Genomic DNA, 72089 nt, shown 5'->3' with positions numbered 1-72089 from the left:
TAGATGGGCTGAAGGGCCTGTTTCTGAGTTGTAGTATAACTATATAACTATAATAAAACTATATAGTTGTACTCTATAACTATAATAAAATCTGACATTGCAGCCTGCACTGGATGTTGCATGCAGATAAGGTTGAAATGTCAGTGACTGCCTCACCGCAGAACGGAGACCCCACTGATTACCTCACACCCTGTATGCTGCAGCCATTTCACAAATTCTGTGATTAGTCACAAAATCTTGGAAATTTAATGCATGTAAGGGGACCATTCAGCCCATCATGCCTATGCTGGCTGCAAACAGTCCTCAAGGTAATGCCACTTCCTGGCTTTTGTTCTGAAGCTCCGAGTGCTTACTGTGGTGTTTCTGTCTCTATCCTCTCCCAGGCTCTGAATTCCAGACCCCTCCCTGCATGCTGAGTGAAATAATCTTTTTCTCAACTTCCCTCTAATCCTATCAATTGAAATAAATCTGAGCCCTGTGTCTGTTTTTGACAGGGGAGGTCGGGAGACCACATGCCTGTCCTCATTGGTGGGTCAGAGGTGGAGAGAGTCAGCAGCTACAAATTCCTGGCCGTTAACATCTCAGATGATCTGTCCTCGGCACTGCACATAGATGTAATCGTGAAGAAGGTACAGCCGGGTCTGTCACGGGCACAGCCCTCCCTACCATTGACTTTTTCTTGCACTAAGATCTTGTTTTGCACAGTCTTTTTTTCTCTTCGCTGTCTTGTATAATTTATGTTTTGTGTGTGTCTGTACCTACATGCCTGTGATGCTGCTGCAAGCAAGTTTTTCACTGTACCTGTACCTCACCGTACTTGCGCACTTGACAATAAACTCGACTTGACTTGATATTTACTAAGGGAACTGGGACCCTGCCTGGACCCCTAACTTTTTAATGCACCTCAATGAATTACTTGAATTTCTACATGAGGAAATATCAGCCTGGGTTCCTGCTTCAGTTTCCTAAACTCTAATATAAGGCATTGAATCACAGAAGTCTACAGCACAGAAGGCAGTCACGTTGTGTCCATGCCGGCCAAAGACGGACTCAAAGGCAGTCAATAATAACTCTAATAGGGAATTTGTAAGAATCATCTGCAACTAGAAAGTAGTAAGAACACATAGTCATGGGGACTGGATGAGGTGCACAGTATGGTTATGTTTAAGGGGAAGCTGGATAAACACAGGAAGGAGAAAAGAAATGGGAGGGATATGCTATAGAGGTGAGGTGGAGGAGGAGGAGACTTGCGTGGAGCATGGACCTGTTGTCCAGGAGCTCTGTTTTGCTACAGTGCATCCAGTGTATTTCTGTGTGCCTGGTAGTGCATATTCAATAGTCATAAGGTGTTGACAGGATTAAGCTCAGCTATGATGTCCTCACCTTTGTGGGTCATGTTCCTGATGAGACTTACTGACTGAGCATGTACAGCCACTTGACTGAGGGAGCTGCTGGGAACAGTGGAGCTGAGTTGTGTTAAGAAAGACAGTTACATTTGTCCTGGTTCACTGAAATGACTGTGGAATGTGGGCTGTCTTTGTTAAATGTTACCCCGCAGACCTGCTGAGCTGTCCCAATTCTGGGAGATGCTGAAAAATATCCAGAAGTGAAAATCTAACATTTCATTCAGGAAATGAGGATTTTGGCAGGGTGCGTTTGTGTACCGAGTTAGGAAAACAGCAAATACCAGAGAGAAACCCTGGAGGCAACATACACACAGGTTACTGGAACGTTGCAGCATCAAAGCCATGCAATGGCGCCTAAGGCAAGTGTGCTGGAATCATCTCAGTCCTTCAAAAGTGACCCTTCAAAAAAATCCATAACCTTATTTTTCCAACGTTTTGCTAAACAGCCAATCCATTACTGGCAACAGCAGAAGGAACTCCAATTCCTAGCCACTGTGATCTCTGACAGGCTGTTCTGAAGATTGTATGTCATATACATAGCTTTCATGTCCAGTAGAACCCAACTGTTACTTCAGACTTTGTCGGAATGTATAAGTCAATGCAGACTGCACCATCACACTAGATCCATTCAAGAGGTACAGTCAGGAGGCCAGACATCTTCCTCTCTTTTTCTACCCTTGGACCAATTTTCTGTCTCCCCTTCTGAAGGCATTGAGCCGAGCTGGGGTCTTGTTCATGAATGGGGCATTTCATCAATGAGGCTGCAGGAGCAAGAGTAGGGCATTTGTCCCCTCAAGCCTTTTCCATTATTTAGTGAGATCACAGTTGTTCTGAACCCTACCTTCACTTCCCTTCCATTATGATGCCCTTGCATGACAATCAGTCTGCTTGGAAAGCCTCAGGTCACCTCAGTATCCCTGGCCTTTTGCAGGTGAGAGATCTACATTCTGAATTTCTGACATCCAAATTCAATGGAATGGCCAAGGTTGCTGTTGGAGTGTGACAGTGGGTAGTGGTTACGTTACTGGACCAGCTGCTGGCATTCCTGTTTACAGCAACAGTGCTGAGGTCCAGTACTCTCTGTTCCTAGTTCAAGTTCCTAGGAGTGAACATCACCAATAGCCTGTCCTGGTCCAAGAACGTAGATGTCATGGCCAAGAAAGCTCATCAGTGCCTCTAGTTCTTCAGGAGGCTAAGGAAATTCAGCTTGTCTCTGTTGACACTCACCAATTTTTAAAGATGCACCATAGAAAGCATCCTATCCGGATGCATCACGGCTTGGTATGGCAACTGCTCTGCCCGAGACTGTTAGAAGCTGCAGCGAGTTGTGGACACAGCTCAGTATATCACAAAAACCAGCCTCCCCTCCATGGACTCTGTCTACACTTCTCGCTGCTTCAGTAAATCACCCAACATAATCAAAGACCCCACTGATCCTGGACATTCTCTTTTCTCCCCTGTCCCATAAGGCAGAAGATACAAAAGCCTGAAAGCAAGTACCACCAGGCTCAGGACAGCTTCTATCCCGCTGTTATAAGACTATTGAACAGACCTCTTATATGATAAGATGGACTCTTGACCTCACAATCTGTCTCGTCTTGGCCTTGCACCTTATTGACTACCTCCACTGCACTTTCTCTGTAACTGTAACACTTTATTCTGCATTCTGCTATTAGTTCTCCCTTATACTACCTTGATGTACTGATGTGATGAAATGATCTGTATGGATGGCATGCAAAACAAAGTTTTTCACTGTACCTTGGTACATGTGACAATAACAAACCAATTACCATTAAAGGCCCTGAAAGACTAACTCTCTTCAGAGATATTGCCTGACCTATCTAGTGTCTCCAGCACTCTCAATTTTTCACTGTACTTCAGTACAATAGTAAACCAATTTACCAGTTAGAATTCTGGACCATTGAGCAAGACCCAAGTTCGAATCCCACCACATCCTCTGGATTTCTAAAAAAAAGGTTATCCTCAGGAATCAAAACCACAAAACTGCCAGGTTGTCTTAAAAGGTTCACCAATACTCTGCAGAGAAAGAAACCTGCAGTCCTCACCTGTTGTGGGCTAGATGTGACTCTAGGCCCACCAAATGGTTGGCTGTTAACTGCCTCCTCTGATCGTAGCAATCAGATGGACGACAAATGCTGGCATTGCCAGTGACATCCACATCGTGTGAATAAATACATTGAAAAAAACTAAAGAGAGCTGACTGGTGAAGGTACATCCCCAACAATCCTGTTCCAATGGCCAGGCACATACACACGTGTATTCACACGCGTAAATGATCAACAAGGGTTACTTGCTGGTGAACAACAGACTTGACAGAATTCTCAACCAGAGGCCAATTTTAGCACGCTGGCATTGCCCTGGGTGGGATCCGCCAACACAGCACAGAGCAGTGAAGCTGGAACACAGTGGTTGTATTACACAACTGTTAAAAGACAACAGTGAGTGGATTTTTTTGCAAACATTAGTGGGAAAACAGCTCACTCAATCAGCAGCCTGCCCTTAGTGCACGAAGGACCTGAATCCTGAACAAAGACTGACACGGCTCAGAAGAAACATGGTTCCTTCCTGCAACTCAGAAGGGGGAGCAGGTACCTGAGGAATAGGAGAGAGTGCTGGGGTGGGTAGTGGGTGGAGCTTTGAGGTCTGAGACCCAAAGGTCATAATCTAACAATGAGATTCAGTCACTAGAGTGCCATAGAATCAGGAATGATACATCATGGTTTGAATTCAGGCAGGGATTCTGAATGTTCCACATACAGAGCAAGAGAAGGACTGAGCTGTCAGTTGGATCTGATGTTGATTCTAGTAATTGGTAATTGGTTTATTATTGTCACATGTACCGAGATGCAGTGAAAAGCCTTTGTTTGTGTGCCATCCATACATCATTCCATACTTAAGTACATTGAGGTAATATCTGGATGCATCACAGCTTGGTATGGCAACTGCTCTGCCCATGACTGTAGGAAACTGCAGAGAGCTGTGGATACAGCTCAGCACATCACAGAAACCAGCCTCCTCTCCGTGGGTTCTGTCTATACCTCGCTGCCTCGGTAAAGCCGCCAACATAATCAAAGACCCCTCTCACTCTAGACATTCTCTCTTCTCCCCCCTCCCATCAGGCAGAAGATACAAAGGCCTGAAAGCATGTGCCACCAGGCTCAAGGACAGCTTCTATCCTGCTATTATAAGACTATTGAATGGTCCCCTAGTACAATTAGATGGACTCTTGACCTCACAATCTACCTCATTATGACCTTGCACCTTATTGTCTACCTGCATTGCACTTCCTCTGTAACTGTAACACTTTATTCTGCATTCTGTTATTGTTTTACCTTGTGCTACCTCAATGCACTGTGTAATGAATTGATCTGTATGAACAGTATGCAAGACAAGTTTTTCACTGTTGTATTGTGGAGGGTCGTGGCTGTCAAGTGACAGCACTGCCCACTACCTGGTCAGAAGACACACCACTGCAAATCAAGGTTTGGCTCCGCCTCACCCATCAGTGCACACCTGACCATTGGCCCCCTGTAAATTACCTAGCTGGACCCCCCAGTCCTCCAGCACTATAAAAGGTGCCACATGTGCTCGGCTCGCTCTCTTTGCCATCTTCGAGGGACCACCCTGCTTCACTCCAGGCTGAGTAATGTGGAACGGTGCTGGAGAAATTGTTGGTGAGGTGTGCACTGTTAAAGGGTTGGGAGTGTTTTAGTTAGTGTCCCTAGTAGCATAAAGCCGTGCCTGCACTGAGTCAAGGGGTGGCGGGTATTGTATTGTTTCTCCTTGATTTTATGTACCTAGTTCGTTGTGTATGTGTTTGTGTGTGTTTTATCCCCAGTGCGATTTTCCAACATTTGCTATAAACTGTGCGCTTGTGTGTGTTATTCCTGTTACCATTTTCCCTTGCTCGTCTTTTGTAAATAAAATCATTTACTGCCAGACTGTGTTCAGAGTCCTTGCTTTTTAGACCCATCGAATCTGTTTTCTCACTCACAACAAATGTACCTTGGTACATGTGACAATAATAAACTAATTTACCAATTTAGCACAAAAGGAAAACAAAACAGAATGCAGAATATAGTGTTACAGCTACAGTGAAAGTGCAGTGCAGGTAGACAACTAAAGTGCAAGGGCCACAATGAGGTAGATTGAGAGATCAAGAGTTCATCCTTTTCATATAAGAGTTCTGTTCAAGAGTGTTATTACAGCTGATAGAAGCTGTCCTTGAGCCTGGTGGTATGTGTCCTCAAGCTTTTGTATCTTCTGCCTGATGGAAGGGGGGGTGGGGGGAAGCAGAAGAGAGAATGACAGGGGTCCCTAATTATATTGGTTGCTTTCCCAAGGCAGTGGGAAGTGTAGACAGAGTCAATACAGGGGAGGCTGGTTTGCAGTGATGGACTGGGTTGTGTTCACAACTCTCTGCAATGTTTTTGTGGTTTTGGACAGAGCAGTTGCTATACCAAGCTGTGATGGATCCGGATAAGATGTTTTCTATGGTGCATCTGCAAAAATTGGGAAGGGTCACTATGCTGTTGAAATTTAATTGATTATCTTAATAATGAAGAAAAACATTTTGCAAAGGCCTGACGACGTGAAAGGGCAATGCATGGTGCCCCTTCTTGTCAGCAGGTCCTTACAACAAATGCTTTACAGTCAACAGGTTTTGATTGAGATGCAGTCCTTTTTTTTGTCAGATAGGTAAACAAACTTCTCCACTTTGGAGAGAGAGCGAGGTTCCACAAACACAATGAAAGACATGATTGGTAATTCGGTGATGGTCGTTGATGCTTGTTGTTGGCCCAGATGCTTTGTTCTTCATCCTCAAAATCCCACTGAATAAAGAAGAGTTTAACACCTCATACTAAAGATGCCTCTGCAGAAAGTCTGCTTTACTGAATTGTAGTGGTAACCTATGGGTCTTCCTTCCACGGACTTCTGTTCGGGGCAGCTGCTTCCACATGTTAACACTTCCATATCACTTGACATAGATGCAAAAGGTGAAAGTGTTTTTTTATTTAAAATTCAAAGTAATTTTTTGTTTCCTTCCATAGAAATGTTGGGATAATCCATTGAAAGCTGAACTGCCCAATCCAAAGCAGCCCTGGTTTGGTTGTCTCTGCAGTGTTTTGATGTGTCAGAGGAATCCGTTTTCCATCTGGTTTACATGGGCAAGATGGAACCTCAAACATCCAACTAGTGGCCCATCCTGGAGGCCATGTTCTTCCATCACCAACCCGAGTCCAATTAACCAAAGTGGGTGTGCTATCAAAGTCCTGTTAGTTTCTGTATTTTTACTGTATTTCCTCTCCTCTCCACAGTATCTGTTCACAAGGTGTGTTAAAACACATAACGAGAAATTATTTGCTTAATAAAATCACCCCTTCTTTCATGGATTAACTTCTCATCAAATCCCCAAACCTTCCTTCTCACCAAATCCTCTGACCTCACCCATTTTATCACTGTGTCTTTCATTCCCAGACATTTTCACAGATCAGAGGATTAATGCTACAACAGACAAGTAGGCTCATCAGTCCCTCGAGTCCATACCAATTCTAGGTAAGAGCAATCCAGCGAGTTCCACTCCGTTGCCCTCTCACCACAGCTGTGCAAATTCTTTCCTTTCAGATACTTGCCAGCTCTCTTTTGAATGCTGCAACTGAATTTGCCTCCACCACTACCCCTGGCAGTGCACTCTCAAGCCAAACCACTCAGTGTGTAATATAATTTTTTCTCAGGTCGGCTTTTGTTCTTTTGCCAATCACCTTCACTTTCAATCTTCTGTTTTTGACCACTCCGCCAATGGGAACAGTTTCTCTCTCTCTCTCTCTCTCTCTCTCGCTCTCTCTCTCGCTCTCTCTCTCGCTCTCTCTCTCTCTCTCTCTATGCCCCTGATGATTTAAACTAATTCTAACAGACATTATTGCAACTTCCAAGAAGAATAACTGCAGCTTCTCAAGACTACCCACAGAACTAAAGTCCCTCATCGTTGAAGTCACTTAAATAATCATTCACCTGATCATCTGAGCCAATCTTCTGCCATTCCTTTTAGTCTCACCAGCTTCCTCTTCAGCTCTTTACCCATCCCTCTGATATAGAAACCTCTTCAACAGCTGCAATTTTTCATGCTATTACATTACACACAGGAGAAAGATTGCAATGATTTATTTTTACAACTAGGGGCTTCCTTTTTAACACGTTTTTATTGGGGTATAGTAGAATTGCTCTTCGCACTTGGCTTCTGGGTGTGTCAGCATCAGTCCAGGTTCCATGGATGCAGAGTGTCAGCAGGTAGTTCAGCTCTACTGAGAGAGGATTATGGATGAGTCTGATGCAGTGCTTAGCCAACTTTCACACAGACAGTACTTTCTAGTGGAAATCCCTGTGAGTCAAATGTAAATGATATTTCTGATACCAGGGACTTCACAAAAAAAAACAGGGACTTCACAAAAGGCTATCTGAAAATGGCAACTTTCACTGGGCATATTCCTCCTATATATGACTTGACATATGGAATGAGCTCCAGAGGAAATGGTTGAAGCAGGTACATGAACAACATTTAAAAGGTAGTTGGACAGGTACACGGATAGGAAAGGTCTAGAGGGATATGGGCCAAACATGGGCAAATGGGACTAGCTTAGATGCAAATCTTGGTCGGCATGGACCAGTTGGGCTGAAGGGCCTGTTTCCGTGCTGTACGACTGACTCTGTGACTTTCCTCTGCCAACTGTCCCAGCCTAAACCCCATGCCATTGGTTACTTGACATGCCCATCTTTATGGTGCCTGTCTTCCAGTGCCCAGTTGCCATACAATTGGATGATATTTGACAGTCAGTCAAAAAAATCCTCAATATTACCCAATCCAATATTTTTACAACCAATAACCAAAAATATTGAAAGAAATTGGAAAAAAAAATTAAACTCCTTTTCTTTGTCTTCTGGGATTGTCTGAAAGTTAATCATTAATTTCTGCAAAGTCCAGGACAACCCGACAGAACTGTCCCTACCATCGAGAGAGACCCCTCTCCCACCCCAAGCTGAGATCAGCCGGCTTAGCAAGGAATGAGGGTGATTGAAAGGTCAGCACAACCTCTTTACAACCAGAGGAGTATTTTTAAAATTCATTCATTTAGGTGTATAAAATCATGAGGGGTATGGATAGAGTGAGTGCACTCAGTCTTTTTCCCAGGGAAGGGGAACTGAAAACTAGAGGGCAAAGGTTTAAGGTGAGAGGGGAAAGATTTAAAAGGGACCTGAGGGGCAACTTCTTCACACAGAGGGTGATGCCTATATGGAACAAGCTGCCAGAGGAAGTGGTTGTGGCAGGTACAGTAACAACATTTAAAAATATGGATGGGAGGGGACGAGAAGGATATGGGGCAAATGTGGGCAAATAGGACTCGCTTGGTGGACACTGTGGTCGACATGGATGAATTGGGCCGAAGGGCCTGCTTCCATGCTGTATTATTCCATGACTCTATGTCATGTTCGGAGCCCATGTGTGCACAGCAAGCTCCCACAATCAGCAATGGGATAGTCAGCAGATAGTTTTGTGGGATGGATAATTGCCAGAACACCAGGGAAAACTACCCAAGCTCTTCCTCAAAATAGTGCCAGGGATGCTTTCCAACCAACTGTGAGGGCAGTCAGTGCCTTGGTTCAACATCACACCCACGAGAGCCAAGCGACAACAGACAGGATTAGATGAGTACCTGTCTGCCAAAAGTGGTGGGGGCAGGGAGAGGGAATCCCTCAGTTTTAAAAGGGGAATGGAGAGCTCAGCCTGCAGACATTGTGATTGCCAAAGTATTCAGTGCCACCTGCTGTTTAAAATTATCTAGGACATCAATCCCCTCTCACCAGCAAAAAACTCAGTGTGCTCACTCCTGTGACACTTCACAGTGTTCTCCAGGACTATGGCCGACAAAAAGGCAGAGCTCGGACTTCCTATAGCTACAGAAACCTTAGTAACAGCAACAACTTCCCATGTCGTCAACTAACACACAGGGGAAAGACTGCAAAGATTTATTTTTACAACTTAGTGCTTCCACTCAAGAAAACAAGGCTTCCCTAGATTACAATAGGCACCGCTCATCAAACGTGTTTCATTGATTGTAAAACCCCTGCAACTTCCCGAAGCCACGAAACACAATCTCTTTCCTTCTTCAGAAAGTCATGTCAGTGAGATTAAGGCATTAAGCTAACTCTTAAACTATTGAAACTTTCAAACAACTTGGTGTCCTTCAGTTTATGGCATTATCCAACCCATTCTATTGTTTTTCTTCTTTAGGGGGAAATGGGAACCGTGGCATGGTAGCTAAATTATTCAACTAGTATTCAAGAGCTTGGATTGTTAATTCAGTGAAATGAGTTTGAATTCCATGACAACAACGGTAATTAAATAAATCTTAGTAACCACTAGTCCAGTAACTTAGCCACACTGCTACCACACCCCCTGTAAGTATAAGGACAAATTGCATTATCTTATATTCCTTTGAAATTTGAGGGGTAAAATAATTGTTTTGCTTAAAATGGCAAAGGGACTGGACATGATAGGTACAGGTAAATCACTTCCTCAGTTGGGGAATCATTGAGGAAGCAGGACAAAAACTGGAGGCAGGCTATCCCAGGTTGGGACTGGGAAATAGATATTCACGCAAAGGGCAGTGGACACTGGAATTCTGGTCCCTTAAAAGGCTCTGGATGCCAAGTGTCAATTGACATTTGCAAAACAATAAATTTTTGTTCCATTGGTTTATTGGGAGATACGGAGCAAAGTCAGGTAACTGGACTGGAATTAATCAGTCATGATCTGATTGAACGGTGGAACATATTCAGACTGCTGAATGGACTCCTTTACTTCATAAAAGTTTTTCTGCGATTAGCTGAAGTTATTTACAGGCTGCTGCTTGGTCAGATGATGCTGGTAACATTGCCTGATGATTGTACAGTGGAAATATAGTTATTTTTCATCTCCTACATCTGCCAGACCACACAGACCTTAGAAAGTAAAACAAAGGGACCTCTAATGCGCACATATCAAAGGCTTATTAATTTTTCGGGCCCAGTTTGCTTTGGTCCAAAAGCACTAACTGACGAGGACTTCCTGTTAATGACTAACAAAAGTCTCCCTGTGAGTGATTGCAGCTTTCATTAAAGTGCCAGATAGGCAATGCAAAATAAAATATTGGGCAATCTCATAACAGGTCAATGTGGGAGGTAGAGTGAAATATGCCAATGCATCAGTAATGTATAAAGTACAACATACTCTTAATAATGGGACTGATAGAATTTTGTCTCCAGTAATGTCTTAATAATTAACAGGTTTAGCCAATCCACTTACTGGTTCGGGGTTGAACCTCAGTTAGAAGAAAGAATCAGACACTACAGAAGGAAGTCAATTTGTCCACCTCTGCAGGTCTTTGAAAGACTCTTCAATTCATTCCACCCCTCTGCTCTTTCCTTTTAATCTGAAGATTTCTTTTTGATTATTTATTCAAGGGGAGGACAGGGATGTTTTTGACTTCTGGTTTATGCTAAGTCAGCCAATTAGGGCTGGAAGCACCTGTACAACCTCTAGAGCTAATGGGCCAGATCGTGCTGATAGCTAGCTGATGGCGCTGTAGAAATGTGCCATGTTTTGGATTTCCATGCCTGCCCTTGTAGATGTGCCCAGCAGATCAGGTTGTACTAAAGGAGAGACTATAACGGAGCCAGTATCACAGATGGATGAAATGGCCGGTTCTGATGCAGAAAAAGCAAGTTGCCTGCATTTGTAGCATTTGATATTGAGTCCGGAAGGCTGCAGCGTGCCTGGTTGGAAGATTAGGTGCTGTTCCTCAAGCTTACACTGGGACCTGTTATACCACAGGCTGATGGATGAAATTGTGAGTGGGACGAAGAATTACACTGGCAGGCAACCAGGAGCTCTGAGTCGCTCCTGTCGACTGAACACAGAGTTGACCATGTTCACTTGCTTGTTTTACAAATGCAGCCATTGGTTATAAATCTACTGTTACCATTTCCAACTCCACTGGAAGATCTTTTGTTCTGTCCCGTCCCATTATCAACAACTTTTGTCTTGACTATCATCTTAGAGTCATAGAATTATACAGCTCAGAAACAGGCCCTTCAGCCCATATCGTCCATTCCCACCAATATAAGCTAGTTCCACTTGACCGTGTTTGGCCCATACCCCTCTAAACCTTTCCTATCCATGTACCTGTCAAATGTCTTTTAAATGATGTTAATGTACCTGCCTCAACCACTTCCCTCTGGCAGCTCGTTCAACCTGAAGTCCCACACCACCAGGTTCAGCGACAGCTACTTCCCGCCAACCGTCAGGTCCTTAAACCGACCTGCATAACCCTAACCCTACCTCAGCAACGGAACACTACGGACCACCTCTTGCACTGCCATGGACTTGTCTCTGATTGTGTCTTTTTTCATGCACTAAGGTCTTGTTTCTGCATACTCTTGTTTTTTCACTATCTTGTATAATTTAAGTATAATTTATATTCTGCGTGTGTCTGCACCTATGTGCCTGTGATCCGCTGCAAGCAAGATTTTCATTATACCTGTACCTCAATGTATTTGTGCACATGGCAATAAACTCGACGACTTGATACGCATCACCCTCTTTGTGAAGAAGTTGCCCCTCACGTCCCTTTTAAATCTTTCCGCTCTCACAAACCTAAACCTTTTAACACTTAATCTTTCGTACATCTGCCTTATCACGGACATTTCGTGTCATTCGTTCCTCCTCCTTATTGATCTGTAGTGTACTTGCTTAAAACCATTTACATCACTGACACCAAATGAAAGGCCACTGAACTGAAATATTAACATTTCTACCTCTACCAATGCTGTCTAACATGTTGGATATTTTCAGTATTTTCTGTTCTTATTTCCTGTTTACAGCTTAGCTCCTTGTGTGAAAATGTGAAGACTGGTCACTTGGTATCAGGGTAAGCAGTGTGGGACCATATCCTGGTAAGGAATCAACAACTTAAAATAAATAAAACCCCCAAAATAAAATACATTTAATTACTTCCCTTTTTATTCTGTAAGAAATAATCTCTACTCTCATCTGACTCAAACAAAAAATACAATGAACCAGGTTGAAAATCATCATTGCACTCAATCCCGTTGGTTTTGTGTTTGAGGGTTGGGTTACAAGCAACTCCATTCATTTCCGTTAGAGGATGTTGCCAGGACTAGAGGGCCTGAGTTATAGGGAGAGGTTGGCCAGGCTAGGTCTTTATTCCTTGGAATGTAGGAGAATGAGCGGCCACCTTATAGAAGTGTTTAAAATTATGAGAGGCATAGATAAGGTGGACGGTAACAGTCTTTTCCCCAGGGTAGGGGAGTCCAAAACTAGGGGGCATAGGTTTAGGGTGAGAGGGGAAAGATTTAAAAGGGAACCGAGGGGCAACCTTTTCACGCGGAGGGTGGTAAGTATGTGGAACGAGCTGCCAGAGGAAGTGGGTGAGGCAGGTACAACAGTATCATTTAAGAAGCACTTGGATAGGTACATGGAGGAGCGGGGCTTGAAGGGATATGGGCCGAACACAGGAAATTGGGACTAGTTGGGTGGGCACTGTGGTCGGCATGGACTGGTTGGGCTGAAGGACCTGTATTCATGCTGTATTGCTCTATGGCTCTATGACTGGAGGACAGTGGAAGCTAACAAGTGACATAACTGGACCCTCCTGTTGTTACGTAGCTCGAAGTGTGGCTGCCAATGGTAGAGGGATGATTGGGATGAAGTGACAGATTTGGAGGAATACGGGGATCTTGGAGAATTATGGAGATTACATTCATGGGGAGGAATAAGGGACACGAGGGTTTGGACTCAAACATGGGGATTTTGAAATAGAGTTGTCATCAGACTTGGATCTGATCGGGTGGATACAAGAACGGGTCAGGCAGGCAGAAGGAAGCCCTACCCTCCTGGACTTGGGACAATATGTCTATACCTCTGTAGCCCTTAGCTCGGGAGGAGGAGGGGGGAATGGGAATGGGAATGGGCAGGAAGACATCTGGCTCAAATGAATTATTTGAGTAACTTCCAGAGCGATGGTTGGTCAATATTTTTAACATTTCCCCAGATTCATTAGTGGTCTCATTAAAAAAAAGTTGTGTTGGGGTTGTGCTCATTATCAGGAAAGAGTCCGGTGCTTTGGAAAGTGTGAGGCTGTAGCATTAACACCGCCCAGAGAAGTTCACCTCATATCTGAAGTCCCACTTCAGAAAGAGGAGAAAGAAAGCCGGTCATTCGCTGCTGGTTTCTCAGCCAGGAAGTTCAAGCGTTTGACGATGGCTGATGTTGCTCACTGATATCCATTAAGCACTAAGAGACAGCTAGCACAGGCAGGATGGATTGAATGGCCTCCTTATGTGCAATAGCATTCTAGAGTTGTCAGGGCCAAGCAACAGTCCAGTTTCAACATAGATCTACAGTAGTTCGGTTTATGAAAAAAACACCTCTGGAAGTTGCCTTGAGAAACCAGCAAGTCAGGAACCAAGGACGAGATTGTGGATCCGTGGATCAAACACCTGCCTTCACAATGCTGTTCAATATCTCACATCACTGCTCGGAAGACCAGAACCACAGACAGACACTGCAGCATACAAAGAGGCAGAAGCAGGAGTAGGCCATTTGGCCCCTCTAGGCTGCTGTGTCATTGAACTTGATCCTTGACCACATTCACTTACTCAAATACTCCCTATAAATCTTGATTCCCTCAGATTCTAAAACTACCAGCCTCACCCGATCACTGAGAATCTTTAGGCCTCAGGGAGAGGAAATACCTAGTTCTTAATCCTTGAGTGAAAAAACTTCCTGGTTTTCGGTGTTTTAAGAGGGATAGGGAAGGGGGGAGAAGAGGAGGAGGGGTGGCGATACTGGTCAGGGACACTGTTACGGCTGTGGAAAGGATGGCTGTTGCAGAAGGATCATCTCTAGAGTCCGTATGGGTGGAAGTAAGGAACAAGAAAGGAGCAGTTACTCTACCAGGAGTATTCTATAGGCCCCCCGGTAGCAGTAGAGATATAGAGGAGCAGATTGGCAGGCAGTGTTTGGAGTGAAGCAAAAATAACAGGGTTGTTATAATGGGAGACTTCAACTTCCCAAATACAGACTGGAACCTGCTTAGTGCCAAAGGTTTAGATGGGATGGAATTTGTTAAATGTGTCCAGGAGGGATTTCTGATGCAGTATGTTGACAGGCCAGCTAGAGGGAATGCCATGCTAGATCTAGTTTTAGGAAATGAACCAGGACAGGTGAAGGATCTATTGGTGGGTGAGCATCTGGGGACAGTGACCATTGCTCCATAACCTTTAAAATTGTCATGGACAGGGACAGGTGCAGAGAGGACAAGAAGATGTTTAATTGGGGAAGGGTGAACTGATTGAGCGTGATATAGCCTGATATAGCCTGATTGAGGCTATAAGGAGAGAACTTGGGAGTGTAAAGTGGGACATCCTTTTTGAAGGGAAATGTACCATGGAGATGTGGTCGATGTTCAGGGATCTTATGCAGGATGTTAGGTATAAATATGTCCCGGTGAGGCAGAGAAGGAATGGCAAGGTGAAGGAGCTGTGGGTGACGAGAGAGGTTGAACGACTAGTTAGGGAGAAGAAGGTAGCATACTTAAGGTATAAGCAGCAAAGTTCAGACAGGGTCCGTGAGGAATATAGACTAGCGAGGAAGGAACCTAAGAAAGGGCTGAGGAGAGCTAGAAGGGGACATGAAAAGGCGTTGGCTAGTAAGGTTAAGGAAAATCCCAAGGCCTTTTTCACCTACGTGAAGGGTAGGAGGATGGCTAGGGTAAAGGTAGGTCCAATTAAAGACAAAGGTGGGAGAATTTGCCTGGAAGCGGCAGAAGTGGGAGAAGTTCTCAATGAATACTTCTCTTCGGTATTCACCGAGGAGAGGGGTCTTGATGACGCGGAAGGGAGTGCAGGTAAGGGTAATGTTCTCGAGGCTGTAGATATCAAGAGAGAGGATGTGTTGAAGTTGTTAAATAATATTAAGACAGATAAATCTCCTGGGCCTGACGGGATTTTCCCCAGGCTGCTTCGAGAGGCGAGGGAGGAGATTGCTGAACCGCTGGTAAGGATCTTTGAGTCCTCGTTGTCCACGGGGATGGTGCCGGAGGATCGGAGGGTGGCGAATGTTGTCCCCTTGTTCAAAAAAGGTAGTAGGGATAGTGCAGGGAATTACAGACTGGTGAGCCTTACATCTGTGGTGGGTAAGCTGTTAGTAAGGATTCTAAGGGATATGATCTATGAACACCTGGAGAATAATGGACTGATGAGGGACAGCCAGCATGGATTTGTGAAGGGAAGATCTTGCCTCACAAGCCTGATAGAGTTCTTTGAGGAGGTGACGAGGAAGATTGATGAGGGTAGTGCGGTGGATGTGGTCTATATGGATTTTAGTAAGGCGTTGATAAGGTACCTCATGGTAGGTTTCTTCAGAAGGTCAGAGGCCAAGGGATCCAGGGAAGCTTGGCTGTGTGGATTAGGAATTGGCTTGCCTGTAGAAAGCAGAGGGTTGTGGTGGAAGGAGTGCCCTCGGATTGGAAGGCAGTGACTAGTGGTGTCCCGCAGGGATTGGTTCTGGGACCTCTACATTTTGTAATATTTATAGATGACAGATGAGGGGGTGGAAGCCTGGGTTAGTAAGTTTGCAGACGACACTAAGATCGGTGGTGTTGTGGATAGTGTGGAGGGCTGTTGGAACTTATAGAGGGATATTGATAGGATGCAGAGCTGGGCTGACAAGTTGCAGATGGAGTTCAATCTGGAGAAGTGTGAGGTGGTACACTTTGGAAGGACAAACTCCAGGGCAGAATACAGAGTAAATGGCAAGGTACTTGGCAGTGTAGAGGAGCAGAGGGATCTGGGGGTTCATATTCACAGTTCACTGAAAGTTGCCTCACAGGTGGATAGAGCAGTTAAGAAGGCCTATGGGATGTTAGCTTTCATAAGTCGCGGGATTGAGTTTAAGAGCCGCAAAGTGATGATGCAGCTTTACAAAACTCTAGTTAGACCACACTTAGAGTACTGTGTTTAGTTTTGGTTGCTGCATTATAGGAAGGATGTGGAGGCATTGGAGATGGTGCAGAGGAGATTTACCAGGATGCTGCCTGGATTAGAGTGTATGGAATATGAGGAGAGGCTTAAGGTGCTAGGGCTTTATTCACTGGAAAGGAGGAGGATGAGAGGAGACATGATAGAGGTATATAAAATATTGAGAGGAATAGATAGAGTAGACAGCCAGTGCCTCCTTCCCAGGGCACCAATGCTTAAGATGAGAGGGCATGGCTTTAAGGTTATGGGTGGGAGGTTCAGAGGAGATGTCAGGGGGAGGTTTTTCACCCAGAGAGTGGTTGGTGCATGGAATGCACTGCCTGGGGTGGTGGTGGAGGAGGCAGATACATTGGACAGGTTCAAGAGTTTGTTGGATAGGCACATGGAGGAATGTGAGATAGAGGGATATGCGGGAGGAAAGGGTTAGATGGTGTGAGGGTGGTTTGATGGACGGCACAACATGGTGGGCTGAAGGGCCTGTTTTGTGCTGTATGGTTCTATGGTTATTTCAGTCCAAAATGGCCGGCCCCTTTTCCTGAGGCTGTATCTGTTAGTTCTACACAATCCAGCCAGGAGGAAGTCCTCCCAAGGTCTCCATGCAATCAATGCCGCCCGTCCTCCAGAATCTAGCATTGCAATGAGTTTGTTTCTATATATTTCCGTCTCGATCAATGACATCTAGTTACCCTCTCAATGTTGATTGTGGGATCGTGCTGTGTCCAAATTGACAGCCACATTTAAAACAATGACTACACCTCATTGACTGTGAAGTGCATTGGCCCAAGATTCTCAAAGGATTCACATTAATGGAAGACTCCCAAATGAGGCGACATAGTTTCTGGAATAAGGGCCAGTCGTTTAAAACATAGGTACATAGAGGTACATAGAAAATGTCTCCTGCAGAGGGTAGTGAATCTCTGCAACTCTCTATCCCAGATAGTAGTGGAGGCGAGTTCATTATTTAAAGTGGAGGTAGATACATTTTTGAAAGACTGGGACATTGACGGAAATGGGGAGCTGGCCCAGATGAGGAGGTGAGATCTGAGGCAGATCAGCCATGATCATATTGAATGGCAGGACAGGCTTGAGGGGCCGAGTGGCCTACCCCTGCTCCTATTTTAATGTTCTTTGTGTTCTCTGGTATCTGTTTCTCACTCCTTTGCAGTCATACAGAGGAATAAGAAAGCAAGTTCCCAAGCAGTCAACAGTCAGGCCTGTTTTAGGAGTAGAATATTACACTATTACATAGTGTGACACCATCTTGGTGATGCAGGAGGCTTTCACCAGACTTATCCTTTGGAAATCCACTTGTGATATATAGCAATCACATTAAAAAGAAGTTTCGCACTGTCACATTTATGACATCTTTGCCCGATCCATTCAATGAGCATCCGAGGCAGATTACTTCACTCAAAGGCAAGTTCCGCAATCTTTTGCAGAGATCGGCTGAGATTTAACAAAATGAAATGGTGCTGCCTCACAAAAGTTATGCTCCCCTGAGAACCTTCTCTGTGAATGACAGCGTGGAGGAAATTACTGCCATATGCTGTAAACAGGAAGAAAGATACCAGTCCAACAGCCCACTCACAAGAGCAATTAAAGTCACCACTATGGGAGGAATTAGACGTCCTCAAGAGGCGGTAGGGTCTGTGATCTTTGGCCGGATATATGCCTCTTTTTTCTTGCTTTAGAAATGCAAGTAACTAAACAGTATATGTCTAGAATAAAAGGGAATCCTAGGATCAGAAATAAAATAAGTCTGTTTAGCCAGCCCTTCAGCATCAGCTTAGTGGGAAGCACTCTTGTCTTGGAGTCAAGGCATTGGTTCAAGACCAACCCCAATACAAACATTGAGACTGTGGCTTCCAGTGCAGTACCGAGGGAGTTCTGCTCTGCTGGAGGTGCTTCTTTTGGGTGGGGTGCTTGAACCAAGGCCACGTCTGCAGTTAAACCCGTGGGTGAAAGATGCCATGGAATGATTAGGGGCTCCTCTGATGCTCGGGCTTAATACTGGCCATTGGTTTTCTGCCTAAACAATGTGCTCAAAAGGTAGAAATTCAGTGAATGTTTTGCAACTGGCAATGGCCCCACATAAAACCAACCTTGGGACAGATTAATCCTTTGGCTGCAATCAGATAAAAAGGGGATGACTACCAAAGTATTAACCAAAACTCTTGAATACTAACTTAAATAATTGCAGAAAAACTTGAAGAAGTAAAGGAATCCATTCAGCAGTTTGAAAATGTTCCACTGTTCGATCAGATCATGACTGATTACTTCCACCCCAGTTACCTGACTTTAAATAAACACGTGTGCGATGTATAAATATGCATACAGACAAGTACATAGGACTCACCACCTCCTGCAGGCTCCCCTCTACCTTCCTCACCACCTGACTTGAAAATACATTGAAATGTCTTCATTGTCACTGTGTCTAAATCCTGGAACTCCCTCCCCGACAGCACGATTGGATATCTTCACCGGAGGAGCTGCAGCAATTCAAGAAGGTGGCTCACCAACACCTTCTCAAGGGCAGCTGAGAGTGGACAACAAATGATGGTCTTGCCAGTGACACCCAGATCTCAAAAACTGTGCAGGTAAGTAAGTAAATCTTTCCTCCTTCAAATCATTGTATTCAATTGGTGGTTATGTTGTACTTTAATTAAAAAATTGAAAATATAAATACAATCTTCTCATGCTGTCTGCTCCATTTCAAATGTGTTGTCTGCTGGTCAATTTATTAATGAATTCTGATTGCTAATGGTGGAAGTATGTTGTTTATGATCTTTTAAAATGAGGTAAAATTGTCATTTGTCAATGTTTACTGATAATAATTGCCAAGTTTTATTCCAAGTTTCAAAGGGACATGGGCTCAAAGGTCCTTGACATTGTCATCAGCTCATGCAATGGTTTGCTGAAATATACATGGAAAAGATGGTTTCACCTGTGGATGGAATCAGAAATAGGGACCAGAAATGTAGAGACATCAGAAATAAATCCAATCAGAGATCTGGGAGAAAGATTAGCCTGTAGCGGCTAGCTACACACTATGAAATGAAGACACAGAGTTGCTGGTTTGCAATCAGGTCGAATGAACGACAGGGGTGCAGTACGCCTTTAATATCCGAAAACTTCCCGCGCTACAGTGCCCGCGCTGATGTCACGCGAGGGTCGCCTGACCTTCCCGCACGCGGGCTTTCCTAGCCCGACGATGGGGAAGAAGGAGGGCCCCACTCCATCTTGGTTCGGGGCCTCCGACGACGTTCGTGATGTCGGGAGCTGGTTCGATGCTGGTGTGGTGCGTCGCTACAAGCCCAAGAGTGGATAAAAACTGTCACTTTAGTCTTCCGCAGTATAGAACCTGCCTCTTCATCCCAATGCTTCCAATACTGATGCTTATGATTCACATGAGTTGTCAGGTAGCACACTTGCCTTTGAGTCCTGAGATCCCATTCCTGAGATGTGAGCCCAGATATGTATCCTGGCATTCTTGTTCTGTGCTCAGAGTGAGATGCAGATTCAGAGTTGCCATTTTTCATATGAAAGGTTAAACTGAGTTAATCCCACTGCCCTGGTCAACCAGACAATACTTACACCTCAATCAACCTCATTTGAACTTCTTGTCTTTGGAGGAGCTGGTTGAAAGCAATGTTTCCAATACCATGTAGTTTTATATTGTAGCGATGGGCTACGCACTGAGCTAGAAATAACGACACGCAGTCAGTAGGTTGCACTTGAGACTGGTTTACTGCGAACCTCGCCGCGCTGGCTTTTAAACAGTTAAGTTCCCGCCGTCTCCAGGCGGCGATGACGTCAGAGGTGTACCACCAGAACCTCTTCCCGCATGCGGGCTTTCTCTCCTCGCTGGTGGAGAAGAAGGCCCAGCGCCATTTTGTGGCTGGCCTCTCTGCCGACGCGCGCGCCGTTTTCGGAGCCGGTTCGCCTGCGTGGAAGGGGGGTCGCCACAATATCTTATAAAATTAACTTGTTTTCTCACATTTCCATTTCTGGAGAAGGGCCTTCTCAGAAAACTAACTCTGTTTCTCTTCAGACGCTGCCTGACCAGCTGTGTGTTTCTAGCTTTTTCTGCTTTTATCTCAAAGCTCCAGCCTCTGTAGTGTTTTGATTATCATTTCTTATATCACAACCACTGGCAGACCTCAAAAACACATTTGGGATTTCCAGAGGTTGAGTAAACTGTGATAGAGATTTGGGTCCTTCACTTCCTTTGCAGGAGGTGGTTGAGGCAAATAGTGTGGATCCCTCTAAAGGCAAAGCAGGGAGCGGGGTAAGGAATAGATCATTGGGTTGAATCAGAGAGCTAAAGAAAAGGTCCAGCGGACACTTAGGTGAAGCAAAAACACTACGTGCACAGTGTGTTGCATCAGGAGGGCCAACAGTACCGTCAAGGATACCTGCCACACTGGCCATTCTCTTTTCTATCTTCTACCTTTGAGGAGAAGATACAGGAGCTTGAAAGCCCCAATGTCCAGACACAAGATCAGCTTCTTCCCCGCTGCTGTCAGACTCCTGAACCAATTGTGGCGACTCGTTGCAAGCTGCTCTCTACAGATCTACTCACGACCCTTACTATAATCGTTCTACACTTTTAAATTTAAACTCTATGTCACCAACTATTACTAATAATGTTCTTTTAAATCTTCTTACAGGGCTGGTGATCTTCCGACCTCCAGGAACTGTGACACTTTACTCTGTACTGTTATTATTTTTACCTGTACTACATCAATGCACTCTGTACTAACCCAATGTAACTGCACTGTGTAATGAATTGACCTGTACGATCGGTATGCAAGACAAGTTTTTCACTGCACCTCGGTACAAATGACAATAATAAACCAATACCAATACATCTCTTACATCCCCTTCCCAGCGGTGCTGCCATGTTCTTGGACTCTTAACTCTACCTCTTCCGTTATTGTCACTTTAGCATTTCTTTTTGCATGACTTCAGTTTGCAGCATTAGACTGTGCACCATTCCATTGTTTCTGCGCTGTATTTATTGCTGTATTTATTATTGACATGTTACTGTTTATTCTGTGAGCTTCAAGCGAGCAAAGAATTTCATTGCACCCAGGTGTATATGACAATAAACCGAGCTGTAATCTGAATCTGTTGGATCTATTCTACTTCTTAACATGATGCCAGAATAAGGAGTCAGATTTACTGTTTCTCTGTTTCACCTTTGTGAACAAATTTAAGTTTCATTCATCTCTGGCTGTTTCTCAATAAACTGATCCTGTCTGGCTCAACAAGGTGCAGCGAATCAATAAGTGACAGCAAGACCACCATTCTTGAACAATCTGGGCTCACCCACTAACAAGAGTGCCAACAATAAGGAAGCAAAGAGACCAAAAGCGGCGAAGATAGCTGTCACATCTGATATTTTCCTTCCACTTCTGTGTTTGGTGTACAATGTGAGGGATATTTTGACCCCTTGAGGTATCTTCAAATAAATCAATAAGGTTAAAAAGGTTTATGAAAGCATTGCCTCATCCAGAAAGCAGCTAGAACTCAACAGTGAATCTCACTGACGCTTAGGCTGCTCTGGATGGTAAGCATGAAGTTTTGGTTCATCAGGCCAAACAGCAGTGCTTTGGGTCATTGGCTGCTCCTTTAGTGACAGATAATAACTCTGGCACCTTGGAATTAAATGGTTTTTGGAACATATATCCAGCTGGTGAAGTCTTCACCAATGACTACATGGTGTGACTCTACAAAACGACCAGCTTTCACTCCCCTCCATACCTCGCAAAACTTGCACTGACATGGAGAAGGGTCTTGGTTTGTTTGAACCTGTTTCCACTTTGGAAAACACATTCACCTTTCTTTTATATAAACAGAAGATGTTGGAGGTGCTCAGCAGGTTTAAAAGGAAAAGGGAAAGTGAGAGGCGTCAATATTCCAGAGTGCGAGGTCGTCAAGACATGGCTGTTATTTAAAGGAGCTTTTTAATGAATTGCATAAAGATGAGAAACAACAGGTTAAAAATGGTGAGGTCCTGATGAAGGGTCTCGGCCCGAAACATCGACTGTTTATTTCCCTCCATGGATGCTGCCTGACCTGCTGAGTTCCTCCAGCACCTTTTGCGTATTGCTCCAGATTTCAGCATCTGTAGAATGTCTTGTGTCTAGGTTAAAAAATAAAATTTGTGGGGCTCTTTTCCCAAGTTCGAGGTGTCTCCGTCAAAGGATTGCCCCGACTGTCTCCTCTTCAGCCTGGTTTTCACACATCCTTTGTGTGGATGCCATTTCTGACGTCACAGCAAACATCTGAAAAGTTAGTCAGCAAAAATCAACTTCAAATTGTTCTGTCACAGGGTCAGGAACTACTTTTAACAAAACCATAAAATGCTGGAAACACTCAGCAGGTCAGGCAGCATCTGTAGAGAGAGAAACAGAACGCCATTTCTGATGAAGGGTGGTGGACCTGAACTGTTAACTGTTTTTCTTTCTGCAGGGATGACCTGATAGATAAAAATGGTGAAAGGGGTTTGAGAGAACGGGCACAGAGAAGATGTCAGGAAAACTAAACCAATGGCCTATGCTTATGCAGTTGTCTCCAATAAATCCAGTGGAGGGACCCCTTTGCCCTCAGAGTGGTGGGGAAGTTGAACTTTCACCCGCAGGGAGAGGCTGAGACAAGAGGCAGCAATGAATTTAAAGGTAAGATGGATAAATGCAAGGAGGAGAATGTAATTGAAAGACGTGATAGGGAGAGGTGAAATAAAAGCTTACTTGCAGCAGCATCACAGGCACAGAGCATCAGATAAGCAGCATTCACAAGAAAAACATAAGTTGGTAGTGAGTGATTAATCAAAGATGGTGCAGCCAACAATCCAACACAAAAGGTAACTTTGGCATGTGGCAGACCCAACTGATGCATGTTGTCCTGAGGGAGTGGAGCTGCCTTCTCTCATTTGTTTATTCACAGTCATTCTTCATCTGACTCACTGGATTCTCACTGAAGACAGTGGCCTCCTCGGTGTGTTGGCCCCTGGCAGATCACAGTCCACATACTTGATTATTATCAACCGTGACATCTTTCATTCTTCAGATACAAATCAAGAGTTTTGTTCTATGACTGATTTCTTTGGATGTAATACAATGCAGTTATCGACAGCTGCATCTGGAGAAAGTTACAGGATGACTCCAAGAAGAATTTATTTTTTAAAGAGAATGTGTGATTGCAAAACTCTCCTTCTGAGTATCTTTTACCTGTCCTTGTCAAGGCTTCAAACGAACGGTGAAATTATCAAACCATGCATGCCCTTGTTATCATTCAAAGAGAAATCAGAATTTTCCTCCCTTCGAGTTGGGCCATTATCTGTATAAATCTATAAACCAATATTTTCAGGTTGTACATAATAAGTCTTGCCAGGCTAAAAGGAAAATCTCCCTATCAATCCAATCTGCTGGTCCCTACTGCAAATGACTAAGTCTGGGGTTGAACGTCCAACTTGCATATAACTATCCTCCTACCACTTCAGTTCTTCAGCAGAGTTCCCTGCCTTTGAGAAGGTTGTTGTGAGCTGCCTTCTTGAAACACTGCAGTCCTTCTGGTGAAGATGCTCCTATGTCTAGAGTTGTATTGGCTTGGTACATGACTGATGGCTTTTCTAGACCATTTCAAAGGACAGGTAAGAGTCAGTCACACAGCTGTGGGACTGGAGCCATGTATATAATGCCAATAAAATGGATTTTATACGTATGGATCCAGATCAGTCAAGCATTGCTACAGAGAGGTGGGAAGAAGGAGAGAGATGGTTGGTCATTGAGTGGTTGTTCTGAAACGAGAAATCTTCCAGGGAGGAAAAGTTAAAAAAGACGATCTTCTCAACAGTGTAAGATGCGAGAGGTAGAGTTTTCTAGAAATCTCTAATATACATGGACGGGCTTTGGGTGAAGAATCCCAAGTCATGTTAAACACTTGTGGATGGAGGGTGTCAATTCTGCTCAGACTTCATCCTGACTCAGCAATGTCCAGCAAAGTAGCAAAGTCTGCGTGTGTGATTCCTCCCTTGGACGCGTGTCCCAAGTATATTAAACTTTTCTTGATTTAACAATCAATAAAAAAATCAAAGGTCAAGGGGACTGGGCAGGAGAATGATGCAATACAACAACCAATTGCACAGGATTGAAGGGCTGGACCATCCATTGGATGTCTGTTCCATAACCCCCGAGGATCAGTGGCAGGGATGTGCATCAGCCTCTGACTAGTGATGAGTCTGATGAGCTTGTGATTAAGTTAGCAAAATGGAACTGTAAAAATTAAGACTTAGCATCTTAGTTTAGAAATAGGGAAGCTTGTTACAATTGTATGGGGTATTGTTGAGGCCACACCTGGAGTACTGTGCACAGTTTCGGTCCCCTTACCTAAGAAGGGACAGAGTATCATTGGAGGTAGTCAAAAGGAGATTCAGCAGACTAGTTCCTGTAATGAAAGGGCTGGAAGGGTACAGAGGGATAGGGGCCAAATGCAGGCAAATGGGACTAGCCCAGGTAGACAACTTGGTCAGCATGGTACAAGTTGAAACGAAGGGCCTTTTTCCTTGCTCTACGACTCCTATCAAGAGAGGCTAAACATATTGGTCTGTATTCTTTGGAGGTTAGAAGAATGAGATGTGATGTTATTGAAAAATATAAGATGCCTCTGGGGTAGATGTTGCGATGTTTACATTAGTTCAACTCCTATCTACTCTTGATAGGAGTTATAAGATCTTGAATAAGGAGGCATAGTTTCAAGATAAGGGGCTTGTCATTTAAAAGTGGGGTACATAGAAATTTATTCTTTATATGGGTGATGAACCTTTGGAATTATCTAACCTACTGCTAGATCATTAGAGGTATTTAAAGAGGTGGTAGATAAATATTTGAAAGATCAGGGCACTGAGGGTGATGGGGAACCGGCATAGAAGAGAAGTTGAGGCCTGGGGTAGAGCATGGTGAATGGTAGGACAGGTTTGAGGGGCCAAATGGCCTGCTCCTGCTATTTTCTTGTCCTTGCGTTCCACCTCTCTGCCCCTCTCTCCTCCTTTTAAAACTTACCCCTTCTACTGAGATTTTCATAATCCGTCCTTTTGCAACCAGCATCGATTCTGCTCCTGAAGACTTTGTTATGTTAAAGGTCTGATATGAATGGAACTTGTTTGTTGCTGGACTTCTAAGGGTTAACTAACTAAATCTGAGTCCATTCCCTGTTTTCCAGGTTAGAACAACACGCGTGGTTTTACATGCAATTCTTTCAGTGAGTCCATTCATTGCTTGCGACTACTTTCCCTCGCTAGTGGGTCACCATACTCTCCATGATTAAGTCTGACAGCTGGAATAACAACCCGTGCCCAAGTGATTAATCAGCTAGAACAAAAGAGCAAATCAAACCTCACTACCCACACAGTGCGGTCTCCATGGATCGTTCTGACAATGTCTGAGAGAAGTTCTGTTTGCTTTTCCTGAACTTCCACAGCTGTTTTATGGACCTCTGCAGCAAGCTGATATGATCCCCAAAACTCATCTATAGGTGGTGAGGAGAGTGGGTGTACAGGCCGTGCCTGATGTTAGATCATGAAGGGAAGTATTGCTCACACTACTGACCAAGTACCAAGCAGACAAACATAGTAGACAAAGTACTTGGGCATGACACAGGATTCAGTATTCTACTGAAGCATCCAAGCTTGTTGAGAGCAGATTACCGATGCCAATCACATCCCAGAATTTCTCTATTGGGTAAAATGCAGGGATTGAATCTTTGAAGTTCTTCACCCAAAAGGACTGTGCAGGCTCAGTCACTGTGTGTATTCAAGAGATCCACAGATTTTTAGCTATCAGAAACAGAAACAGAATCAGGTTTATTATCACAGACTTATATGATGTGAGATGTGTTCTTTTGCGGCAACAGTACAGTGCGAAGACATAAAATTTCCTATAAATTACAAAATAAATAAATAGAGCAAAAAATGGAATAACAAGGTAATGTTCATGGGTTCACGGACCGTTTAGAAATCTGATGGCGGAGGGGAAGGAGCTGTCCCCGAAACGTTGAATGAGGGTCTTCAGGCTCAAATGAAATCAAGGGATAAGGCAGGAAAATTAAACTGAGCCAAAAGTGCAGCCATGACGAAGAGTCCAAGACCTGATATGTTCCTCTCCCCAGACGCTGCCTGACCTGCCGAGTGTTTCCAGCATTTCTGTTTTTATTTCAGATTTCCAGCATCTGCAGATTTTTAACAAATGATGGAGCAGACGCAAGATGGAAAATTTCTTATGCCCTTATATTCTTTTCTGATCATTATCCTATTGTTGTTTGCATTTTCAAATTGCTGCCAGCTTTTCCTCATTACAGCTTGAGAAATGCAGGTGTTTCTGACTTTGATTTTGTGAATGGAGCTGCTGTACCACCTTTGCCCACTTGAGGACAGCAGTGAGCAGCAGGCAAGTGCAAATGAGTAATTTGGAAGTCAATTAAATTGCAGTAGAAACTTCATTGAAATGAAATTAGAAGCAATAGAAACTCATATTAGATTTCAGTAATTATGCAAATGTTGCAGAGATAAATACAGACCAGGGAATTAATTAGGCATATCCTTATTAATGGTAAGGATGATTAAATCATTGAATGGGAACACACAAACTATATAGAGGGCTACAGCCATCAATTTTAAATTAGGAGTAACTTAAATAAAGACATCAAATTAACATAAAAGGATAAGAAAATAGGAGCAGGAGTAGGCCACTCGGCCCCTCAAGCCTGCGCCACCATTCACTGTGATCATGACTGAGCTGCCCCAGGCCTCTCCTGGGCCAGTTCCCCAACGCCCTCAATTCCCTGATCTTTCAAATGTTTATCTAATACCTCCAATGATCTTACCTCCACAGCCCTCCAGGGCAGAGAGTTCCAGAGATGAGGAAAAGTGATATCCTGGCAGACGCCAACAGCTCCTCCTCCAGGGACAAAAGAGAGGGGGAGAAAATGAGCTGCTGGAGGAACTCAGTAGGTCAGGCAGCATCTGTGGAGGGAAATGGACAATAATGGTCCATAAACTGCAGCCCTTTTTTGTCTCCACCTATCACCTCCCAGCCTCTGTCGTTATCTCTTCCACCATCCATCTGCCTCCACAGATGCTGCCTGACCCGCTGAGTTCCTCCCGCAACTCGTTTTTTGCTCCAGGTTCCAGCATCTACAGTCTTGTCAAAGTCAAAGTCGAGTTTACTGTCTATGTGTGCACAGGGGCAATGAAAAACCTACTTGCAGCAGCATCACAGTCACAGAGCATCAGATAAGCAGCATTCACAAGAGGAGGCAAAAATTATACACAATTTATACAAAAAAAGAACACATTCAGAACAAAAAAAAACAAAGTCCATTTTAGTGCAAAGTGATCAAAGTGATCGTAGTGTAGCTAAACTGCAGTGATTAGGGTTGTGCCGGTTGGTTCAAGAACCGAATGGTTGAAGGGAAGTAGCTGTTCTTGAACCAGGTGGTGTGGGACTTCAGGCTTCTGTACCTCCTGCCCGACGGGAGCTGTGAGAAGACGGCACGGCCCGGATGGTGGCGATCTTTGATGATGGATGTTGCCTTCCTGAGGCAGCAGCTTCTGTAGATACCACTGATGGTGGAGAGGGATGTGCCTGTGATGTATTGGGCAGAGGCCACTACTCTCTGCAGCTTCTTACGTTTAATATCTGGTGGGTGAGGTGGATCCAAGTGAGGGGCGGGTGATGATGGGCAGATGAGGGAGGGAGGAGAGAGGGAATGATGTTAGAAGCTGGAAGGTGTTGGTATTGGTTTATTATTGTCACTTGTACCGAGGTACGGTGAAAAACTTGTCTTGCATACCGTTCGTACAGGTCAATTCATTACACAGTGCGGTTACATTGGGTTAGTACAGAGTCCATTGATGTAGTACAGGTAACAACAATAATAGTACAGAGTAAAGTGTCACAGCTACAGAGAAAGTGCAGTGCAATAAGGTGCAAGGTCACAACAAGGAAGATCATGAGGTCATAGTCCATCTCATCGTATAAGGGAACCGTTCAATAGTCTTATCACAGTGGAGTAGAAGCTGTCCTTAAGTCTGGTGGTACGTGCCCTCAGGCTCCTGTATCTTTTACCTGATGGAAGAGAAGAGAGAATGACCCAGGTAGGTGGGGTCTTTGATTATGCTGGCTGCTTCACCAAGACAGCAAGAGGTAAAGACAGGGTCCAAGGAGGGGAGGCTGGTTTCCATGATGTGCTGGGCTGTGTCCACAGCTCTCTGCAGTTTCTTGTGGTCCTGGGCAGTGCAGTTCCACACAGACAGTGCCAGAGGTCAGGATCGAACCTTGGTCTCTAGAGCTGTCATGCAGCAGCTCCACCAGCTGTGTCCCTGTGCTGCTCCCTCTACTAGATTCAGATTCAGATCAGTTTGTTGTCATATACACCAGGGTTCAATGAAATTCCTTGTTCACGTGAGGCTCCCAGAGAAAACAGTATGCATGGTAAATAATAAATACAACGATAAATACAGCGACCAGCGCAAAAACAACAGAATGATGCAAAGATTGTAGTGCAATCAGAAGTAGTGCAGAAAGAAATACTAAAGCGTCAACAACAGAAATACCAGGAGAGATAGAATTAAGAGTCCGAGAATGTGGCAGCACGTTTGCACTGTATTTTTTTTCTTTTTGTATATACCTTTTATTCTGAATAAAGTTTATCTTTGAAATGAAATATTGAAGAGACTGGAGCTGTTTGCTTTGAAGAAGGCTGAGGGGAAGGGGGAGAAAAGTGAATCTGCTAGTCCAGTGCCACAAGTCTCTCACGGGCGCCAATGTATCAGAGATTTGCTGTATTCTGTTCAATCCTGGATGCTGCATTGGAAGTGAAGACTTAGATAAGGTCCAGGAAATGGTTCCTGGGATGAGTGATATCCTTCTAAGGGTCCTTCTGCCACTGGACGTGGAGGGGCTGAGTTGGGTGGGGAAGCCCCTCAAACAATGAATAAGTGTATCACCACAGGAGTGGCAATGGTGCCATGTTTTTAGAAAAAGTGTTAACATGACTAAATGTATTAACCAAATGACACTAAGGATGTAAAAAGTTTCAGAGTCCATTTATTCAATATTTTCACATGATATAGATCCCCTTATAATAACCTTTCAATTTAGAGGAACAAGAGTTGACGACATACTGTTGCTCTGTTTCTATGGAGAAATTTTAGTCCAGTTTTTTTTTGTTTTTTTTTTAATTTTTAGCTTAGTTTGGTTTGATATATTGTTTATAATTTTTCTTATTGTTTTGGGGATTTTTTTTCTTTCTTTTATATTTTATAATAAATATTTTTCTTTTATATTATATTCATTCACTAACAGATCGTTGGAGCTTCAGATTTTTTTTATACTTTACTGTTCTTTATGATTATCCATGTCATGATTGTTCCCCTGATCTCTTTGTATTACATGTATAAACATTGATGTATTAATCTGTATTAGTTTGAAAACTAATAAAAAGATTGAAAAAGAAAGAATGTAAAAAGTTTTTGCACTGTATTTTTTTTCTTTTTGTATCTACCTTTTATTTTGAATAAAGTTTATTTTTGAAATGAAATATTGAAGAGACTGGAGCTGTTTGTTTTGAAGAAGGCTGAGGGGAGATCTGATGGAAATACCTAACAGTGCACAGCTTGAGTCTGTTCCCTGAGGGAGAGAGAACCAAGGAGGTCCCAGGTATAAAACTAAAGGTAATGGAAACCATCCAATCACAGAGCAGAGAATGGAAGGCCTCACCCAATCATACACGAGAGGGTGGATAGGAGACACTTCTTAGCAAAGAGTCTTTAACCTGAAATGTTAAGTGTGCTTCTCTCACTGTGACACTGCCTCACCTGCTGAGAACCTCCAATATTTTATGTTTTTATTTCAGATTTCCAGCTTCTGCAGTGTTTTTTTGGCTACAGGCTCTTGTTGATTGACAGTGCGTTCTGTCCAATCAGAGGAGGATCTCGTTTGATTGGCAGAGAAGGTTAACCATGCAAACACAGTGGAAGGGGCGGTGTAAACGGTGGCTGATATGATTGACAGGAAAGAAGTTGGCCAATCACTGGGGACGGAGGGGGGGGAATGCGTGCTCTGATTGGAAGAAATGTTTAACCAATGATACTGAAGAAGAGCTTTGATTGACTGCAGATCTTCCTATTAAAATATGGAATTTCGAAAGTAAATCGACCATTGGCCCAAAGAATACCCACCCCCCCAGAGAGGGTAGGAAAAATTGCCCAATCAAACGACAGGTATAATGACTGGCATCAAATAACGCAATTGTAATGTGGAAAGAGGGCGGGAGGAATATTTGGACCAATAGAGTGGCGGCACCTCGCGAAGCGCCAATCAGGGGCGCGGGATTTGAAATGGTGGCGGTTGGCGGGCGGCGCGCAGCGTTGGGCGGCGGAGAGGCGGCGGCGGCGGGGAGAGAGCGGCGGCAATGAAGGCGGCGTGAGTACCGGCCCCGGTCCCCCACCCCACCCCACCCCACCCCCTGGCCCTTCACTGCGGGGGCTCTGCGGCTCCCCGACCCCGGTGTAAAGTTAATTGGTTAAAGTAGTCAGTGAATGGGAGGTCGCCGTGTGGTCAGCAGCGCCTGCTTTAACTCTATCAACCGGTGATCGTTAACTTAACTTAAAACCACTCGGTATTCTAGTTAAAAGATCACTGGAGCTCCTTTTAAAACCATCAACTAGTGATCTCTTAACTAAAGTGCCTGCTGTTAATTTTATCAATGATCAGTGGCTGAAAAGTTAATTTTATCAATAATCAGTGGTTGAAAAAGTTAAACATGCTTTTTTTTTAACGTTATCTTTGTGGTTAACTTTTTTAACTAGTGCTCACTAACCTCTTAAGCCATGATTACTTTGGTTCACTTCTGTATTGTCATGTTAGGTTGGTTAACTGTTTAAACCAGAGGTCACTTTAACTTTTTAAACAATGGTCACTTTGATTTAACTTTTTGCTGTCACGTTAGTTGACTAAATTTCCATTTGAAATAATATTAGTAGTTTTTTTTGGCTAAAGGGATTAAATCTAAGAATTAGGACCATTCGGCCCCTCGAGTCTGTTCTGCCCATTCCTTGAGGTTGTAGCTGATCTTCAAGACTCTTTGTTCTGGCTCCATCCCTGTAGTTTCTGATTCCCTTTATTCTACTGACCTTGGGTTTGAATGCAATCCGTGTTGGAGCTCCATAGCCTTCTGAAGGTCCACCATTCTTTGTTTTCTGTCTAATGGTGTATTAAGAAGGTGTGCCATGCTGATGATGCCTCAGGAAGAATGGCAGAGGATGGTTTGCTCTGTTTATAAAAACAGCTACTCTTCTAACTGGGAGCAAACAATGCCATCCTATATCTAGGTGGTATCTTTAATGTAGAGACACATTCACAGGAGAATGCGTGATTTTTAGCTGAATAATTAACTCTTTATCTCCATTGTTCAGCCATGATCGAATGGTGGCACAGACTCGCTGGGCAGAGTGGCCTAATTCTGTTCCTATGTTTTATGGTCTTGTTCACTCTCACAACTTTCCCCTTTTACAGAGGCAAAGCCATCTGATTTGGTAATAGCTTGTATTTATAGAGCACTTTTTAGTTAGTGAAACAGTCTAGGAAATTTCCCGAGTATTGCTAAGCCACATCAGACAGTTGACCTAAGGGGTGGAAAAAGGCTATCAGTATTTCTATGTAGCAACACATAAAGGAGCTGGAGGAACACTGCAGGCCAGGCAGCATCTATGGATGAAAATGGACAGTCGACATTTTGGGTTGAGACCCTTCATTTAGACTTCCATCAGCATTTACTTAGTGTCTTTCATTTGAAGCAAGTCCAAAGAGTGTCACAGCAGTGATGAGTGGTAACTGATGTAATGTAGGTGGGTTTTGAGATTTTCCAAGAGGAAGGGGCGCAGCTTAAGGAGGAATTCTAGTGCAGCAAAGTACAATATTGAAACAGTACAATGATCTATGGTACAATATATGGTATATATTGTGTTCAGTTCTGAGCAGTACACTCTTGGAAGGATGTCTTGGTGTTTCCTTTGGAGCAGATGAGGTTAAAAGGAAATTTTGACAGGAATTAAAGGGAAAAGTTTTAAATAAAGAGCAACTGTTTCCAGAGGGCACAAATTTAAGGTGATTTGCAAATGATCTGGAGGTAACATGGAAAAGTGACATTCACATGCTAGTTTTTGGAACCCATTGACTGAGTGGTGGGAGCAATATTCAACAACATTACACACTCCTAAATAATAGGAAGGGGAAGAATGATGAGACTAAAGGAACAAGCAGGGAGAGTGGTATGAATTGGAAGGAAGAATAGACAGAACGTCTGTCTTGTCATTCTATTATTTAAAATGGCTATTGTACAGCATGTGGCAAATTGCATTTTGATTTGCATATTTTTGTTTGTAATGACATCATGCTTTCTGTTACATAGTTCTAAAGTGCTGTGTAATTTCAGGAATGCAGTAGAGTGGAATATCCCTATAGGTCCAGGCCACAATTTAATGTATAATTTGCATTAACGTCTTAGTTTCCTGGTACCAATGAGTATTTTGTTTATATTTCAGAATTTATTCGCTAATGAGAAAGAAGTAGTCAAGGTGGTTATTTGGGAAAGGCTGAAAATTCAAATAGGATAGCTCAACAAGCACAGATATTACAGCATTACTTGGGTTTGGAGTAAATGTTTATACCTGGGGTACAAGTTGAACAGTTGTATTCTTAAGTGCAGATTTCATTCATGGTGCACTAAATTCTGTGGTCAGTGGGAGAGGAGGGGGAAATGTTAGTGGTTGGATTTCAGGTGCCTTTTGGATTTGTTGACCATGGTGTTGTGCAGCATGGCATTGTCAAGTTGTCTGCAGTATTGTTGTTTGCCTTTTGGCTGATCCTACCTTTTGGAAGTTAAAACGGCAGAGTCCACAGGTACTTGGAGATTAGGACATAAGTTTAAACCTGCTGTATTTTAGGATTTTGTTTTTCGCACAGTCATTGTTATCTTGGCAGTCCCTCAGTTTTGTGGATGACTTGCTTCCACTCCAGTTCTGTAGGTTCTGAGGTGATTGGGGAACTTTTACAGATGGGACAGGAGGTGTCTGATGTGTTGGGCAACTGGTTAATGTGAGGTAGTGCATTCCTTCCACAGTTTGCACTTGATGCATGGATTGGAGATTCCCAATGTCATCCTTAACATTCCTTCTCCAATTTGGGCTAGGAATTCCTGAATTAGTGTGGATGTTGCATGTTTTCAAGGAAGCAATGGGCACATTGTTGAATCTTTCTCCCCCTTTCCACCTTCAAATCTCTTCCTGTGACAGAACTTGGTATGTAATGTCTATTTTGAGAGTGTTATGTCAGGCATGCAAGTGATGTGACCTGTCCAACTGAACTAACTGTTTAACTAGGGTTTCATTGCTGGAGGTCTTAGCCTGGGGGAAGACAAATTCTGCTAGTGGGTTTGAGGATTTTGCAGAGGCAATGTTGCTGGTATCTTTCCAGTGCCTTGAGGTGTCTTCTCCAGGTGATCCAGACCATGGAAGCATATAGGAGAGCCAGCATCACTGCTGCCCTGTAGACCATGAGTTGTGTGAAGTTTTGATCTTCAAACACCCTCTTCCTCAATCGACCAAAGGTGCATTGAAAGCATTGGTGAACTTCACCACTGATGTTTGCCTTTACTGAGAGGTGGCTGCTGAGGGATGAGAAGTGATCTGTTTTCCAGAGTCTCGTCATGAACTTTAATTGTCAGAGGATGGTGTTGCTTGCTGGGAGTAAGTTGGCTGGTAGAGGACTGTGTCTTGTGGGTGTTATGTGCAAGGCCCATCTTCTCGTACGTCAGTGAATAAGCAACAATGACTGGAAGCTCATCGTCCGAGCTTGTCCGCATATGTCAGCTTGTATTGGTCTGGATAGTAGTTGCTGTGGGTTGATCAGTTTCTCAATAGTTCTGAAGATTAGCTGCACTTGTGCAGGAAGTTAGTTGAAGGCGAGGTACAGCATAGCATTGAGAAATATTGTAAAGAGTGTCAAGTAATGATGTTGCCTCGCTTGTCACTGGTCTTCATTGTGATTGGCTTGTGTTGGCCTGTTGGTTAAATCACAGCTTCCATGCCATCATTAAGTCAACGATTTCCACATTATAGTTGCATGGTGTATCCTATAGCCCCTTCACAATAGTGCTGTTACAGCAGCAACAACTCTGTCAACTTTTTTTATAAAGAAAAAACACATTAAAAGATGGTTGTTACCAGTGGTACTAGGAAGGGGAGTGGGGCAGGTAGGAGGGTTGGTGTGTACAAAGTCAGCATTTTGGAGGAAGAAAGCGCTGGTAGGTTAAGATAGTTTCTTTCCCTCTTTGCATTGGCCATCATCAGAAAAGGTTGTGTATGTAATTTGTAGACAATTGAATATAAATGCAATTTCTGACTTTTGTAAAAGTAATAAATTTAGGCAAGTAAAATATTGCTGAATATTAAAGTGAACATTATTATGGGCGATAGCTTCTCCAGGTTTCACGGGTTGACTTCTGCAACAAGCTTGCTGTTAGTATCTCAGCAGGTTCACTTTGCCTAACCTCCGATCCCTTACCAATGCTTTCTGTAAATTGGAACCATGTTTTTAAAAAAGGTATTTAATTAGAATTAAAGAATGATATTCACTTTCATTGATTCTACTAGAAGTCTTAATTAAAATAAAGCACTTTTTAAAAAAAAATTGGACTGTGTAAGAATATGCTTTGTAACCTTGCAAAACTGGCCTGAGATACTTGTGAAATATTGTTCAGTTTTCTGATTTTCTTGATTTGTGCACTAATTGGGCAATGGACCTTTTCAGCCCTTGACTCATCAAATAGTGCTGGGGCAGATCAAGCATGAAGATGTGCATAAATGGAACTGAATTAGCAAAGTCGAATGTCTATTTCAGAGGGTGAGGTTCTTCAACCCACAACAGTTACTCTTCGTACAGATGCAGCCTGGCCTGCTGAGTATTTCCAGCATTATCTACTTTTGTTCTGTCTTTAGAATGTTTTGTTGAAATTAAATATTGCAATCAAAGTTTATGAATATTATATGAAATCATACAGAACATGTTGGAATTACTCAGCATCTGTAGAGAAAAAAAGTTAAAGTTTCAGGTTGATGACTTTTCACCAGAGTGTAAGTATTCTCTTTTACCCCAGCAAGAGTTGTCATTTGCAATGTATTTAAAGTCAGATTGGGTCTTTGACCTCCCATTTCCTGGACAGGATCACTGCTGCACTGCCCTAAGGTTGTGTAAGCAGTTCAGCAGATCATTGAAGTAAGTGAGCTGAGGCTTTCAAAAGTTTTCTGAAAACCAAGGTTGAGATTGAGGAACTTGAGTTGTGTTGGTTACTTGCCTTGGTTGAAGTTTAAGTGTTGCTTACAAAGTCCTGTTAGAGAGGGTGTATCGGTATCCTCTAATGTGGTGTGAAATAAGTCTTTTGCTGACCATATGGTGTCTTCAGCAGTCAAATACCCAGCTGGAAACTACTCTATCGAGGTTTCCATCTGTGCAAATGTGTATTTTACTAAAATAATTGCAGTATTTGGGAGTGTAATGTGTCATGAGATCTTAAGTGAAACTGGTAAATTGTCTAGAACTTTAAGGTGGAAATTCAGTGCAACATTCAAACCTACTTGTGTTATTGTCTTCCACCAAACTCAGGATTTTAAAATATATTTCAATGTTTTGAATTTAAATGACAAACAATGGAATCTCTATTCTTGATAGTTGTAATTGGTGAATTTTGTTTGGCTAAAGCTAAATAAATATTTTCCTTGAGTAGCAGATTCCTGACATAATGGGATCTTTATTGCAGATTGTTGATAATTCAACACTTGTTGTCTTGGCACTGATTTCTGTAAACAGTGAAATAGAATGAAGAAATGGGTCTATTTATTCATTGAGTACATCTCTTCAGTTATTTTTTTTGAATTTGGTATACTGCTTGGCAGATGTTTTTAAGGAGTGAGTCCTTTATGATGAATTAAATTAGGACTTGTTTCCTCCGGTGCCTTCATGTTTTCTTTTTGAAATTATTGCCTGAATCTATCTTTGATTGCCTGCTGCAACTACAAAGCTCCTATTTATCTTGATCTTTCCTAATGCATTCTCAATGAATGCTGTTCTTATTTTCAGATTTTTTTTATTTTTTATCAAAACTGGTCAGAATATTAAATAACCACGGGAGGAGCAGGCCATTTGGTTTCTAGAACCTGCAATAGTGTTCAATTAGATTTTTTGATCTTTATCTTGAGCTTTGTTTACCTGTCTGTTTTCTACATCATTTGACATCCATATCCTAAAAATATATCAATTGTCTTATAAATCAACAACTTCCAATTGCATCAACAAGATTCATTGCAGTGACTCACCAAGACTTCTACAAGAATTCCTAACCTGCAGCTTCCAACAGCCAGAAGGCCAAGGGCAGCAACGATATGGGAATGCCATGTTTGCATGTTCCGCAACAAGTTTCACGCCATCTTGACTTGGAAATGTATTGATATTCCTTCTTCATCACTGGGTTTAAATTTTTTTTACTCCCAATAACACTGAAGAAATCTTTTTGTGCACAGACAAGAGGTGCACCACCATTACTTCTAAAGTGCATTAACAATGGGCAATAAATGCCCAGATAGCCACCAATACTGCATTGTGTAAATTCAATAATGAGAGCTGAACAAGAAATTCAGTTGACGCAGAGGAGTAAATGCCAGATTTTTCACTACTATTTGATAGGATAGAGTGCTTCCTGATTTTATTATTTAAAAAGACAAGCCCTAATGTTTAAGAATACATCCTTTTGTTCTGGATCCATCAACAACAGAAAATGTTTACTTTTTATCTAACCTATCAATAACTAAATCAATCAAGTAATCTTGTACCTTTATGACTTGCGTATTTTTGAATTAATGTTTGTGCAATTGATGTTTCCCCACATTGCATTCCATCTGCCACAGTTTTGACCACTTATTTAGTCTCTCATTGAAAAATGTTTTTGTTTGCATAAATTAATGTGCCTCACCTTGGTGACATCTGCAAACTTGAATAAAAAGAATAGAAGGTAGAAGATTTGAAACATGGATAGATAGAAATAGATGGAAGGAAATTCAAAAGAAAATAATACCATAAAATAGGGCAACAGAGTAGCTCATCTGCAGCACCTTGTTGTTCTAGGACTAGGTGCCACGTGGTGGTTGCAGGTATCCTACCTAGCTGCTGATTGTATAGCTGTGGATTTGCTCAAATGCTCTGGAGGTAGTTAGACAATGCACAATGTTGCTGGTAGTACATTGCTTAGAACCTATTGTGGTATATCACCCTGCTGTTGTCCTTTATGCTTTGCAAGTCATTGCATGTTCAATTGTCAAGGGTGCTTGTGCTTTCTAAACTGAACATGATGGGTTTTTACAACAGTGGGTTTCACAGTCGCCATCACTATGTTAGATTTTTTAAATTCCAGATTTGCTTTGTTTAAATTCCACGGCTTCTGTGTACTTGTCACCAAATTATTAATCCTGATCAATATATTTACAGCTATGCTATTTTACTTTGTGATTGAACGCAAATCATCTGTTGTCACTTATCCATCCTGCTTGAAAGATTCAGAATATTCTCTCTCCAAAATCTAATATGCATTTAAATTATGACAGTTCTTAATGTGAAATAATTTGTAGTCACCTGCCTGATGGAATTCTAATTTTAATTTAGTTGATCTTGTTAATGCATATAGGCGGTTGCAGACTCCTAGACGGCCAGTCAAGAAGCCATCAAATAACCGCCCCAAGGATCCAGTTGGTGTAAGTTCCAGGAAAACCTTTGTTTTAAGATTACTTGATCTACCATCAGAGAATATTTGTGTGATATTGTTTTGAAATGTATTCTAGCTGCAGAGATTAAAGTTGTAACACCTTTCAATTTTGCATGTTTTCATTAAAATGAAGCAACTCCAGTTGTTGTTTCTGGGTGTCCAAAGGCATTTCATTAAGTGCTGCATTACAATTGGAATAGAGTCAGAGTACTACAGCACAGAAACAGGCCCTTCGGCCCATCTAATCCATGCCAACCTGATCTTCTGCCTAGTCCCATCTACCTGAACCTGGACCACATCCCTCCAACCCCTCCCATCCATGTACCTATCCAAACTTCTCTTAAATGTTACAGTTGAACCTACATGTGCCACTTCCACTGGCAGCTCGTTTCACGCTCGCCCCTCAGATTTCCCCTTAAGTATTTCACCTTTCATCCTAAACCTATGTCCTCTAGTTCTAGTCTCACCCAACCTTGGGTGGGAAAAAGCCTGCATGCATTCACCCTATCCATGCCCTTCAATTTTGTATACATCTGAGATCTCCTCTCTTTCTCCTGCGCTCCAGGAAATAAAGTCCTAATTTATTCAGCCTTTCCCTATAACTTGGGTCCTCAAATCCTGGCAACATCCCTGTAAACTTTCTCTGCATGCTTTCAAGCTTATTGATATCATTCCTGTAGATAGGTGACCAGAACTGCGCACAGTACTCTAAATTCAGCCTCATCAATGTCTTGTGCAACTTCAACATAACATCCCAACTCCTGTACTCAGTGCCTTGAATTTTGAAAGCCAAAGTACCAAAAGCTGTCTTTACTACCTCACCTACCTGTGAGGAACTATTAATCTGTATTCCCAGGTCCCTTTGTTCTACTGCACACTTCTGAGCCCTAGCATTCACTGTACAAGTCTTGCCCTGGTTTGTCCTCCCAAAGTGCAATATCTCACACTTGTCTGCATTAAATTCCATCTGCCATTTTTCAGCCTATTTTCCGAGCTGGTCAAGATCATGCCGCAAGCTTTGATAGCCTTCCTTGCTGTCCACTATGCCCCCAATCTTGGTGTCATCTGCAAATTTGCTGATCCATTTTACCACATTATCATTTATATTAATGATTTAGATGATAAACAACAATTGACCCAGCATCAATCCCTGCACCCCTAGTCACAGGCCTCCAGTCAGAGAGACAACCATCTACTACTGCTGTGGCTTCTCCCGCTAAGCCAATGTTAAATCCAATTGGCTACTTCATCCTGAATGCCAAGCGACTTAACCTTCTGGACGAGCCTTCCATGCAGGACTATGTCAAAGGCCCTGCTAAAGTCCATGTAGACAATGTTCACAGCCTTTCCCTTATCAACCACCTTGGTAACCTCCTTGAAGAACAGTGAGATTGGTTAAACATGACCTACCATGTACAAAGCCATGTTGACTATCCCCAATCAGGCCCTGTCTATTCAAATACTTGTGTCTCCTGTCCTTTGGAATACCTTCCAATAATTTACCCATGACTGACATCAGGCTCACTGCCTATAATTTCCCAGCTTATTCTTAGAGCCTTTCTTGAACAACAGAACAACGTTAGCTATCCTCTAGTCCTCTAAAACCTCACCCGTGGCTAAGGGCATTTTAAATCTCTGCCAGGGCCCCTGCAATTTCTGAACTAGCTTCCCACAAGATCCAAGGGGACACCTTGTCAGGCCCTGGGGATTTATCTACCTTCATTCGCCTCAAGATGGCCAGCATGTCCTCTTCCGTGATACGGTCGATGACCTCACTACTCCTTTGCCTCAGTTGTATAGTCTCTGTGTCTGTCTCCGGAGTAAATATGGATGCAAAATATTCTTTTAAGATCTTTCCCCATCTCTTTCGACTCCATGCAGAGATGACCACGCTGATCTTCGAGAGGACCAATTTTGTCCCTTGCTACCCTTTTGCTCTTAATATAGTTATAGAAACCCCCAGAGGTTCTCTTTTACTTTTCCTGCCAGAGCAACCTCGTGTCCTCTTTTTGCCCTCCTGATTTTTCTTTAGTATAAGAAATGGAAAAGAACACTAAAGCGCCTCATTTGATCCTAATTGCCTATACCTGATATGTGTCACCTTTTTCTTTACCAGGGCCTCAATATCCTTTGATAACCAAGGTTCCCTAAACCTGTTAGCCTTGCCTTTTATTCTAACGTGAACATACACATTCTGTACTCTTGAGATTTCACTTTTGAAAGCCTCCTACTTACCGAGCATCTCTGCAGGAAAACAGGCTATCCCAGTCCATGCCTGCCAGGTCCCGTCTGATGCCATCAAAATTGGTCTTATCCAATTTAGAACCTCAACCTGAGGACCAGTCCTATCCTCCTCCATAATTATCTTGAAACTATTGGAATTATGATCACGAGATCCAAAGTTTCCCCTGCACACATCTTCACCTGCCCTGTCTCATTCCCTAAGAGGAGATCCATTATCATGTTCTCTCTAGTTGGGATCTCTACATATTGATTAAGGAAACTTTCCTGAACACACTTTGCAGACTCTATCCCATCCAATCCCTTTGAGGACACGGCATAATTTTAAACAAAATAGTGCAGATGATGTGAAGATTGTATTGATGGAGGACAGGCTGGTGGAATGGGCAGGCTCGAGATGAGATTCAAAAACGCAATAGGTTTCAGAAGGAAGAATGAGACAATACCATAATGGTACTATTAAGGGATTGCAGGGAGCTGGTGGTACAGTTAAGACAAAAGGACTCCTAGGTTTCATAACTACAGGCATAGAGTATAAAAGCTGGAAAGATGTGCTAACCTAAAATCGGCTAGATCACAACCTTGAATATTGTGTCCATTTCTGATCTATGCATTAAGTTGTATGGCAAGAATACAGAAGAAATTTTCTTGGCTAATTTGCCAGGTTTTGAAATCATAAACAATTTACATAAAGTAATGAAAACAAGCTGTTTCCATGGATGATGGACCGATTGTAAGTAGACAGAGTTAAGGTGAATGGCAAGAGGTTAAATCTTGGAATGCCCTGCCTTGAGGGGTTGTGATTCAGTACTAGCCAGTTTGATAAATACTTAGAGGAAAAATAACGTCAAAGATGTAGAGAAGGATTGAATTCTGAAAGGGTGCAATGATTGGTCAGAACAGTCTCCTGTACAATATGATTGATTAGTTTTCAGACCCACAAGCATGAATATGGAATTTCTTTTCTAAAATAGGCACTTCTGCAATTTGGAATGCTTATGTTGCATGTTTCACAATTCAGCCTGTAGATTTTCCTGATCTTGCTATTTGGAGCTTCAGTTTTATAGTGTAATATGTTAAATTAGAACTTTACCTTTATTTATTTAAAAAAAATTTCTTGGCATTGATGTTGGTTGATAGGTATATTGCCGTGTTCGACCACTCACGACAAGCGATGATGCATGTTGTGTTGAAGTTATCAGTAATACCACAATACAGCTTCACCCTCCTGATGGGATTAAAGTCAACAGAAATGGAGAATTCAAGGAGGTAACTTGAAATATGGAGCCATATGCAATAATTTCTTATTTGTTGATATTTCTGCAGTATGATATTGAATTCTGTTTGCATTTTTAGATGCAGTATTCTTTTAAAGAAGTGTTTGGTGCCTTTACAACTCAGAAGGAACTATTCAATGTTGTTGCACAGCCCCTTGTAGAAGATTTGATTCATGGCAAAAATGGTATGTCGATTAGATGCTGTAAAACATAATGGGTTCACAGTTCTAATTCCAGGAATAATAATTCCAATATTAAAGTATCTGCTTAAGTTCTAAAACTTGAATAAGGAATTTTCATGAGGATCTAAAATAATGTTGAATGAGGATATATTAATGTTATCTGGATTCAAACTGTTTATAATTTTGCTATACTGTATCAATATCCAGAGTCCTATGTTTTGTTTTTCAAAATAGAATGTGGGGAAAGTTGTACTTTCTAATGTAGTTGTGGGTGGGAGGAGAGGGAAGAGGATATTGCTGTGAATGAACCACGTGTTGGTTGGCCATCAGGTTTACTGTTTACGTACGGTGTTACTGGAAGTGGTAAAACACATACAATGACTGGATCTCCTGGAGATGGTGGTCTTCTGCCTCGGTGCTTGGACATGATTTTTTGTAGTATTGGACCATTTCAAGCAAAGCGCTATGTAAGTATTATTGTTGAGCACCATTTTCTTATAGAAAGACACAGCTCAGAAACAGGCCCTCTGGCCTGCCAAGTCTGCGCTGACCATCAACTACCTCTAAACTAATCCTTTTTTTTAAAATTCCCTCCACATTCTCATCAATTCTCCCCAGAATTATACCACTTATCTCCTCACTAGGAGCAAATCATAGTGACCAATTATTCTACCAGTCAGTGCATCCTTGGGATGTGGGAGGAAACCCATGTAGTCGCGAGGAGAAAGTACAAACTCCATTCGGACAACACCATATGTCAAGAATGAACCCAGGTATCTGACGCTGTGAGGCAGCAGCTCTACCAACTACACCACTATGCAGCCCTTGAGCTTAGTTTTTATAAAAAGCTTTCTTGTTAAATGAGTTTGACAACCTTTCTTTGAAGTAGTGGGGGGGGGCTGGGGGGGGGGGGCAGCGCGGGTCTGTGCAATGACCATATTTGGTTTAATTATCTGTTTTGCTTAATCATTTGCTTTTGTTTTTGTTTGCTGAATAGCTGCCTTTACTGAAATATTGCCATTCCTAGTATTGAAGTATTGGTTGTTTGGTATAAGTACAAAGTCCACTGTTCAAGAAAATAGCACCCAGATGCAGCATACTACTGTATGTCTACTGTTTGATTCCTATTGGAATGCCTTAATCATGAGAATTTATCTACCACATGCTATTAGTTTTGGTTATGATTTCCATGAGCCATCTGGTGTATGTCACTTGTAGCTATTTGGATTTTAACAGACTGATGCATCCAAATGAAATTTTTACAAAAATAAGAATGAATTAAAAGTGAGTTAGAATAAATTATTTTTGGTGCTGAATATCAAATGTAATTAGATTGCAATCTATTATTGCAGTTAATGGACATTAGATTTTGGGGAAGGGAATATGCCATTTAGAGCAGGTATTATCGGATGAAATGTGCACAACAGACTGAATGGCCTTGCATGTAGAAACTTAACATCTTAAATTAATGTGTGATCTGTGAAAAAACTTTGTTTTAATCCACTGCTGTGAATTTCCCTTGGTTTACAGAAATACTTTAGCTTGAGTGATAATTCTTAGAACTGTGCCATAAGATCATTCCTGGCTTTTAGTTCTTTTAAAATGCAAAAGAATGCATGTGTCCCCCGTTGTGTGTGTCTCTATCATAGTTTTTCCTGTAGATCATCTATACTTTTTTTCTGTGAAGTTGGTAATCTTAAGCTTTCTTCTGACTGGAGTGCCATGTTGCAGCATGACTGTGTTTCATGAACTTGTCCAGCAGCGGTACAATTTATGAATTTTAAAAATGGGCATTGGCTGTAGGATCTTCCTATTCATTTTATCTGGCTCCATCAGTTTTGTACATTTTGAACTGATCGTTGGCATTTATGCCAGAGGGGGAGAAAAGGCTTGGCTAAAATTCACTGATCATGACAGCATTTTGTCAATGTCATTTACATTCTTTCTCAGCACAATCACACCTTTTCTGTAATATGACCAGAACTGTGTGCACTTGTACATGTATGGTCTAACTAGTGTTTTAGCATAATTCTAGCATGACCTCCCTAATCTCTTTGTGTATTGCACAGCTAATAAAAGGGGTTGGCGTGCCATCTGTTTTGTTATCTTGGGGTATCTGTGGATGTGGCTTTTGTGTTCTCTTTATCTAAATTTGCTATCCTAATTGTGTATTGCCTTGTTTAAACTTTCCTAATGTTTTACCTTGTATTTACCAGAGTTGAATTCCAATTTGCACACCCAATCAGTCCATTGATATATTTCTACAGTCTACAAATTTCTTATTCTGACTTATTTCCTTATTGTTAACCAGATGGGCAATTTTGGTATCATCAGCAAACTTCTTTGGTCATGGCCATAGCATCTTGTGTCTAAAATGCCACTAAAAGCAAGGGTCCTAGCTCTTAGGCTGCTGAACAAGGAAATAGTTTGGTAAATTGAATAGAAGGCAGCCTTGTACTTAGTGATGAAAAGCTGGTCGAATGCTCATTCTTCAACTATGACCTATCCAAAAACTTCAGACTTAAAAACAAAGTAATTTAACAATTTTGAATGATGTGTCCAATCTGCAGGTTTTCAAGCCAGATGATAAGAATACAATGGAGGTGCAGAATGAAGTTGATGCTCTGTTGGAGCGTCAAAAAAGAGATGCCCAGCCAACTGCAACTCCAAAGATTGGGTCCTCCAGGTAATTAAAATCCATGCTTAAGTCTTTGCTTAAACACCTTTGGTGAATGGGTCATCCTAATGTCATAGAGCATGAAAAAGGACCTTTGGCCCACTGAGTCTATACTGACCATCAACCACTCATTTACACTAATCCTATATTAATCCCATTCTCCCAACATTCTATCAACTCTTCCCAGATTCTACTATTTGTCCACACACTGGGGGCAATTTGCAGTGGACAATGAACCTATTTACCAGCAGGTCTTTAGGATTTGGGAGGAAACTGGAGCACCCTGAGGAAACCACTTCCACTTTATATTTTCTTTCTGCATGGCAGTAGAGAACAAACCCAAATAATCTAACCTTTTAGCTTTGTGATGGCTTAAACTGAATTCTTTTAAATACAACTTATTTTATGTTCTTTGTTAAACCATGGTTGTTTCTTGCATTAAAAATCTATTGGAGCAAATATTTATTTCTATACCTATCCTGAGTGCGTTTCTCATGGTTAATATAGTTATTTATCTCACCACCACTTAGCTCACTGTAATGTAGACACCTCGCCAAGATAGAATCGGGCTGAAATGTGTAATAACAGTTTTAGTATGTTGTGTGGGTTCTTGTTTGAAAATAAAATCGCCCCATTTGGGTGAGGTGATACCTTGGAAATATGGAAAATGAGTTGGAGAAAATCCAGAATTCAAAGCATGTTGTTGAATTTCACGTTATATGTAGATTTATTTATTTATTCTTGAAAGCGCTTGCAAGTATTTGCATGGTTGTTTAACAAAAAACATTTGTGTTGGCCCTTTACTCATTGTTGCACTAAATATTATTCTTGTTGAAACAATTATTTCCACAGGCAGAGAATGGATCCCGAGTTTGCTGATATGATTACTGTGCCTGAACATTGCAAGGCTGAGGGAGTCGATGAGGACAGCGTGTATAGTCTATTCGTTTCGTATGTTGAAATCTACAACAACTACCTTTATGATCTGTTGGAAGAAGTACCACCAGACCCAATTAAACCAAAGTAGGTTGCATTAATGTTTTTAATATTATGTTTTAGTTGTCTGCATTTTGAAAATGATTTGCTCCCAGGTTAATAATGACAAAGATGATTCTGGAACCCAGCTGCTTCTCGAAAGAAATTGACTGCTTTTGGGGCTGGGCAGTGCAGGGGTGGGGTATCGGTTTAGCATTTCTAGCTCATTATGCATGACCTAATGTTAGATTTAGAAGTGCTGCCAACAAGAATGAAAAGTGATCTCATTGTCCTGCAGAATGGGGGCGCCAGAGAAGAATTAAGAAAAAGTGAGGGATGTTTAATGTATTACAATCCTTCATTGACATGCAAGTGTGAGAACAATTAATCCAAAACTGTTCATGTACATTTGCAACAGTAATCCTCAGATTAATTCTAGAATTGTACTTTTATTTTTGCACAGTTGCATTGACTTAGCCAGAGCTGCAGGTCTTTGTAGAAGATGGTCAATTTGGTTTCTTCATTTGCTGTTCATGTTTCATTCAATTCAATTACCAATGTTTTGGAAGTAATTTGTTGTTTTCTACTGATTTGAAGGTCATGTAATTTTTGGCTGGATAAAACATGACTACTACATTGGGTCTGTCCTTGCATAAAATGGGTTTTCATGATGGTGTGTAATTCCATTGTCACTTAGTATCAGATTTTTATTGCCATGATGGAATTTGAAATTGTCTGTAGATTAATCATCTAGGAACTTAACCAATACACTATTACACCACTCTAAATATTTTTATAGAAAAAAAGTAGTGTACAAACACAACACTGTAGTGTTTTTGTTCTGACTTCTTGAATTCCTACTGATTCTGCATCTTGAAACAAACAATTGCCTCAACAGTTACACTTTATACTGGACAGATGTATGTTTCTGTTCTTGATTTCAACTGTTCTTGGAAGATGCAAATCCAGCCTCTAACATTGTCCTTTTGATCATATCCTTGTAGCTACTTGATTACCTTCAATGTGATGCTTAAAGATCAATCTATGAATGTTTTGAAATTCTTTGTGGCATAGTTAAGATTTATTTCAAATTTGGGGTGGCTATAAAAGAAATTTCAATATAATTTTTAAGAGTTTATTTAAATTGTGCTTCATATTTTGTCTATGTTCAGATTTATTGGTTTTGTGGGTGGCCTTTCTGAATATTTTACTACCGTGTAGCCTTTATTTTCCCTGTTCGTGTTTGCATGTTTCTTGATTGTCATTGACACGAGTCCTGTTTTGTTTCTCGGGCATTATGCCTGATGCCAACCTTAACATCCATTTCTCTAATAGCTTGTGTAACTAGCCACCTTTTGACTACTTAGTTGATCCAATGATAAGATCTGAGGAGATGCAGGTTGTTAGAACTTAATGCACCAGGGAGGGGCAAAAAAAGTTGCCTATAATTTCTGCTCTTGGTTCCCAGCTAGATGTGGTGCCTGTTGTTCAAGATGTATGTGTAATAACTAGTTTGATCTAGGTTGCAGTGCTAATCACCTACACTCCAGTGCAACACAGGAACTTGTATATTTTAATAAAGCTTTGGAGTCTTGTGACACTTGTATTTGAAGCGTGTATGCTCACGCTTGGGATTGAAGCAGTGAACCATTCCTTTCAGTAATTTTGTTCAAAGATATTCTATTTCTTGGACTCTAGTTGCGTGTGTGTTTGGTTTGCTTCTCCAGTATACTTTTGAAAGTGAGTTATTTACATTATTGGCTTAAATGGCAGGACTAGGGGAAGGGGGTAAGAAAGCTAGACATAGAGCAAAAGTTTTTTTTTGTATGTTTCCTTTCTCACTTCCTGATTAGTTGAAAGTGAACTTGTATTTATAAGATTTTGTATTTAACCCTTAATAACCAATACAGTTCTAAGTGTAGTCACTTGTAAAGTGAAGAGACATGGTGGTCAATTTGCACACAACAAGGCTTGTTGGTTAAAGATTAAGCCTTGGTTAGGACAGTAGAAGAGGTTTTAAATTATCTTTGGCTGAAGCTTGATATTGGGCAGTGTATTTGAATAAGACATTCTTTGAGTTGCAGTGACTTGGTTACAGTATGCATATTTCAGAATACTTCAGCTGTCCTTAAAAACGATTCAGCTTTTCCAAATGAAGGTCATAATCTCTCAAAGCTGCCTCTTCCCAACATGCAGATTTCAATTTTAAGGAATGGGAAATGTACAAATTTCATAACTTCAAAGCTAGAAGTTTTCCAATGTGGAGCACATTTCACTTGTGTGGCTTTAAAAAAAAAGCTTGCTACAAATCATGAGAGAATAGAATATATTGTGTGAAAATTCTGTAACAAAATACTAATTTCTGCATAGTCGGATGGGTTCAACATGAGTTGATGTGATACGTGTTTACTTTTTTCTTCCATACACTACATCATCTAAAAGATGTTTTGCAGTAGACCTTTATAACTGTTGCCATATTTCTTTTTAAGGTGGAACAGTAACGCCACTCCTGTGCGGAACGTTGAGTTCATGTACGTCTCCGTAATGTACAAGCTCTGGGTAATCAGTATAGTCATTGGGTAAAATTAGCTGGTGGTTGATTTGTGCTGGTTAATATTGTCCCTTTGGCTAACAGTCCTTACTGACAACTTATCCAACTTATCCAAAAGCTTTCTAGTTATTGTGACCAATAATGGTCTCAAGCATGCAATAGAGGCTTTACTGCTTGCATTAGTGCTTGGGCTGTAGCACGAAACATGCTAGTACACAGCTACATGCTGTTACCTTGCTTTTTTTAATGTCACAGTAGTAAGCAATTTGTTTTGTCTTGTCCGTTTAAACAAATGTTTGATAAGCATTCTCACTTTCCCCTATTATGCATTATTTATGCTATGTAACAAAAACTTGTACTCTTTGGAAAGAGCTTTTTGTGGTTATCCATTAGCTTTAGTCATTGTGCCCCAGAAGGATTATCTGTCCTTTTTAGTTCCTATCATCTCTATGTTGATAATATTCCTGTAAGCCTTTGTAGTTACTATATAGGTGGTTGAGAACCTACGTCAGAAGTTAAGCAGCAGTTGTAGTTCGTACAGCGTCTTAGGCCTGATCCATCATTCAATGTAGTCAGAATTTATCAGGCACCATTGATATCTGTTTACATGAGAAGTTGAATTTGTGATGTGTGTCTATGAACTGTGATGTGTGTAATGTGGCAAAATGTGAGGTTATACACTTACATCAAAAGGCAGACTACTATCTAAATGGAGGGGCCTAGCAAATGACAGAGGGATCTATGGCATCTTGTAAATGAATTGCAAGAAGTCGGGCAGTAGTTTGGATGGCAAATGCCATATTGGACTTTTATTGCAAGAGAATTGGAGCTTAATATTGTGACACATACTGGATGTTGATGAGGCCACATCTGGAGTATTGTGCACAGTTTTGGCCTCTCCTTGAGAAAGGATATACAAGCATTGGAAGTCCAAAGGGGATTCGCCGGGCAATGAAAGGGTTGGCCTATCACAAGTAGATAAAGAAACTAGATCTATATTTTTTGTAGTTTAGAAGAATGAGGGGTGATCTTAAAATGGTTAAAATTAAAATTCAAATATAGTATCCTAAGGGGGTGTGACAGGATAGATGCTGAGATTTCCACTAGTGGGAGTGTCTCGAATGAAGAGACTTAATTTCAAATGACCACCCCTTTATCTTGCAACTGAGTTGCATATGAAATTCTTCTGGACGGTGGTGAATCTCTGGAATTCTATTGTGGAGGCTAGATCATTGGAGGTATTTAAAGAGGTAGAGAACTGAGGACTATGTGGAATTGGCACAGAAAATTTGGGGCCTGGAACAGATCAGCCATGATCATATTGCGTAACAGGGCAGACTTGAAGTGGCCTACACCTCCTGTTCCTATTTTCTTGTTCTTTATCCACAATGCTTCAGATGATGCAGCACTAAATGTAATAACCTGTAAAGTGGGAATACATAGCAGTCAATTTGCATACAGTATGGCCCCACTTCAACAGTATGATCAGGTAATCTGTGGTGGGGCTAAAAGGTTACATATTGGCTAGGACAAGAAGAGAAATTTATTTTGGCTAAAGCTTGTGATCAGGCACTGTCATTTTCTAAAACCAGCATTCTGGTTTGTATCTTTATTGAATTTTTCACCACTTAATTCAGAAGTACAAATGCATTTCAGACGCACTTGTGTATATTAGTTATCTACATTTGGTAAAAATACTTCTAAATTTTAGTATGTCAAAAACAATACTGTAAATGCTGAAAATCTGAAGTAATACACAATGCTGGAAATGGTCTACAAGTCAGTCCCTACCTCTGGGGTGAAAGGTGAGTTAAGATGTCAGTTGGATGGTCTTTCATAATATTTAAATGCTGGCTAACATCTTCATTCAATGTATCCAGGGTGAAAAGTAGAAGATTCTGTCTGTGAAGTAGTTTTATTTCTGTCGCCTTTTAAAATTATCCTAACCCTGTAGCACTACTGTTCTCCTTGCCTCACAACTGCTGACAAACAAACAATCTCAGCTTGTGAGTCTAGTTGCTTTTCTTGGAAAATAATGTTTGAGTACAGATTAAAGCTTCTCAGTGAGTTGAACAATTTCTGCAGATGGTCCCAGTTGCATTATGCTGCATGACATAACTCCTGATCTTGATCTAGATAAATGATCCTGATTTAGCATGCATCATTCTGCCTATTTGCTTCATGTATTTGTAGTCTAAAAGTTGATATGGCAATCTCTCTAAATTCTGTCTTTGGCCTGTTGTTTTTATTAACCAGCAATTTTTAATATTAAAATTTAAGATATCAAAGACATTGTATGCTGAAATTAAATTGGACTTTAAGTGCTGGTTTGGCTAGAAAATCTCAATGTATTATGGGGATGGAAGAAATGCTTAAAAATTTAAAGGAAAATGGGTGTGAGTTTGTACTTCAATGCCCTTATTATTTGCCTGTTTGTGATTGGAAAAAGTACTGAATTTTAGCTGATGGTTTTGGATGGCTTAGACCCTTCATTGCTGCCCAAATACACACACCTATGTTAGATTCTCAGTTTGGATATTTAATATTAATATCCTACTTAACCTTAAACACTTGAATCTTTTAATTCATTTTTGACCAATATGTTTCTGGGACGAAGTTTTAATATTATTTGAATATTTTCTTCTAGTTTGAAGCTAAATCATCTATCTTCACTTACAGACCTCCACAATCTAAAAATCTTCGAGAAGATTCTAACCATAACATGTATGTAGCTGGTTGCACTGAAGTAGAAGTGAAGTCAACAGAAGAAGCTTTTGAAGTCTTTTGGAAAGGTAAGTGCCATTGGATTTGTGATCATTTTCTATAAAAGGTGCAAAACAAAACTGACCTTTTGATCACAACTGAAGTGAGATATCACTATATCCAAATTAATCCAATGGTGATTGCTTTGACTTGTGGATAAGACAGTGTGGTATTTCAGCCACTGCTTAATGATGAAATTTGGTTTTTAAAGTTGCAGATGTGAAATTTATTTTACACATTAGATGTACTTAATATCTTCAGAAATTCATTTAGTTCACAGGTCCATGGCACAATGTCTTCAGTACACTGGAATGGCTTTTTAAAAAAAAAAGTTGTTGCTATAGACGTTTAGGCTACAGCTGGTTGCCCTAATTGTATGGAACTGCAGCTCTCCCGCCTTGTTTCTTGTCCATGAATTGTGTTGTGTGCATTCATTAGAGCAAGAAAAGTAACACAAGACCTACACCACCTATCCACCTTTTATTTCCTTTTTTGTTTGCAGGCCAGAAGAAACGACGTATTGCTAACACAACATTAAATCGAGAATCGAGCCGTTCACACAGTGTTTTCATTATCAAGTTAGCACAGGCTCCCTTGGATGCTGATGGGGATAATGTCCTTCAGGTATATTGCACCATTGAAGATGTTTTAATTACTTGCTTTCATTTTCAGTTAAGTCATTAGATGTGAGTAAGGTATTGCAAGTAACACAACTTTGGGTATTGCCATTGTTGGAATATTTTGTTCAACCCTGGGTATATCATCAAGAATGAGAATAGTCAGCTGACCACCTAGAAATGTTCCTATTCCATTCCCTTCCCCACCTTGGTTAATCAGGTTTGTCACTTCTTTCACCTTGATCTCTTCCTTTTTCAATTCCTCCTTCCTGCCTTTCTCCCCCACTGGCATTTTGGACAAAGCTTTGTAATGTCTCTTGCCATTCCTATGCTTTGCATCTGTTCCTTCTAGTTGATTAGTGCCACCTCCACCCCCATCTAAAGTATTATGGCGTGGTGCTTTTCTCTGTTTAAATTCTTTCTTTACTTCCTTTGCCCGGTCCTGGAAAGGTACAATTCAGTATGGTTACTGGTGCAGCAATCACTGCTAGAGTGCTTCAGTGCTGCCTTTTGACTATAGGTGGCCCCCATGTTACAGCTTTGAAAGTTACAATCACTACACAAAAGTCTGATATCTGCAATGCAATTCACTCTTCCAGAATTTATGTAGGGGGAAAATTAAATAAATACAATGTGAAAGAAATAATAACTTTAGTCTATTCTTTTTTCAATTCTCTATTGAGGTTTTCTATAACCATAGTTGCTGCTAGGTCAACTTTTTAATTTCTAAATGTGAGTTTTAAACCAAAGCTACTGGGGATATGGAGAAAATGGTAGATACATTGAGTTAGTCTGCAGATCACCCATCATCCTAGTGAATAGTGGAACAGTCTTGATTCCCTAAGTAGGCTCCTATTCCAGTGTTTCTAATTACCTCAACTAGTTTAAGTGGATAGCTTTATATTATTTGAGTTTCCAAGATGATTTAATCACTCGGGCATTCATTTTAACTTAGGCAAAGGATCAGACAACTGTGAGCCAACTGTCCCTGGTGGACTTGGCAGGAAGCGAGAGAACTACCAGAACAAAAGCTGAAGGCAACAGGTTGCGAGAGGCAGGTAAGATTCAACAAAGTAACTGTTTGCTGTGAGTAAATCTTGGCTTTTCTATTTCTGTTCCTGGTGTGTTATTTATATTTCTGTTTTGGAGTTGGTCTGGTGCTGGGAGCTGACATTTCTAGAAAATGTAAATTAAGAATTACTTGGAACCATCTTTTTTAAACTGCTTCTTATCCAAATGGTTTAAATGTCCCTGCTGTAAGCAAAAGTATTCATGCAGCAGCATGGTGCAAAATCAAAGGTTGTATGGACTGCCACCTTTTGGAAAATGGTGGTGGTCACAGCACTTGCTTGATTGTTAGAATGCTTCAAGCTACAAAGCTCCTCGGTTACCTTTTCAAAGCTATGGCCCACCTCTTCAGCATTACTTAGTATTTGACCTAATTTGCCAGAAATACAAATGTGGATCCAAAGTTTTTCATTCTGATGTAAACCCAAGCTGTGTATAACTTTGTGTGGAAATGCACTTAAAGTAGAATTTTGCCATGAGCAAGAATAGATTTTGAGGGTTCTTTCATTTTAACGGTTAGCATTAGTGCTTTTTTTTACTGCTTTGTCTTAAGTTTGTCCGACTGTGGCTCTGGTCAGATTCTCTGCTAACTTATGGATGTTGTTGATAAATGTGCTCTATTTCTTTCCCTCAACTAAATGTAGGTCCATATTGGCTCACTTTTTCTATTTAATTTTTTTTGCAAACATTTGCATCTGTTGAATATCTGTGCAGTTGCAGCACACTCCCTACTCAATATTTCTACCACATCTACTTGATAGACTAAGAATTCAAAATTTCATTGTTGACCATCTCGGTATTAAGCTTGAAGATTATTCTTGGATAATTTTGTTGTTCATCTTGCACATCCTTGAAGTGTTAAGGGTTTTACCAGAAGGTATGATTAGAAAGTAGTTCGTAGTGACTATCATAAATGCAGTTAAAGGACCTTAAATAATAATTTTCTGACTCCTCCTTGCAGGGAATATTAATCAATCGCTGATGACTCTAAGAACTTGTATTGAAGTGCTAAGAGAAAACCAAATGTATGGAACAAATAAGGTAATGCTTGATGCTAACTGAAGTGACCATTTAGATTTTGACCAAACAAAAATGCACAAATTAGAACAATTTAGTGCTGTATTGGGAAAATCGTGAAATCTGACAAAGGGTCTTCGACCTGAAATGTTAACTCTGCTTCTCTTCCGATAGATGCAGTTCTGAGCCTCTGAGTATTTCCAGCATTTTATTTATTTTAGTACTGCAGCATATTCAAGATATTTTGAGATAAACTTGGAGTGTTTTATGTTTGGGGTTTTGCATAAGTTGAATATAAATTGTGTTTTTAAAATTGTAGACTTTTTTTTTAAAAAGGTATTCTGACTATCTGACTTGTTTTTTTTTCCCCAGATGGTTCCATACAGAGATTCAAAGCTCACACACCTCTTCAAAAACTACTTTGATGGTGAGGGTAAAGTTCGGATGATTGTGTGTGTCAATCCCAAAGCAGATGATTATGAGGAAACTCTGGTGAGTGCTATACTTTGTGGGGGGGGGATAAAAAAGGGTGGGGGGTGGGGGAGGGCAGGGGGCAAACTTTGGTGCCCATCTCATGAAGCTAGATATAACATTGGTGCTACATTCAGCTCCTTTACAGTCCCAGTTGCTTTATTTAGCAAGTTGTAATGTCTGAAACATTTACTTAGAACTTTTGACAAAAAATGGTTTGAATTTAAATATTTTTGTAGTATTTTCTGCCATGTCTGGTAGATGAAAATCTTGGTGACATTTTAAATTTGCATTGAATGTTGTAATTTAAATTATTTTGTGCACAGCTGGTCATGAGGTTTGCTGAAATGACTCAAGAAGTGGAAGTAGCCAGACCCGTAGATAAACCTATCTGTGGCCTCACTCCAGGGCGCAGATACAGAAACCAGGCTTTCAAAGAAGAATTGACAAGAAAATTAGAACTGAGAGGAGGCCCCATTGATGGAGGTATTGTGCTGTGAAGAGAATAATTCTTGCTCTTTTAGATTGTATGTTTTTTTTCTACAAAACATTCAATCTTTTTCAAACTGGTACAAATCAAACTTGTTATTTTACTTGGGGTGGGGGCGGGGGGGAGTGGGAGCAATACTGACCTCTATTTAAAATGGACCACATCTTTTGAATTGAGTTGTCTATTGTACCCAAATTGAAAATAGATTCTTTACGTAGCATTTGCTGTTTCTGGTTAAGTTTTCAGACTGTTGCTAACTGTAAGATCACTAGCCTGTCATCCTAATCCCAAGCAAGGGCAAGTTCTTGAATGAACTGTAGAGTCCAAATTTTTGCACATTTTTCCTGAATTCTCTTTTTTTAAAAAAAAAATTCCTTCGTTCCAACCCTGCCTCAGTACTGAAACAGTTTTTCGTAGGATCTTATCAGTAATTTACAGACCATCCCCAGGTCGAGAATGTCAAACTTATGGACACTCCTTCATGTGGATGAGCTTCCATAATATTAATAAATCCAAGAGTCTGACATGCGTACATATGTTTATTCCTACAAACAGCAGAACTACTTTCATCTTTGTCTTTCCACTTTTAGCCGTTGTTCTGATCAGTTTTGTGTGTTTTTGATGCCATTCATTACAATACTGTGCAGGTATAGTTGCCATGTCGTGATTTTTGTGTATTTTCTGACTAATGGACAAATTTAGTTTATGGATGTCTGTAAAGACAAAACCCATTCTCTACGCTCTTAACTTGGCAAGTGCCTACAATGCATCTCTTAGCTGTTTAGTGCACCCCAGCGATGCCCATTTCCCACTTGCTTGTTGCTCCTTGGCAACATCCTTCAGAAATACTGTCAGTTTCCAACGGTATTGGCTGACAATCCTGGCCATGTAAGTTTTGTTATTGTTAAAGATGCATGTTTATAATGCATTTTATTTTTACAGTACTGCTAAAACTTTGAAGATGCAGTAGGAAAGGAAGGATCCTTTTGCAATTGCTAAAACATTCCAGTGGTTTTAAAAACAAAATTAAGGATTTTGCAAATAAGATAACTTCACTGAAAGCTCTTGCTGCCTTCTTTTCAACAGACCCAAAATTTACAGAATTTATTCTACAAAGCTTTGCACCATTGCCTTCGGTTGAGCTAATGGATGCCAATGATGAGTATACATTGCCACGACTTATAGAGTGTTTGGAACAACGGCAAAGAGCACGCCACCTGGCGACTGAGGAGGTGAAGAAAATTGGTATGTAATGAACAAAGTACATAAGAAATAAAGGTGTGAGGCATTTTGGACCTTTTGTGCTTTCTCTGTTATTCAATAAGATTATGATTAACCTTCCACCTCTGTCACCTTTCTTCTATTTGCTCCTTTCTCCATTCACCCATGTTCTTGGATTCCCTTAATATCCAAACACCTAATGATATCTGTCTTGAATATACAGAGTATCTGCAGCCCTTGAGCAGAGAACTCCAAAGATTTGCTGATCCATTGGGCTCAACCTTTAATTTTGACACTGCAACCCGTACAGGGTAATAAATTTCTCTTCACTTACCCTGTAAGGACCTGAAGCCCAGCCCCCTGTTCTCCAGTGTTGGGACCAGTGCCCTGTGAATTAAAATACATTTCTCCCACATAATCTTTGAGCCACAAATTAAAATCTCTGATCTTATTTACCCTTTGCCAATTTGTATGTTGAGAGTGCAGCAGAACACTGACCAAGTGCCAAGTAGAGCTTTGCATGTCAGGATTTTGTTTGAATAATGTTTCCTGGAGCACCTGTGAGATCTACTACTTGGGAGCTGGCATTTAACAACAGCAGATTACAGTCAATAGCCCATGGGAATAGACCCCAGCTGTCAGTTGAGTAGGTATGGGTAGTTGTTAATAGAGGGGCAACGCTGGCTTGATGCTTCCCTGTTGGAGCCTGGAGGAGGATTCTCTTTGACCTGCAAGGAGACCTGAAATTAAATTTGTTGAACTTGACCTCCTTTTGGTCCATGAACTCCCTGTCTGCTTTGGCCTGATGGGGACGCAGTCCTTGTTCTCTGCTTGAGTCTTCAACTATAATAGCTCCAAATGATACCAAAAATACTCTTTTTTTTATTTTAATTGCCTCTTTCCTGCAATGTCATCTTCATTTGCTTGAAAGGCAGTGCTGAGGTTGAGAACTGGGTGGAAGACCAGCTGAAAGACTATCAAAGGGCTTAAGCATCAGCAGCATAAAGTTTTGGGCAATGATGAGATAGATGGTAGGGGCCTCTCTCCCCTTTGTACTTACTAAATTGAATAACCAAATGATTAATCCAATAACTAAACACACAATACGAATATGGTTTCAATTTTGTAAGTTTTTTGGATTGAATAAGTTTATCTTATCAAGTCCTATTCTATTCAATTTTTTCTTTCAACCATCTAGAATTGATTTAGCTTTTTCTTTACGGAAAATGAAGGGAATAACATGTTTTCGTGATCTATTTGTTGATAACTGTTTCTTGTCTTTTGAACAGATGTCTAATAAATTCAATTTGCCTAGATCGCATTTTTTAGATATTTACAGATTAGAAACTTTTTAAATGTTACTTTACCTACTTTTCCAATACCACATCAAATTGAAATTGCAGAAAAAATTTTAGGTTTTAACCCTTATCAGAAGGGCTTGATAGCAGTAATTTATGATCTGATTATGAAAATACATCTAGGGGTATCTGATAAAATTAAGAATGAATGGAAAAGAGAACTTCAGATACTTTTACCTATAGAGACATGGAAGAAAATTCTCCAATTAGTTAATACCTCATCAGTGTGTACTAGGCACTCTTTGATACGGTTTAAGGTGGTTCATAGGACCCATATGTCTAAGGATGTTGGCTCATTTTTATAACGATATAAATCCTATCTGTGATAGATGTAATTTTGAGGTGGCTTCCCTGATGCACGTTTTGGTTCTGCCCGCTTTTGGAAAAATATTAGAAAGACATTTTTGATATTATTTCAGTGGTATTAAGTATTGATTTACAACCTCATCCTATAATTGAAATTTTTGGGTTACCAATGATGGATTCTGGCCATTTATCTGCCTCAGCTTGTCGTATGATTGCATTTGTTACATTGATAGCCAGGAGATCCATTCTATTTAAATGGAAAGATCCTAAACCACCACCTACGTTCCAATGGTTTTCCCAAACTATAACATGTTTAAACTTAGGAAAAAATTAGGAGTGGTACTGTTGATCCTTCAGTTAAATTTGAAGAAACTTGGAGCCCATTTATCCAGCATTTTCGTATGATGTAAGTTGACCTTTTCTGAATCCTTTTCAATAACTTTCTATTTGAATATAGAGGAGCAGAGTTAATGACATAATAATGCTTTTAACTGAAGAAATACGACAGCCCAGCTTTTGTTTAGTTCTTGGTTAGTTTTTGTATATTATTACTTTGTTTTGTTACTGTTTTTTTTTATTTTTGGGATTTTGTTTCATATAATTTTCTTTTTAAATCTTTCATGTTTAATTCCCAAGAGATTGGGAGGTCCAGGATATATACATTTTTGTGTCTGTATATGGTAACTTATTGTAATCCCGATCTCTTTGTATCGTGTGTATAATTACTATTATGTTTATTAATTTGAAATTTAATAAAAAGATTGAAAAAGAAAGATGGATGAGAACATATAAAAGCAGAGCTTCAGGTGGTGCTTCGCTTGTCCTTCCTGTCCTTGTCTGCTCGGTTGCTCTTGTGTATGGACTCTGATTTACTTTGTCATATAGGCACAAAGGTTATTTATTTTGGTTCTTTTGTTGATCAGTGAACACTATCAGAGGGATGCTTCAAGACTGGGACAGCAATTTCTCTGTAAAGGAAAACTACATACAAGATCAGCAAGAGAAGCTGCTGGAAAAAGATCGGATTATAAGTGGGCAGAAGTCAGAGACTGAGCGGCTGGAGAAGAAAATCAAAACTTTGGAATACAAGGTGACTCTGCCTCTTTCTGTGAATCTCAGTGCACAGATATGTTTCAAGCATTATTAAATACTATAGGCACAAGAGACTGCAGGTGCTGGAATCTGGAGCAATACAAAAGGTGCTGGAGGAACTCAGCAGGTCAGGCAGCATTTATGGAGGGAAATGGACAGTTGACGTTTCAGGTTGAGACTCTTCATCTGGACTGGAGTGTGGACCCTTCACCTGGACAGGATCTGGACCCAGTCAAGATGAAGGGTCTCAACCTGAGACGTCAACTGTCCATTCATAGATGCTGCGTAACTTGCTGAGTCCCTCCAGCACCTTTTGTATTGTTAAATATTGTCTTGACTTTATTGGGAAACAAATGACAAATTTTAAATTTTGTCCCTAGATTGACATATTGCAAAAAACAGCAAATATCTATGAAGAAGACAAGCGGACTTTACAACATGAATTGGATGAGAGAGACCAAAAACTGCACAGAGAACTATCGGACAAACGGCGCTTGGAGCAGAGGATGCAAGGAGTGGTGACTGATACAAAGATGAAATGGGAGAAAGAATGCGTGAGTGGACGGTTCTGGATTCCAGATGTCAAGAATGATGTGGTTATGGCTTAATTCTTAAACTTGTTTAAATTTTCAGTCATGTGTTAAGTACAGCTCTTTGTGGGTGTGTATCTTTTATGAATGCTGCCAGACAAAGGAGTTCCAGAATAATCCAGTGAAGAAAATGCTGTTTAGAACAAGGTTTTGTGGGCTGTGTAGCCAGTGCTTAGTTGTTAGTCAGGAGGATTTCTGTAAGTAAACAATCACAATATATTGTCTACAGTTTGTAGACTAATCTTTTTTCTCCCTTTTTTTTCCTTCACATGTGGGGAAAATAAAATTATTTGACAGGAACGTCGAGTACAAGCCAAGCAACTCGAGATGCAAAACAAGCTTTGGGTAAAAGATGAGAAACTTAAACAGCTGAAAGCAATTGTTGCTGAGACCAGAATGGAAAGGCCCGAGAAACCAGAAAGGACACCGAGGGAAAGGGACCAGAAAGTACAAGTACGCTCAGCATCCCCACCTCCAGTTCCTGTATGTACCATTGAGATCCTGCTTAACAATTTTACACAGCACTTTAAATCTGTTTGCTTTTGGGGAAATATAATCTGTGTAAACTTGATAAATTTTATACTTTGGTTAGATATTGGTGTGTCAGTTCCAAAACAAAATCAACGTGATTGTAGAAATCTTCAGGTGAAGTGTAATCGTAACTAGCTTTGTCAAAACGCCATTTTGCTTTGCCTTCCAGGTTCTTTGAAAATTAGTTCAAATCATATAAACCTTTTTCTATTGAGGCAAAACTGATTTTAAAATGAGGTGTTGTTATCTTACATGGTGTCATATGGTGCTGTAGAGTTAATGCAATAGCTCTTTTCCATTGATTGGAATGGGATTGGGGCTGCTTTCTAAAAATGGACCCTTTTGCACAGTATTCTACTCTGTTCAATCACAATTATTTTTGCCTATTAACAAATTTAATGTGACTTCTCATGGTGTGCCTTTTTAACTCGCTATAACTAGAGTTTTGATTCCTGGAAATCTGTACACTTCCTAAAACCGATTATTTGGGTTTAGAGATTTATTTGTTTTTCCCCATGGAGATCCATCCAAGTTGACTTTTTTCTCCCCCTTCAACCGTTAAGATTCCCCTCTTTCAAAGTTAGAATCTTTTTTGAAAGTCACATTTTCCCAAAGATTAACGCTCAAATTATTTTTTTTAATTAGTAAAGAGTAGAATAGGAATGTAACTAACCATATATTGCTTGAGTAGGCTAGAACTATCCTATGTACCATACGAACTTTTGGATGTTGTAATCAAATGTGGAGGGTTCTCAATGGACAGACAAGATAGATTAAGTAACTTTGATTATAGCCTATCCTGTAATCTGAGATTGTTTTACTTGTTACTTGGGCTTAGACTACTAAAATATGCACTTGTGATTTGGAGTAAAAATTATTGAATGTCATTGACAATTAATTATTTGCTTTAATGTCCTTAACTTGCCCCAAGGAGTCAATTATTATGTTCATAACATCCATAATACAGATTACATGCTTATCTGCAATATTTACTTAGTAGTTTCTAATGATCTTGCATAAATTTATATTAGTGAAATTTTCCACTTAAGGGAATAGAGATCTAAGTTTTAAAGCTGTTCTTAAATGTTGCAATAATTACAAACTATGTCTACTCCACAGCTCCTTGTTAGCTGTATTTGTGCATGTCAGCAACACTCCACCCCTACTTTACTGTGGAAGTAGACTGCCTGAGATCTCTAGGGGTGAATGATTTCGTTAGGAGGATTGTACTCTTATTACACAGAAAAATGTCATTCCAGAGAAATTGAATTATAATCTAGGAAAGTAAACTAGTAAGGTAAATCGTGCAATTTTAGCAAAGCTGTCTGTCGTACCTGTAGATGGTAGCACATGAGGATTAATTCTTTATTCACGTGCAAAATTCCTAACCTGGTGTTGTACTTACAAAACCAGTATATTGTGGCAAAGTTTTTTTTTGGTTTCTAAATTGTGGCAAGGAACTCCAGGGCTCCTGGAGTATACACTGGTGGCCTCCAGTTAAGTTAAAGGTTTGGCACTAATGCCTTTCTGGATCAAATAACCTGACACCTGTATTTGTGAACCCCCTGTGAGGAATAGTATTTAGAGGCATCTGAGAGTGATTGATGCTATTTAAGTGGGGAAAAAACCCAAAAAGAATTGGTGTTTTTGTTTTGGTGGAAAATGATTGAAGAAAAGTAGCGAAGTATTACTGTTATCTTAACTCTTGCAGCTTTATCCCACTTTTAATGCAAAGTATTTTTTTTTATTGGTTTAAATATTGCATGTTCTTTCTAACTTTTCATCCTATTTCCATAGTTTTCTGGTAACACTGCACCACCCCTACCTATTACACAGTGCTACCCAGCATCTAGGTCACAGCTACATAGGCGTTCTAATTCCTGCAGCAGCATCTCTGTGGCCTCTTGCGTCTTGGAATGGGAGCAGAAGACTCCAGAATGGAAAACAGATGGTAACACACCATCTAAGAATAAGCGTAGACTGCCGGATTCCCTGCAAGTTAGGGACTCCAATTTCCAAGGGAGATGGCAGGGAGCGAACAAGCCGAGCGGCTGCAAAACCAGCACCTATAGAAGAGAGATCGCAGTAGACCGAGATGCACTCTGGAGGGTTAGTGAAGCAAATTATTAAGGGAGAGAAAAGCTGTGTGTGTAGATTGAGACAGGTTTTTTTTTAAAAAAGAAACTTATTTTTAGCAGGTGCTTGCTCTTATTTCCCACCACACATTGATAATACTCATCTTATCACAGTTATCATAACACTCTAGGCAAACTAATGGATGATTTGGTAAGATTTGTCTGTTTGTATTAGAAATGTGTGTATTTAAGTTCTCTATAAATTTATAAACTCATTTATAATGGACAGTATTTTTCATGGACAAAAGCCAGTTAACTTCAATACTAGCCAATACCATTTGCAGAATCCATATTGATTCTTTTAGCTTGCCACTCATGTGGTTTCTTGCTGGAAAGTTGTGCGTGCTTGCTTGCTTGCTATTGTTGGTTGAGGGGTTTCAGTCTTAAAAATAGGTAATTGGGTACATTAATTTACAGATTAATGGGTAAATTAATTGGTGTTGTGGATAGTGTGGAAGATTGCCAAAGGGTACAATGGGATATAGATCAGTTGCAGATATGGATGAGGAAATGGCAGATGGAGTTTAATGTAGCTGTGTGAGGTGGTGTACTTTGGGAGATCAAATGTAAAGGGGCAGTATACGATTAATGGCAGGACCCCTAAGTGATGTACAGAGGGATCTTGGTGTCCAAGTCCATAGGTCCTAGGAAGCGGCTGCACAGGTTGATAAGGTGGTAAAGATGGATATACCATGCTTGTCATTGAGCTGAGGCACTGTTCAAGAGTTAGGAAGTTGTGTTGTAGCTGATATAAAATTCTAATTAGACTACATTTGGAGTATTGCATCCAATTCTGGTCACCCCATTATAGGAAGGATGTGGAGGCTTTGGAGAGGGTGTAGAAGAGGTTTACCAGGATGCCACTTGGATTAGAGGGCATGTGATTATAAGGAGAGGCTGGACAAATTTGGATTGTTTCTCTAGAGTGGCGGAAGCTGTGGGGAGACCTGATAGAAGTTTGAGAGGCAAAAATGGGGTAGACAGCCAGTATCCTTTTCCCAGGGGTGAAATGTTTAATACTAGAGGGCATGCATTTAAGGTGAAAGGGGGCAAGTTCAAAAGAGATCTGTGGAGCAAGTATCTTCTTTTAGTGGTTGGTGCTTGGAATGTGCTGTCGGGTGACAAATATGATAGAGGTGTTTAAGAGGCTCTTGCGCATATGAATGTGCAGAGAATGGAGGGATATGTGCTGACAGAAAGGATTAGTATAATTAGACGTTTAATTAGTTCAGCACAACATCGTGGACTGAAGAGCTTGTTTGTGTGCTCTCTACTCTTCTGTTCTATGTGAAAGTGTTGAAAGCTAGGGTACACATCAGATAAACACAGTTGGAAGTTTTTCATTCCTAAACTATGTAGCTACTTAATGCAGTCCAATTTTCTTGTCACTTCTACAATTTTAAGTAGTCAAGTCTAGGTCAATTAGGGTGGCACAGTGATGCAGATGGTCAAGTTGCTGCCCCGCAGCTCTAGTGACCTGGGTCTAATTCTGGCTCCTGACGCTGTCCGTATGGAGTTTCTGCGTTCTCCCTGTGACTGTGTGCACTTCTCCCAAATCTCAAAAGCGTGCTGGTTAATGGGTTAATGATCCCTGTAGGTTGCCCTGAGTGTGTAGGTGAGTGGTAGAATCTGGGGGAAGTTGATAGGAACGTGGGGGAGAAGAAAATGGGTGCTTGATGGTCAGTGTGGACTCTAGCCAAAGGGTCTGTTTCCATGCTACATGGCTCTAGATTAACTAAAGACAATTTCTTTATTTTTATTTATATTTTTGTCATAATTTTTAAATAAAAACATGACAAATATTTGTATAAAATTTTTTTAAAATGTCATAATCACAAAAATAAGCATAATATCATATGACATTTTATATTTGTCATTAATATGACAAGCCTCGTGTGCACTGATAATTGTAAAACTAACATTTTACAGGAGAATCTTCATTATGTTTTGCAATATCCATGAAAGCTGAATGTGTTTTTAATGAATATTGTAAACTAATGAGTTGACTGTAAATTAAATATTTGGAATGTCAAAAACCTTAGTCCCTAGCCCTTTTAAGGGCAATTAATCCAATTTTAGGAAGAGCCCAATTTCAAACTTGATTTGAAAGGGTGAGTCTGCACTGCATCCATTTTAGATTTTAAAAATGGCAATCTTTTTATTTTCCTGACAACTTCAGTTGTTACCAACACTTGGTGACCAGCATGCCCTCATTAATGTAACTTCATGTGGACCTATAGAAAGTAAATGAGCACAGTTTGGGGGCAATCCTCCTCCCTTTATAGCTTGTATAAAGGAAGTTGGTCGTGATTGTATTAAGTTGATCATCCCAGCTGCAGGAGTTCCCCCGAGCAGGATCCTAGGCACAAACATCTGCTACATCAAGCTCCTTCCATCCTTTAGAAGTAGGGATGCTTGCTGATGATTCTATTGGAAACTCCTATGAAAATAAACCAGTCCATGTTTGCATGCAGCCAGACCTAGATCATATTTAGGCATTGACTGATAAGTGGCAAGGTAACATACTGGTCTATTCCCCACCCTTTATCTCTGGGTCTCATGCCATCAACGCTCTGGGGTTCACCATTAATTGGTAACTTGTCACCACAGTATTTATGTGGCTGGGGTAGTTAAGAGCAGGTCAGAAGCTCAATGTACAGCCTTCCCTCAATTTACAAAAGGGATAATTCCTGGAAACACTTGATTCAGCAAAATCTTCTATAAATCTTGATGGCCTGGCAAAGTTCATTGTGGGTGTTTTGGTACAATATCTTCCTAAGGTTGGAGAGTGGCACGCTATTTATTATAGTGAAAAGTAAATTTATAAATCCAAGATAATACCATTAACCCTTCAGGGTATTATAATGGACGTTTGTAAACTGTAGCTAACTTGTACTGCAGTTAATGACTAACTTCCTGCTGTTCTAAGTCTTTCCACCATCTACAAGTTGGGAGTATGATAGGAAACTCATTTGGCTAGATGAGTGCAGTTCCAACAACATCTGAGCTCAATGCTGTTTCAGGACAAAATCCACTGCCCTAAACATTTATTCCCTCAACCAACAGCAATGGTGGCAAAATTATGTACCATATACAAAATACACTGCTACTCTGAAACCACCACTCAAACTTCTTCCCAGCATCCAACCTCCCTCCTCAAAGAAAGGTGAAGGCAGCAGGCTCATAGGAATATCACCACTTGCATGTTCCACCTCCCACCACAGCCCCCCCCCCCCCCCCCCCAAGTTGCACATCATCCTAATTTGAAAGCATAATGCTGTTCCTTCATCGTTGCTGGGTCTAAATCCTGGAACTTGCTCCCCGTAGCACTGTGGAGGAACTTGAACCATACAGATTGCAGCAGTTCACCATTGCCTTCATGAGCAGTTAGGGATGGAAAATGCCAGCTTCCTGAGAAATGATTTTTTTTTTAAATTTACATTCTTTGCCTCTCAAACTTGCATGCATCTGGGCCCTTGGTAGCCTTTGAACTGCATTTTCACTGCACCCATGGCACTTGGGCAAGCTGCCATTGACATTGTTTCCTCATGGATCTTTACTTCCTAGTTCTCAGCAGCGTTCTGTGAGCTAAAGTTAAAAATAGCAGCATAGGTACTACAGAAGTGTGTTTTAATGCAGTATTTAAGGGAAAAGTGCATTTTCCTTAAGGAAAGGGATCTGTCAATTTACTATTTGTGTTAGAATATTGTGGTAAAAAGCTCTTGAGGGATGAATGCAGTTTATAGGATCAGTGCCTGCTTAACTTGCAGCCAGGAATGGTAAGTTAGCAAGTTTGGAATGAGTTTCATTGTGGGTAAAGCGCTAAGTGTTTCAGAGAGAATGTCTGTGCATTTTTGGTGCAAACTGTAGGCAACATGCTGCTGCTCTTTTCGTACTTGTGTTTTCTGTTGCAGCTTTAATTGCCATAATTATCAGATTCACAGTTGTACTTCACCTGTACAACTGAATGAATGCTCCAAGGCGTACTAAATTCAAGGCCACAGCAGTCTAATTGGTTGCTGTGCTTGAATTGAAAGTGCCTTAAAGTTTGCGTTTTTAGCAAATGCTATAAAGATACCTGATGCAATACAAGTTGCACTGAGCTGATACTTGCATCATCTGTAAACAAATGTGCACCTATGAAGTCTATTTGCATCAGTTCTAAGTGGATTCTAGCTTCTGCTGCAGATGTGCAGAAAATATTTTGCTGCTTTGCCATTTTGAATACCCACACATTTTAAGATGCTTTAAAATAGTCTAATTGTTCACATCCTTGTGGTATTGCAGAGGTATTCTCTTTGCACTAGTGGATATTTCATGGGAGTGAACTTCAGTATTGGGCAATTCTGGGCACTTTTGGGCCAGTTAGTGTGGTTGCCCCTGATCACTAGTGTTGTGATTGGTACACTGTTAATGGAAGGATGAATTCCAGATGCTTCCATCCCCAGGGAAGGGTAATGAGGCTATTCCAGAAAGTTTTTTTTAAATAACTCATCCAGTTATTCCTGGAAGTTGAAGGCTTTATCAGATGGCATGTGTGATTTTCTTCCCCCCCCCACAGCAATGTATTGAATCAAGTTAATTTCCTAATTTTAAAAGCCATCTACCTAATGGTGTGACAAGAAGCTTATTTAGGCATGTAATTGGTTATGTACAATGCGTGCCTTCGCCCACACTGCCCATTGCCAACAGAGCACTCTGTCCGAATGGCGATCCTGATCTCCTGGTTGCATGCCACTTCCTTCCCGTCTCATGCTGACCTGTCAGTCCTCTGCCTTCAGAGAAGCACTTCATATTATGCCTGGATAGTCTACAACCCAAGGCACAAACATTTGAATTTTCCAATTTCAGATAACCTCCACTCTATGATCCTTTCTAGCTCCTTCTGGTTTCATTCTCCTCCCCCACCTGGTCCCATCTGCCTATCGCCCACACACTATACCTGCTAGGTTTCCTATCTGCCATCATCCCTCCCTTATCTTGTTCTACTTATCCCCTTCCTTATCAGATTCCAGCATCTGCAACCTCTTGTCTCCACATCACCTTCCAGCCTCTGTCCCTACTTCCTTCCTCCCTCCCCTCCCTCACATTGTTCCATCTGCCTCCTTTTTTCACTCCTTGTCTGTCACCCACCAGCCACTGTCCAACTCCAGACCTCTCCCTCTCCCACCTGGCTCCACCTGTCCATCATCTCCTCTCATTCCACCAATAACCCGCCAGCCCTTGCTTTGCCCTCACTTTCTCCTTTTTATATTGACTATCTCCCCTCTGCACTCTCGGCCCTTCCTTGCTTGAAAATGAGTAAAAGGCATCAGATGAGAACAGGCCTAGACACTGTTGTAATCTACCGTGATGACTGTCAAATATTCCACCAAGAGCCTACACCTTTAAATTGGAAGGAAGAGTTAATCAATAAAGAAAATATTGGGCTGTATTTGTAATCCTTCCTGCATTAGTGTGGATTATGTGCTTTTTTTTTCCCCAGAGCAGAAATACCTAGTGATTTGATGCAGTTCTCAGTGTGATACTTAAGATGTGTGGATATATAACTTTGTATTTGTAGGCTTCAGCTTTTAAATGTTGCTGATTTAAAAGTCAGTTACTTGTATATCTTTTCAAAAAGAATGGCAAAGTCACTGGCTAATGCATATGTTATTGACATTGATGTATTTAACTGGTAAGTTGTCATTTTATAAAAGATCTCACATGGACAAAACTAAGCCAGTGATCAAATGGGCCAAATACTGCAGCATTTGTGCTGAGACACACTTATGAATATATATTTAGTGTTCTGAATAATGTTGACAGCCAATTACTTATTTGAGTAGTAAATAGATTACAATTAAATAAACATGTATATTAATATGTAAAGCAATAGAACAGTTGTACTTTTGAATGACTGATCATAATCACCTGTTGAATTTCTACGAATCTTCTTGGTTGTCTTCTACTGCATGTTTATGGACTTTTAATATGGTGAATGCTAGGAAGAAAAATCCTTGCCTGCTTTTTTCTTTTTTTTTGTGTGTGAAAGCAAATACTTGCAGTCAAGATTTAACAGAAATGAAATCTGGCAATTTAATGTGAAGAGCATGATTCCTGGCATTTACTGGTAACTCAATCTGCTTTAAATTTGCTCTTTAAATGTTATGCACATCTCCAAATTATTAGAGTAATATTTTTTATAAAATGTACTGCTTTTGGCCCAGATGTATTTGGGGATATAAAGTTGGGTAAGAGATACTTTGTGCGTGCACTAAATGTCTTAAGGTCATCTAGTATTGTTCCTCTCCTGACAACTACTTTTTCATGTGATTGCATGTGCTTGAGAGTCCGGCTCTGCTTTTGGTGTATGGTGGCTTGCTCTGCATAACTGCTAAGGGTCGTTTTCCTAACCTGCAGTTGACTATTAATGTAACCAGCTTGAAAATCTAGATTAATCAAAAAAAAATTGATTTGGGGTATATTCTAAATTCAGTAACTTAATGTTGACATTTTACTGTGTATTTTGCAGTTTGCAAATGAAATTGAAAACAATGGTTAAAACCTTCTAATCTGTTCCCATGCATCTAAGAAATGCTGGATCCTGCCAGATTTGTTTTCTAGCAAGGCCATAGTTTTTAAATCAAAGTGCAGAATTTTGTTCTTCCCATTCAAGACCAGTGTAATTTGGGAGAAAAGACCTGTTGCTGATCTAAGCTGTTTTCCTTTTGAATTATTTTTGCTCAATCAAATCTGTTCTGTAAGGGTTCCTCTAATTGGGAATCTCTGATCACAATTTCTGTTGATTACTGTTTCAATCTGCTTAGAATGCACCACCTGTTCGCCTACGCCACAGACGGTCACGCTCAGCGGGTGGGGAACGATGGGTAGACCATAAGCCAGTTGGTAGCATCGACATAGACACTGTCCTCCAGCCACACATTCCCAATGCCATCACAGTGGCAGTGCCAAATGAAAAAGCTCTGGCTAAGTGTGACAAGTACATTTTGACACATCAGGAGCTTGCATCAGATGGGGAGATTGAAACCAAGCTCATCAAGGTAATGACCTATATAACACAGAAACCAACCAATAGAAGTAAATATATTGATTGCTACTTAACCAAACCATGTATCTATAATCTTTCTAGTTTTTGCTTCAAACAAGTTTGTAGGTTAAAGTGATAATGGTATTTATGTTAATATTGGCAGTTATTTTGGATTCATTTTTCTTAAACTATAAAGCATGCCTTTTTCAAAGCATTTTTTTATGGTAAATGGAATTTGCCTTGATAGTGTTCATTTCAGAATTTCTTGTTTCTAGGGAGAAGTATTCAAGACCAGGGGTGGTGGCCAATCAGTCCAGTTCACAGATGTTGAGAAGCTGAAGCAGGAGTCCCCTGCTGGTACAAGGTGTGTATTGTGGGGAGACTACATTATCAGTCTGCAGAAACGTTTTGTTTTTAACTTTGAGCTATCAGCATGAGTTTGCGTACAAGATTTGGATGTGAACAGGATGGTGTAAATCCATTCTGTTGTCAGTAGTATGTCTTATTAAAATAACTTCAGCAGTTGGGGGTGGGCAATAAATACCAGCAGTCCACAGGTCATATGAATAATGGGAATGGTTAATGCTGCCTTTACTATTTCAATGAATAAATGTGTAACTTGAATCAGTGCAGAGTAATATGCATATGTAAGGTATTCATCCACTGCATATCTGAAAGAAAACTAACGTGGTATTTTAAACATTTAAAGCCCCTTTCATTACTTTTTCTTTAAAATGCAGTGAAAATAGCAAGTATCTCATTTGTTAATATTTTTGTCTTAATGTTTCTAACTCCTTTATTAGGAAACGTAGGTCTTCTCCGTCAGCTCCTCCTCCAGAGGATACGACAGAATCTGAATGGACAGATGTGGAAACAAGGGTAAATGCTGTATTTTCGACACGAGATTAAATCAAGTGGAGCAGAGCTTCTTGAATGTTTGTTACTTTTTATTTTGTCAGATTCCAGGCAATGCCATTATGAAAAAGACCACTAACACTGCTTGATGTTGTTTTTCTAGTGTTCTGTTGCTGTAGAAATGAAGGCAGGCAGCAGCCTTGGACCTGGATATCAGCATCATGCTCAACCAAAGTACGTCTCCTAATCAGCTTTACCTTTTTTAAAGTGAATTTTATTAATGTTATCTTGACATAAAATATTCAGTGGTCTGTAGTCCAAATTGTTTAAGTGGCTGCTGAAATGCAATTCTGGTTTGAAATGATCAATAAAGTATCACATTGAGTTTAGTTATTGTCCCTCTGGCTGTCTGCAGAATGGCCCTTGTGCTTGGCTGTAGACCTCATACCTCTGTGCAAGGAATGGTCCATGTGCCATTCCTTCCATTGCATTTTTCAGTGGCCAAAGCCTGCTAAGGCAAGGGTGAGTATTCAGCCACTGAGGCCAAGTTGGTAGAGTGAACTGGGAAGAAAGGCTACCCACACATGTGCAGAAACCTCATTCACTTTGTAATAGCGAGCAGCTTTTTAATATTTATCCTTTCCTCTTTTTAGGCGCAGAAAGCCATAAATGCCAAGTGTAAAATTCATTCTGTGGAAGACTACCTGAAGCAATATTGGAAAGTTAACACTGCAGGATAGATGCTATGCAAAATTTGGGTGCTTGTGATGCCAACAATGCTGTAAAACATTTTGAATTCGAGCTGTAGTAATTTTGCTGACGTGTATATTAAATAGTTGCGTGTCCCTTCATTGTATCTTTTCAAATTATGCATTTTATTGTATGTGGGTCTTTTCCTCACTTACATGAGGATACAATTTTATACCTCTCCCATGTCAAATAATCATGATCTTTTGTTTTGAAATGTTTCAACAATTGATCAATATCAGTGAAAATGTGCATTTTGAGATTGGATATATTTACAAAAGAACATACTAGGAAATTCAGCTTTGAAGCAGCATCATCCTATTGTGACACTTTGCCTCTTTTTAAAAGAAATAGGATAATGCTTGCCATGTATAGTTTAGGAAAAGTCCACATTAATCACCCATATCCCTGGATAAATCCTGGTATCTCATGTTTTGAGCTGCTGCTATTCAGTTGAGATGATGCACTTTAGAACGATTCCCTTTTTGTATAAATGCACATCAGCATCAAGGCAACATCTTTCTGTACTGTTGTACCATAAGCTTTTCCTAAGACTAATAATTTTGTTAGAATTTATATTGTAACGAGTTGAACTATAGATTTTTGTTATAACATCTTTTTATCTGAAGTGGCACTTTTGTAAGTGTACTTTCTACCATCCAAAATATAAATGGTAAATTCATTTTTCATTAAAATTGTTCCTGGCGTAACAACATGTAGAATTTTCTGAAATTATTTCTCAGACAGAAAAGAGAACCTCAGCTGTTAACCTGTGTTCGAACATTTATTTTGAAGGGAAATGCAGAATTTTTTTTTTTGTTGTCTTGTGCAGCTTTTCATCCTTCCTGGCCTTTGCATGTATTGTACTGATGTAAAAGAAAATTTAATTACCTGCAGATTGTTGCTATAATGCCTTTCCACAGGGGTGCTAGTGGAACGCATCAGATCAGAATTTTAGTTGTATGTAACTCCGTTCATAACTGACCAGCAGTGTTAAATCTGCCTTTAATATTGCAATAGTTGATTTTTATCTGTTGTAAGCTTAAAATATGCTGGGGTGTTTTTGACAATTGCCAGATTCCTTTGTTTAATTTTACAGATGTTTTCATTATTCCTCCCTTTTCCCACTGCAGGTATAATACCTGCCACTTCTTGCCAAGCTTCCTGAATTTCATCTTTCTTGTATCCAAAGGAACAGTACTTCACTGTTATCATTGTGTCATGAACAAAGGCATAGGAATATCTTGCCCAACAATTGATGTTTGAATCCTGCTGCCATTGTCTGGAGCATACACAAGCCCTGTGTGTGGAAGAAGCGTACGATCTCCCAAACTGTCCAGGCCCACTTGCTCCATCAAGTATCTCATACCCACCTTTGGTAGAGTCTGTGATCCCATCTTGGAAACCTCAGAACTTCAATGGAAACTAGTCATCCTTGATCCTGAGAGATGGTGAGAAGGTGTTACCTTCCCTATGTGTAAAGATGTGGCATATAGATG

General features: G+C 40.8%; 1 protein-coding gene across 7 annotated transcripts; it reads left to right on the top strand.

Annotated features, from left to right (window-relative positions):
- Window positions 1–30809: 30809 nt before the first annotated feature.
- kif23 (kinesin family member 23) lies at window positions 30810–71667 on the top strand. Of its 7 annotated transcripts, none has more exons than XM_052040402.1 (24): window positions 30935–31009; window positions 38319–38385; window positions 41778–41906; window positions 41994–42099; window positions 42427–42563; window positions 44667–44782; window positions 45626–45796; window positions 48238–48279; window positions 50979–51091; window positions 51565–51686; window positions 52635–52737; window positions 53709–53788; window positions 54137–54256; window positions 54562–54721; window positions 55812–55970; window positions 58534–58700; window positions 59083–59256; window positions 59590–59745; window positions 61621–61932; window positions 68768–69001; window positions 69264–69352; window positions 69792–69867; window positions 70007–70077; window positions 70497–71291. In XM_052040402.1, exons 1-24 carry the CDS (start codon window positions 30999–31001, stop codon window positions 70510–70512), a joined length of 2931 nt encoding a protein of 976 aa, XP_051896362.1. In that variant the 5' UTR covers window positions 30935–30998; the 3' UTR covers window positions 70513–71291. The 7 variants fall into 7 exon arrangements, with proteins under 7 accessions (XP_051896366.1, XP_051896367.1, XP_051896362.1 ...); XM_052040401.1 differs by having other exon boundaries at window positions 59590–59775; XM_052040403.1 differs by lacking the exon at window positions 48238–48279 and having other exon boundaries at window positions 59590–59775; window positions 70497–71298.
- Window positions 71668–72089: the final 422 nt, after the last annotated feature.

This window comes from Pristis pectinata, chromosome 28, assembly GCF_009764475.1.
Source record: "Pristis pectinata isolate sPriPec2 chromosome 28, sPriPec2.1.pri, whole genome shotgun sequence".
Lineage (NCBI taxonomy): Eukaryota > Metazoa > Chordata > Chondrichthyes > Rhinopristiformes > Pristidae > Pristis > Pristis pectinata.
The sequence above is the reverse complement of the archived record's forward strand: the minus strand, read 5'-3'. Positions and strand labels throughout refer to the sequence as shown.

What these genes read in the sequence shown, in the direction of transcription:
- kif23 (XM_052040401.1), top strand. An exon ending in TGAAATGGGAGAAAGAATGC is followed by an intron (nt 59,257 to 59,589) that starts GTGAGTGGACGG and finishes ATTATTTGACAG; the next exon opens with GAACGTCGAGTACAAGCCAA. An exon ending in TTGAAACCAAGCTCATCAAG is followed by an intron (nt 69,002 to 69,263) that starts GTAATGACCTAT and finishes TCTTGTTTCTAG; the next exon opens with GGAGAAGTATTCAAGACCAG.